At 46.2% G+C, this 60,948-nt stretch overlaps 1 protein-coding gene and 1 long non-coding RNA gene across 2 annotated transcripts; one reads left to right on the plus strand and one right to left on the minus strand.

Moving 5' to 3' along the window:
- Nucleotides 1–32,285: 32,285 nt before the first annotated feature.
- LOC142846937 (uncharacterized) lies at nt 32,286–35,695 on the minus strand. The gene is made up of 3 exons (XR_012910094.1): nt 33,794–35,695; nt 33,180–33,258; nt 32,286–32,507 (listed from the first exon to the last, which is right to left on the minus strand). It is a non-coding gene; the product is annotated as an uncharacterized LOC142846937 (long non-coding RNA).
- A 905-nt stretch (nt 35,696–36,600) lies between these two features.
- On the plus strand, nt 36,601–58,947 carry Bcl6 (BCL6 transcription repressor). The gene is made up of 10 exons (XM_075967695.1): nt 36,601–36,733; nt 46,841–46,879; nt 47,704–47,875; nt 50,206–50,427; nt 52,044–53,021; nt 53,560–53,744; nt 55,086–55,253; nt 56,696–56,826; nt 56,935–57,072; nt 58,761–58,947. The coding sequence occupies exons 3-10, from the start codon at nt 47,715–47,717 to the stop codon at nt 58,902–58,904; spliced, it is 2,127 nt and encodes a 708-aa protein (XP_075823810.1). The 5' UTR covers nt 36,601–36,733; nt 46,841–46,879; nt 47,704–47,714; the 3' UTR covers nt 58,905–58,947.
- The last annotated feature ends 2,001 nt before the right edge of the window (nt 58,948–60,948 follow it).

Raw genomic sequence — 60,948 nt, forward strand, 5'->3', positions numbered from 1 at the left:
TAAGAATACCCAAGATCGAAAACACAGATGACAGCTTATGCTGGAGAGGATGTATAGGGAACATTACTGCATTGCTGGTGGGAATGTAAGCTGGTACAGCCCCTTTGGATATCTATATGATGATTTCTCAGAAAATTAGGAAACAACCTACCTTAAAAACCAGTAGTGCCACTTTGGGTATATACCAAAAGGATGCTCAATTGTGCCACAAGGACAGGTGCTCAACTATGTTCATAGCAGCATTGTTTGTTATAGCCAGAACCTGGAAACAACCTAAGTGCCCCTCAACTGAAGAATGGATTAGGAAAATGTGGTACATTTACACAATGGAGTACTACACAGCAGACAAAAAATGATATCTTGAAATATGCAGCCAAATGGCTAGATATAGAAAACATCATATTGAGTGAGATAACCCAGACCCAAACAACAATTATCATATGTACTCACTCATAAGTGGTTCTTAGACATAAAACACACACACACACACACACACACACACACACACACACACACACACACACAGCAGCCTATAATTCACAATCCCAGAGAACCTATACTACAAAGAGGACCCTAAGAGAGACACATACATGGATCTCATGTACCTGGGAAGTAGAAAAAGACAAGATCTCCTGAGTAAATTGGGAACATGGGGACCATGGGAGAGTATAGGAGGGCAGGGGAGAGGAAGGGAGAGGAGCAGAAAAAATATATATAGCTCAATAAAAACAATTTAAAAAATAAGAAACCTATAAGTGGTCAGTAGAGAGTGAATGACAGCTGAGTGCTCAGCCCTGCAAAAGACATCTACAATATCGCATCCAAGGTGCAGGGGACATCTTGACTGAAGGTGTAGAAAGAGAGTAAGAACTGCAGAACAGGAAGGCATGCTGGGAAATACTGTCATCAAGATGTGACATGGAAGATACACCCATGGCAGCAGTGGCTACCTGCTCAAGATAGGTCCATTAACATTTCATCGTGAGTGGGGATGGGCACATGAGGCCCCACTCCTCTGTGGAGAGCTATAGGCAGCTAATCATTGCAGGGGGATGGAAAGACATATCCTTTAATGGTCCAGCCACCGAAAATGGCCCTTGTTCAAGTCAATAACCCCCATTCATGTTGCAAGCAACCCTAGTTAAATGAAATAGGCACACGCAAAGAAGACATGTTAGTAGAAGAGGGGCTTATTAAGAATGGGATCAGTAGGCCGGACGGTAGTCATGCACACCTTTAATCCTAGCACTTGGGAGGCAGAGGCAAGGGAATCTCTGGGAGTTCAAGGCAAGCCTGGTCTATAGAGTGAGTTCCAGGACAGGCTCCAAATCTACACAGAGAAGCCCTGTCTTTAAACACCCCCTCCCCTCAAAATATAGAATGGGATAAGTGGCAGAGGGAAGATGATAAGGGAGTGATTGGGAATGGTATGAAGAAAGTATACTGTATATAACATGAGGTTATGAAAAATTAAAATGCAAAACTCTCAGAAATATAATTGTTTAGTTATTTTACTCTAATAAAATTGAATGTGAATGTCGTCTGATCAAATAATTCAAAACGAAAAATGCAATTCCTTTCTCTGGTATTAAATCAATGACTTAAGATCAACTAACTTTTGTCTGTTAAAAATTTTTTGAATGGTCAAAAAACTGACACACAGAAGCATCAAGTCAACCTATGGAAACAGATAGCTCATTCTGAATACTCCTTTGTTTATTTAAAATTTTTATTTTTATTTATGGTGTGTGCCCACATCCTTATGTGTATAAAAAGCAGAGAGAGAGAGGGAGGGGAAGGAGAGAGGGATGGAGGGAGGGAGGGGAAGAGGGAGAGGGAGAGAATGGTACCTGAGAAAGTCAGAGGAAGATATTGAATCCCTAGAACTGGAATTATGGGTTCTTACAATTGTCTAAGCGTGCTGAGTACTGAACTCAGGTCCCCTAGTATAGTAAGCAAGCACACTAAACCATTGAGCAAGCGCTAGTCCAATTTTTGCTTCCTTTAGACATGGTCTCATGTGCTCTTGATCTTGCTATGGTACTAAGCATAGCAAACTGCAGGACACTCCTGAAGGATCAACCGGTAACTGGCCAAGTGGACAACTCCCAGACCTAAGGGTCCTATCACTCTCGCATGGGTTGGGTTCCATCACTCTGTCAAATCCAGATAACTATCACTGCCTGCCTGAGTAAACAAGGTGACAGGCACGGGTGCGATGTCACTGTGTCAGCCTTGATAAAGGCAACTGTTTTCTGGGTGCTAACGCTATCAGGTGGTTTGGGCTGAGGCAGGCTGTGCTCTTGTTGAGTGGGAATGAAGTGTCTGGAGGTGTCAGAACACAGTGTGGGAGCTCTGGGGACAGGTGTCAGATCCTCAGCTGGCGATCCAAATCTGTGCTTGATGGCTTCACACAGGCCGAGCTTACAGACTTCCCCAACACCAAGTCTGCTCTCCGGCAAAAGGATTCACAAACAGTTTCTGCCTAACCACCTCATGCTGTAAAGTGAGCAGAATTAGCTTGTCTAACTAGACAAGACTCTGTGTAGATTGTTCAGTGAGTGGCTAAAAGCTGTTATCCAGGGCCTTAACTGACTCCTAGAAAGAGTGGGGTCACGTCTGGTAAACAGTCTCGCCCAGATCTCCTCAGTAGAGAAGAAAGCTGGGGGATGGAGGAAGCTAACTTTATGACACCCAATTTTAGGAGCCAGGTGTGGCGGTTTGTTCAGTGATCTTTCCGAAAGACATACACACACCTCAGGACAGGGTTGTTTCTAACGTACGCAGTATCTCATTCAAGTCAGTTCATACTAATGAGCTAAGCTAGACTCAGCCACAACCTTACCTTCTTTCATCTGCACTCCCTGGAAGTTGTGATGGAATTTTAAGACATCATATTCTTGATGCATTTTTTCCTCTGCTGGTAAACTGAGGCTCAGAAGAATGAACCAGTTACCACACAGCTAAATCAACAATAGGAAGCGTTGTTGAACTCTGACCTTCTGACCTCAGTTTCATTCTTTCGAATACTCCTTGTATTCCAACCAGGTCCAAAGGGTCGGGCAGCTACAGGCTCCATCTACCCTTTGAGCTTGGACTTCAATTTCCCTCTTTGGAAATTATCCTTTAACAGTCAAATCCTCTTTCTGAGTCAGTTTCTAACAGCCAAGCCTCCCCAGCCTCAGGGCCACCAAGGCTGAAGGCAGACTGACGTGTTTCGTCCAGGACACCAATACTCCGTGTTCCAGCAATCAGTGCTATATCTCTACAGGAATCCTAAAGACTCATTGTTTCTTCTTACAGACTAGTCAGCAAAGCTGAGGGAAGTGTGTTCCCTGCCCCAGGTCACACAGCTAGAGTGTAGTAGGACCAAGATTTAGATCAGACTTACCCAGTCCAGAGCGGGTTATTGCCTTAGTACCCTCGGCAGAGCTTTGACCTTGGAAAAGGAACCTGGTGATTGGAGCTCATCCCAAGGGATGATGGTCTCCCCGCTCTTTTCTGGGGGTGGCGGCCCTGTGACCAGAGGCTCTGGAACATTTCTGCAGCCTCGCCACATACTAAGTGGTGAGAACTGGGGCAAGTCACTTTACGCCCCCTCAGATACGAGAGGCGATAATGCCTCCCTAGCAGTTGTGAAAACTAAGGATTGGGAGAGATAAGATTCCAGCTCCAACCAGTAGTCTGTGAAAGACACAGCCAAAAATGTCAGCTGATGACCTTGGTTTTTCTAACCCATATGCTAACGAGGATATTGTTTACATTGTTTTATTGTGAAGCCCTTGCTTGTTTTTTTTAACATTATTTTTATTTATGTGTATGTGAGTGTATGCCACATGTTTGCCAGTGTCCTTAGAAGCCAGAAGAGGGCATTGGCTCCTCTGGAACTGGAGTTCTAGGCAGTCATGAGTCACCTGGTAGAGATGCCAGGACCAAACTCAGGTGCTCTGGGAAAGCTGGGAGGACTATTAGAGGCTAGCGCATCTGCCTCTCCTGTCTCCTGTAAGCCTTTTGTAATACCTTGCTTAAATGGACAGACTATGTACAAGAAATGTAGAAATAACTTTTAGAAACTGTTGAATTTTTATACCTGACCTAATGCCAAAGTTTATTTATAGCTTATCATGTCATCATACTGCTCCTTCAACCTTGACAAAAACATACGGTTGACATGTTAACAAACACCTATTGAGCACATGTCAAGAACTGAGCCAAGTTTCCTATTTCCCATCATTCCATTTGATTCTAGAAGAGGCAGATCCTATTGTTGTTTCCATTTTTTAGATGAAAAAACAACTAAAGTCCAAAGTGTCTAAAACCCTCGGTTATATAATTGTTTAGGCAAAAAGAACGATTAGAGGCATGCAAGATGCATTTGATGTTGCCTTGCATCACCACTGCCAAAAGAAAACATTCAAATGTTGTGTGTGACTTGCAATCAGTATACATAAAAATTAGGCAAGATAGAGCTAATCAATTGTGAATTTATGCATGTGCATGTGTGTGTGTGCCTGGGGGGCATGTGCTTGTATGTATGTGTGTATCTGCATGTGTGTATATATGGATGTGTGTGTGTCTGTGTGTATATGTATGTGTGTATCTGTGTGTGTCTATGTGTGTCTGTGTGTGTGTCTTTGCATGGGGGCATGTACTTGTTTGTATGTATGCATCTATATTTGTTTACACATGTATATTTGTATATGTGTGCATATGTGTATTGTGTGCCTGTGTCTGTGTATATGTGTGTCTCTATGTATGTGCATGTATCCTTGTGCCTATGCTTGTGTGTTTGTGTGTCTTGTGCATGTCTGTCTATGTGTGCATTTGTGTGTATACATCTGTATGTGAGAGGGAGAGGGTGGTTAGTAGGCAGGATTGTGAACACATATATAAACTACAGAAATTGTGTATTTATGGATAATAGATATTCCCTCCACAGAGAGACATGTACATGATCTCTAAGTGACATAACATTTATTGTGCACAAGGACAAATGTGCAAGCTTTAAAAGACACAGAACACAGACACTGAGCCTTTCCCCAAACTAAACCTCACAGAATTCTAAATAAATGGCTGTATGAGACTATTTATATTTTATAACATAAGTAAATTTCCTCTGAAGTATGCTTAAAAATTGTTCTTTTAATTTGTTTGTTTGGGGTTGCTATTGTTTTGTTTTTCAAGACAAGTTTAAAAACAAGATTGTTTAGCAGCTTTGACTGTCCAGGAACTCACTATGTAGACCAAGCTGGCCTTGAATTCACAGAGATTTCCCTGTTTCTACTTCCTGAGTGCAGGGGAGAGGGGGAAGGAATAAAGAGGACTCTTCAGTTTGGGGAAGTATGAGGATAGGTTTAAAATAGAAAGAGGTAAGTTCTTTAAATGGTCAAGACGTTGGGCACAGGCTACTTTCATCTTCAGTGGAACGTTGAGCTTCTCAGAAAAAAATCCAATGTCCTGAAACCTAAATAGAGTGAACAGGGCTTCTGATTCCCCAAGGTTCAGATCAAGAGCCCAGCTCTTCCATGGAGGACAGCAAAACTGAGAGATGGAATGTCCATTATAAATTACCCCAGAGTCTGGTCAATAACAATTTCTTTTGATGTCCTTTAAAAAAGCTGGGAGGCAGCCAGAAGAAAGGTACCCAACAGGCTAAGCCAAGAGAGCAGGGAAACATCTACAGCTGATTTCATTTTCATAGCACTTAACCACTACGAATCACAAGGGGAGGGCTGTCCAATTGTCTCCGCTCTGCCACGCAGGCTACCTGGCCTGTTATTCTCGCATATCTGCGTTCCCTAAACCCTACTCCAGAAAAGACTCCTGAAATCAGAAACAATGACATTCACATCTTAGTTGAGCCGTGTAACGGCCATGGCCAAACACAAGATACCTGGCCTCCCCATGTGTTTTTGTCTTGGTCTCACCTCTGCCAGAGCACCTTAACTTACTAGATAACATCAAAATAACACAATGGCTGTAAGGGCACATTGGGAGGCAATCGAGGTTTCGGACCAGGAAAGACTGTATTATCTCAAATCTAAGAGGTATGAGATGGAGAACCAGCACAGTGCCTAAGAGGGCTCACTGTTCTACCAGAAGACTTGAGTTCGATTCCCAGCACCATGGTACAAAATTACAAGCAGTGAATGATGCAGGTGGATCCACAGAGACATCCCTGGACAGAGCCCCAAGGCCCTGCCTGGATCTTAAAATACGCCTCCACAGTATAGTCAAGGATTTTCCCTGTGCTGTCTTGGTCTAACCCATTTATGTCTTCATATTAACTGCCTGGTTGGACTCTTTCCACTTTGGGGGGATATCTTTCTCATTCTGTCCAGTTCATCTTAATCTCCCCAAGAAAGGAAAATTGATTCCTCCTGCTGCCATCGCAAGGTCAATCTGAACCTTGCTGGCTTATATATTTGGACCCCATATCCGAACTGTTCCCTTGCCATGGATGCACAGTTCTTTGAGGTCAACAGTTTTTCTTTGTTTCAGTTGCCAATCAAATGCTAAGAGATAAGGGAGCACCTCACACCTGAGATCCTCTTTAACCCTTTCTGCTGACCAACAACATTAATTCCTCGCTTAGCAGGAGGCAGAGGCTCACACAGGTTGAACAGGTGTCTAAGTTTATAGCTGTGAAGTGGGGAAGTCAAATTGGAATCCCGGGTTCTGCGGTGCCCATCATTCCATGTCCATGTTCCCATACACTATACAGGGGGTAGAGCAGGAAGCCCTCACTAAATGCTCTTTGATTAACCGAAAGAATGGGTAGATGGGTGAGGACCCTGCCAGTCTTCAAATCCGAGCCTGTTTCTCTTCCATACGGAGCCTCATGTTCCTTCTAGGTAGTGGCTGTGCAGCGAGCATTTCCTGAAGGAATTAGAAGGAGCCTGCTGTGTCTGGCTAGCCCTCAGCCTGTCCTGCAGCATTTGTAAGCAGGCTGCCATGCCCTGGACAGGTGGCACAGGAGAAAAGAATACATCAGCCATTTGCTCTGTTCTTCAGGGACTCATCTTTAATAAAAATGGGAATGACTTGTGTTTTTCAAGCCTGGGCACAAAGATGCAGCTGAAAGAAGAAGGGTTGTTTGAACACAGAGAATGCCCAACAGAACATGACAGGTGGCCATTAAGGAAAGCCTCATCCTGAGCAGGAATAAAGGACCCTCCGGGGAGGAAACTGAGCTGAAGAGCATGAAGAATAACCAGATGACTCACCCATCAAAATAGGAAGCTCTTTCTGGGAAAGGTGGTGGCACCAAGGATGCCTAAGCCACAAAGATCCGCTGAGGCCCTTACCACACTGGGGACTATGTTCTTGCTTCTTGGTGCTTGTGGTGGCTGCACCCCGTCAGCCTGCCAGGGCGTCACAGAGGTAGTGGAGCAGAATAGTAGGAGACCCTAAGTCCTAGACTCATTCTGTCTGCCTCTGAACCAGCGGCTCTCAACCTTCCTAATCCTGGGACCCTTGAATACATTCGCTCGTGTTGTGGAGACCCCCAACCATAAGATTATCTCATTCCTATTTCATAACTGTTATTTTGGTACTATTATGAATCATAAAGTGAATGTCTGATATGTTTTGCCCAAATGGGGTTGAGGGCCACAGATTGAGAACCACTGCTCTAAACACAGCTTCTCCTAGTCAGCAGCCTTGCAATGTTTGCAAGGGGGGGCGGGGGTAATAACAGTTCTACCATCACCTCATTCTGAAGAACAAGGTGTTGATACTTGTGAAGTACATAGACCAGTGACTGGCTGATAAGAAATAGTTGGTAAAGGCTGGCTAGTTGTGTGGTGCTTTGAACTCTGTAAATTTAGACTGAAGTATTCAGAGAATCTCGGAAGGAAGAGACGATGTTCGTATTCTACTCAGATCTGAGATAGGTGTACAGCATCATTTATTGTGCATATTCTAACACCTTCTGGCTGAGATGATGGTTGCCCGTCAGCGCAGAGACAGGCTCCCCTGAGCTGCTGTTTATCACGGTTCTCTATAGCCACACTGCGAGTGGACTGTACTCTCTGCTCCGGGTCTATGAATTCCACCTTCAACCCGGAGGGGAGCAGGTAAGGCCAGTCTTCTAAGATCACCAAGTCATCTTCGTTTTTACTTAAACATAGCAGTAGATTTATCAGAACCCATGACCTATTTGTGGAACACAAAAATATTATTCTAATCTCAAAAGTAGACACTTGAATAAAAGAATAAAATGCCGATTTAAGACACATTTTAAACATAAAAAATATACTTTGGAGAAATAATAATTTTATGCAAACAATTAACAGTCAAATGCGAGACTTAGCTTTCATGAAAAATTTCTGGTTTTAAATTTTATAGGTTTTTTTTAAACTATGAACATGTTTTAGCACAAACAATTTTTAAAATTATAAAATGGGAACAAGTGTTTCAGAATTCCATTTATTTACTTGTCATACATTTTAGCTTGCCACCAAATGCTAAAGGTTTTAATTTGTCATATTTTCTGTAAAATACTTTAAATACCAGGACCCAATTAATATGGGAAATGCTTCTTGAACTGACAGAGGAGATAAAACCAAGTCAATTTTATAGGAATTTAGACAAACGAAACAAGTCTATGGCCCAACAGCAATAGCCATATTAGGACTTGCTGTTGAGTGAGACTCCAGATGAGTCTGAGACAGTTTAGAGAAGGTGGTAGTCGTGGTCAAAACAGAACAGGCCAAACCTCAGCTCTGTCACGTTGGCTACTCGCCTGACGGGCTTCAGCATGTTCACCAAAAAAACAACCAAACCTATGAGTTGTCGGAAAGCTGAGAACCAATCGTGTATGAAAAGCACTTGCAACACAGTAGATGCCGTTGGTACGATGGCGATAGCCTGGCGCATTCAAGATTCCACTAGACTGTGTGTGTGCTGTATTTGTTTGCTTTTAGACTGGTATTGCTTCATACTGCTGTCACCTTCAAAGCCAGAGGAGGCTGGCTCCTTTGTTTGTTCTCTAACAGTTTCTTTAGTGTCTTCAGGAAAGCACCCCAGCAAGGCTATCACACCCTACACACACTGAATGTGCTATGTTGATAAAGACGAGAACGGCACCAAAGATAGGATTGGGAGATGTCTTCACTTCTGGTTTGATATCAAAGAGCTGTGTGAACTTAGACCAGGTGCTTGTCTTTTTGGCCTCAAAACAACTTTCCTCTGAAACTGTGACAGGAACCTACTTCTATGGGTTCAGAAGTCTTAGACATAGGTTCAAGACCAGAGAAGGAAGAAAATCTATACAAATGACTTCAGGTGCTGGAGATGGTAACTCTCCACAGCATGTCCAAATAGACACGGTGTTGGTCATCTGTCCACACAGCTCTTTAAAATTGGAATTTCAAATTTAAGTGAGTCAATCCAGCTCTTCTCCCCCGTGACAAACCATTGTTTTCACAACAGCCTTCGTCACCGATAGCTAAGTCTGACGCCTGTCCACACTGTTTCTAGTCCTGGCAGTAGGCGTACTGCTTCACAAATGACCTGTCCTCTTCCTTCTTGTTCTGACCGTATGCACATATGGCAGGGAGCTGGGGTACAATGCATAGTTACAGATTTTATTTTCATCTATTGAAGTCCCATATGTCCCTAAACAGGATTACTAAGTGATACTGAATTGTGACAGTATCTCTTCTCATAGTTAAGTCAGCAAAGAGCTCAAACGAATATTTTTGGTTGTCAGTCCAGCCTTTCTAGCCCACAAGTTCAAATTCAAGCTATTCCACTCCCCAGTTTGACTGAACATAGAAAGAGTTAACTTGAGAGACAGATTGTTCTCTAGAGATACCCCCAAACTGGATGCTTTCACAGAGGTGATAGGTTAGAGATTCAAACAGAGAATTTTTTTTTTTTTGGTCTTTCACTTTCCTTTGAACCCAACGGCTTTTATGATTCTCTAGTGGCCCTCACGCTGACAAAGCCAAAGCTAGAAGTAGGGGTGTGAGGCTGTATATTGGGATTTTTTTATATATATATATATAAAGGAGCTGTACATCAACCCTGTTAGGGAAGAGAGAGAGATGACACACGGCTAGTCGAAGCTTAGTGCTGACAACTCTGGGCTCCGGGACTCTGAGCCATGCAAGGCAATTAAATAGAAATGGCAGCATTGTGGCAATAAATAAATAAATAAATAATAATAAAGTCAGTAGAGGACACTGACATGCCTGAACCTGGACTTGGCAAGCAGAAGGGAGCGAAATCACCTTGCTGGTATTTGCTATGGTTCCTTCTGATTATCTGTTCATTTCTCCCCCAGATCTTCTGAGAATCCCAAAGCCTCCTTGGTTGGTGCCCAGTTCGGTGCCCAGGCTCCACCAGGTTCTCCTGTCGTTTAATCCACTCCTTCTCTTGGCGGGCTGCCAGGTCTAACTCGAGATTTAAAAGGTTGCACTTCCTTAAAATGCAGCATTTCCCAATAGAACGTGCCTCAATCGACTGGTTAATCACTCCCGCGCTGCCCACGGGTGAGCACTAGGTAATGAGCTCTGGCTTTGTCGTCTATGGGGCTGGCCTTTCCCTCATCCATCTGAGAATCAGCTACTTGCGAGGAAGTTCATGGGATTACCTGGAATGCAGCAGGGAGAACAGCTGGTCCAGTCAGCAGAGGCATCCAGAGGCATCTGAAGCATCTCTCCAGATCTGGTAAGGTTGTGGAGTCTTGGTTTTAAAGTTCAGGGTTTGGAGAATGACTCCGGAGTTAAAGCCTGGCGTAGTGACGGAAGGGTTTCCTTGCCTAAAGCTTGCCTCCCGGGTCTTCAGAAAGCTCCAATCGCCTCATTTTCTGGATTCCAGTGGCTTACCTTGGGTTTGTGTTGATCTGTTGGCCTGGTGGAGGAGTAGTCTAGTCTAATCGATTATCTTCAGGGCAGCTGCCTCTGTGTGGATCAAGCCAGGCTAGGAGCTCACTTTGGCTTCAGAGTGAACCCAAGTCTGGAAAGAAAGGCCTTTCCGTGTTAGGACTATACCTGAAAGGCCAGGCCCATGCTTGTCAAAGCAGAGCAAGGTGTCAGGGCCTGGCTTGCTCTGGTGCTCACAGGAACCACAAATGGGTGGTGGCATCCCTACTCATAGAATAAGCTCACCTTCCTGCTCCTGCCTGCTCCTGTCTGGGGTTGCCATGACCTACTCTGCTGGAAGGAAACCATTTGGCTCTAAACTAAATTAATTCTCATTAGGAACCAACCATCCAAAGACTGCCTCTCTCTCCTCTCACCATCCCTGTTCTTTCTCAGATCTGTATTCCTTTTTGCTTATTCCACGTGTTGAGTTGGGGGCCCTAAATGTTTAACATGGCCACCAGAGCAGCCCGAACACAAGGTCTTTGAATCTGTTTGTGAAAAGGGGGAAGTGAAAGTGCCCATTGGCTGAGTGGTGACATCAAAGAGAAGCCTCTGTTCTGTGCTGTGCGGGGTGGCTGGGAGATTTTACTCCAAGAAGAGGATGAAGAAATATAGCTTTCCAGGAAAGGAATGGTGTTTTCTTTGCATGCCCTTCATGGCCCAAACCATTCAGACCCTTGGATACAAAGGGATCAACTTCATTCTGAGGAGAGACATAAAGTCATTGAACATCCATACTAGAATTACAAGCAATTCAAATGATGATATTCAAATGTTGTTCTGCTAACTCTGTTGGTCTCCAAACAGTAGGTTATAAAAGGATGAGTTTAAATATTATCACAGTTTTCCAGAGAGGCAAGGATGTGAAATACCTTGTTTATAGATGAAAGTTACAAACATGGAATAGATTATATACTTTCTTTATTGAGAATGCTTTTAATCTACACCAAGAATAAGGCTCTAGATTCTACAGTTTGGGCCCAATACCAAGGGAGAGGGTTATATTTTAAGTGTGGGTTGAAGATTTATTAGCCTACAATTATTTTCCTGAGACCCAAACCAAAATCCTGCAAACCCAAGCCAGACCTTTTGACATTTCTTGGTGATTATTTGTCGTAGCTGAGTGGCTAGCTATGTTTTAACCTGACTAGTAAGAAGGCTTTCTGGGATCAGTGTCCAGTTATGACATTGCTGTTATGGCCCAGGGATTGACCATAGGCAAGTTCATCTCTCACGCTAGTGAGAGTGACAAGAGCTGGTCCACACGTACTCACACTTTTCCTGGCACAGATCACCCCCTGAGAAACTGTTGGAGTTCAGGCTGCTACTGTGGTCACAGCAGGGTACCTGTGAAAACAGTTCAGTATACTGTGCCCACCTGTGGGGGAAATTTCCACTTCTTATTGATTAAGGCTGTGAATAAAGGACCATTTCTCCCATCTTGTCCTCTCTTGATCACTATCTGCATCATAAAATTAACCACGAGTGCAACCTTACACAGACGGATGTGTGGCAGGAAACACTTAGCTAGGAGTGCGAAGCCTCAGGTTATTGCCAGGGCCCTATAATCTTGGGCAAATGGCTCAGCTTTGCAGCCAATAGTTTCCAGCTACCCCTTGAGAACTGGACGACACAGTCTGGCACTGGATGGAGCTCTCTGTTTCATCTACTTTTTCTTCCCCATGTATAACTTTGTGTTTGTAGTGGGCCAAGACATTAGCTTGAATTTCTTTGGTTAAGATTCGTCTTATTTTAAAGTACATGTGTTTGTGTGTCTCTGTGTAGAAGTGCACCCATGGGACTGCAAGTGACTGCAGAGTCGAAAAGAGGGTGTCTGATCTCCTGAAGCTGGGGTCACAGGTGGTCGTGAGCTTCCTCAGTGTGGTGCTGGGAACTTTACTAAGGTTAACTGCTGAGCCATCTTTCCACTCCCGTGCTGAACTTTTCCAAGGCAAGAAATCCTGGAAAAACTAAGAAGTTAATGAACAATATATACTAATAAATAATTTGTTTTTTAAATAATTATTCAATACACAAAATTAGAGAATAAATAAATGGAATTTAAAATGAGACTTCTTATTGTTTGGCCATTCAAAGAGTTCCACTGTGTTTTGCATATGCATATAATATACACATGTATAACATATGCATACACACACATATACATAGATTTATATGCCGCCTCTAATACATACACGCATTTATTATTTCTTTCTCATTGGTATCCCAAAGAATGTTTCAGGACTTGCTGCTGTGTGTCTGTGACCTTGTATCACGTATATAAGATCTAACTCTATAATAAATCCTTATTTCTGTATCATTTATTGTGGCTCCACTTTCCTACTTGAGTTCTGACTGGTGCAGGATTGACTTTGAAAGCATTAAGACAGTATATTACAAAATAGCTCCAGGACATTAAAAAAATGTCCTCCATTTCCCTACTATATTTAACATTTACCGCACATACACCGTACATGTCAGAGGTCATACTAGGTGATTTATAGGTATAAATATTACTTAATCCTACCTCCCTGGAGGGAAGTATATCGTTGTCCTCATTTACGGATGAGGAAACTGGGGTTTATGCAAGTTAGTTGGGCCAAAGTCACTAGCTAATGAGTGTCAAAATCATGATTCAAACACAGGCAGTTTGCTTCCAAAGTCCACACCGTGGATTCAAAGTTAAACCACTTCACTAAGACACTGGTGTGGAGGGTCCTAACCTGCTGGGACACTGGCAGCCCCTAAGGCGCTTGCGCATACTGTGGACATGCTGATGTGCTGGAGCTGAGTTGTCAGATGAGGCTCCTATAGCCATAGGAGGTCATGAAGTCAAAAAGGCCTGGGAACGCACCCGCAGGCCATTTGACCTTGGGTGTCTTAGTCACCGCTCTATTTCTGTGAAGAGTCACTGTGAGGAAGGGAACTTAAGAAAGAAAGCACTTCATTGGGGGCTTAGGTTATGATCATTATGGAGCCTGGCAGAAGACCGGTAGGCATGGCCCTGGAACAAGAGCTGAGAGCTTGTGTTTGGTCTGCTGATCTGTAGGCAGGAGAATGAGAGAGCAACTGGGCATGGCGTGTCAAGCCCAGTGACAGTCCCCAGCAAAGCCACACATCCCAATCCTTCCTAAACAGTCCACCAACTGGGGACCAAGCATTCAAATGCATGAGCCTATGGAGCCATTCTTACTCAGACCACCACACTGGCCATGACATTGTCTTGTCTCAGCATTAGAGCCTTACTGATGAGGGTTGTGTTGTCAACCGAGAAAGTAATGTATGGAAATACTGGGTATGTTTCCCATAGAATAGTAAATTTGCATCAGAGAAGGTTCCAATGGAGGCCTGGTCTTCAGTTTTGGTTGGAACACAGTTGCTATGAAATTTTGAAAAAGATCTTGAAGGACTAGGCCCTCATCTTTTTGAATGATCACCTGGTTGGACGAGGGCAGTGGTTCTCAGGTTGTGGGCCAAGACCCTTTCGCGTGTCAAAGGACCCTTTTACCGGGATCAAATGTCAGATATCCTGCATATCAGGTGTTTATATTACGATTCATAACAGTAGCAAAATTACAGTTATGAAGTAGCAATGAGAATAATGTTTGGTTTGGGGGGGGGCTGTCACCACAACTTGAGGAACTGTATGACAGGGTCACAGCGTTAGGAAGATTCAGAGCCACTGCCCTAAGTGAAGAGATTTCTGGTGTTGAAGGTTTTGGAGAAGGGTGTGGTTCTTCCTCTATAGTTCCTCACTCTAGCTACCTCCTAGCTTCTCTACCTTACTTCAAGTGTATAACCAGGTCTTCCCATGTACTATTGAATTCATTGCTATGTCTTCTAGAAAAAGTCCACAAGAGCAGTGGAGACTAATATCAGACACTTAGTGAATATCAAGCAAATAAGTAAATAGAGCAATTGACCAAAGACTTTTATCAAGGAGGGACTGGATTTGGGTTAGCTGCCACAATCACTGGCAGGACCAGACTAAGAGAGATTCTGGACAGGGCTGCTCAAGAGAAGGACCAAGAACAGAGCCCCAGAGAGGGGATGATGGTACCATGTAAGATTGGACCCTCTGGCCTTTCCCCATCAACATTTACCTTCCTGACATTATTTCTTCCGGAATATCATTGCCTTTCTCTTGTAAGTGATGGCCCCCTGTGGTTGTTGGTGTAATGGACAGCTCATAGTGGGAGTCAGAGTCAGGGAGCTGGATCTAGAACTATGACTGTGATCTACCTCTAACCTCTCCGGCCTTCAGCTTGCCCATCTACCAAAGCGGTCATGGCTTGCAATTCCCAGGGGACTGTTTGGAGTTCAAAGCAGGTGAACAGTGGAAGGTGCTCTGCTCCCTAAGAGTTGGGCCACTGTAGAGATTGGTAGGATGAGTGAGTGTGTGGATACAAAGTTCCTTGGGTTCATCTCAGTGGTGAGGAAACGGGGAAGGGAGATCCAGACTCTGGCTAGTTGGGGGATCCTTCATCTAGCTTTTGTCTAGGGGAGTAATATAATAGGGGTTGGGGGGTGGGGTAGAAGGTGTGAGTGTCCTAACAAGGTGCTCTTTCTTCCCGGAACAACCAGGGATCGCTTCTCCTTTCATCTTTACATACATGCTAGCTCGTGTTAGATGGTGCTACGTCCTTTAGAGACCAGCAGACTCAAGCTCAGGAAGGTTGTTTAACTGACCCACAGTTACACGGCTATTAATGTCAATCTCAGGGGAAGAAAATCTTCATCTCTATAGCCTGTGCCCTTTCCATTAAGTTGCCTGTTCAGACACCTTATTGCCAACAATTAAGCCCTGATGGTGTGTGTCAAGCAGCCTGGATGTAGAAAAGTACATACATTTAAAGCGGAGACAAAAGAGGTACCAGACTGAGTTGTTCGATACATCCTAAAGGTGGGAAAGAGGGCTGAGGTGTGCCCAACCCTGCAACCAGGACCTATCCAGGCCCAGGGCTGTGAATATTTTATTCTGCTGTACATGATGATTTTTTCTTTTTCAGTAACAGTAAATGAAAAACCAGGGCCGGGAGTGATGCCCTCTGGTCTTTCTATACCCCGGGTTTCCCTTTCAAATTGGTAAAATGAAAGTAAGATCTTTGGGATGATAGTCACTCAGAAACTGCCTGTCACTGAACGGGACTTAGCACTGATTACTAAATATATTCATGGGGCTATGTGTACATATAGAATATGCATGACGAAGGCACAGTTTGGGTTAATATGTAATTTCATGCAAAAGGATGGATGATGGATGTACAAATGGATGAACAGAGCCCAGAGAGCAGAGACGTTTCATACACATGCCTAACCTGTAAATGTGTATACAATGCTGAGAGATCCGACTTTAAAATTAATGCACAATTACCTCCTGTGTGCCGGTAATAGGAAATGGGGGGGGGGCATAGTGCCTTGCAGTGACCTCAAAAGACCATAGGAAACACACATAGGCAATTTGAGGTTATAATTTCTGTAGTTAAGGAACACTGGTATTTGGAGGCAAAGAAGTACAATTTTCCTCCCATGTGACTCACCCACTAGAGAGGGCTGAGATAAGGAAGCCTGGGTCTTTGGGTACACCCAACCACTTCAGATTTCAAAGCTGAGCCACACAGAGGAAAGTTACACTGTGGTACACAAGCAGACTCAAACCATTCAAACAAACATTCCTTCCTGGGCCACCCGTCTGCTCAGAAGTTACCATGGAAAGTTCAAGACAGAGGCCTTAGAAAGGAAACAGAAAGCAAGGAAGAAAAGAAAGAGAGAGAGAGAGAGAGAGAGAGAGAGAGAGAGAGAGAGAGAGAAATCTTGGTGAGGTGGGCTGGAGTCAGGACTGTGGACTCGGGAATCTGGGTTCAGCTTCACCTCCCTGGCAGTCTGCCTCTAACCCACTTTTTGGTCCTCTAATTGGGTTCCGAACTTATAAAATATAGGTACATGCTTCACGTGTCTCTGGTCAGAAAAAAAGTGAGCCACTGCAGTTGAAAGGCATAGAGGGAGGCCCCGGTCAAGGGTTCTCAGTGTTCCATCGCCCTCCAAGGTCCTATGTGCCCTCACACTCGGGCAAGGCATACTCGGCCATCTTCCGCCCCCTCATCCACCATCCTCAGGTGATCTAAAAGGCTCCATTCAATGAGTCTTCTAGTCCCGCCCCCTTTAAACAGAAGGCCAAGAGAATGGTAGCATGTGAAAGTCCACTCTCTGCATTGATGCTTACAAGATACCACTGGGCCTTGCTGTGTTAAGTCCTCAACATATTGCCCACATGGTAGCATGGTCTTTCCCCTTCTACAAAGGACCAAACCAAAGCATGAGCCCTAGAGAGAAATAATGATGTTGAACATGTAGGGGAGACTCTTCTGGAAGACGCGACAGCATTTAGGAACGAGGCCTTTCTCTGGAAAGAAATCTAGCCTTGATAAATCATATGTAAAATGTATATGTAAATTGAATATGATAAATAATGTTCAAAGTTTTGCCCTGTGTCTTCTGTCTTCTTGCATCCAAAGCTTTAGTTGTCTTTTTTTTTTTTTTTGTCTTTTGGAAATGTTGCCTTTCTGGGCTGAGATCAAATCCTCCCAAGAGCTGTGATAGAATCTGGAAGACAAAAGAACAAAACACAGAGTCCTCTGCACCAGGATCCCTGACTGAACATGTACAAACAAATCCGATGCTGCTTGGGAAGCCAGCCCTTCCTTGCTGCCGGAGGCTGTCGAGCTGGCTGTGACTTTTCTCTCATCTCTTGATTATCTTTCTTTTAGCATTTGACTTACTTGCCACAGGATCCATTCTGCAGCCAGTCCTGTTCTCTGAACACTGATTGTATAGTCTCCCTGGAGGGTCTAAATCTGTGCCCTGGGAAGTGGTACTTACTGAACTGTACCTGATGTGACCACCAGTGCCGTACAGGGTTTTGTCATTATTTCAGAAATAGACTGGGCCTGGGGTATCACAGGCCGCCCTGTTCCTAGCCATTTCCACAGACACGAAGCCCGGTTTCAATCAGTTCTAATAATGGAATTAAATTTTTTTTTGAAAACACTGAAGCCAGGTTTCATATTTAAATATTGACTTTTACCACACAGGAAAGGGCGGCCAAATGTAAGAGCAACCGGAAGATTCTGGCAAAGATATTAATTGGGATTTTCCATTGTCAGAAAAGCTACCTAATGAACTCACAGGTGATGCTGTGGATTCTTAGGGTCCCAGGGCTCTTAGTGACAAAAACCTGAGCAGAGCCTGGAAGTGGATGTGAGCGTGGCTCAGGGAAAACCACTAGGCTTCCGGGAAGGAGTCAGACTCCAACTATTTCCCCTTTGAAAGGCAAGGAAAGCCACCACGCAAAGAGACCATGGAGATGAAATTAGAACACTGTCTCTCCACACTCCCTCCCCTGACCTGCATTTTGAAGTTCTGAGCGTCATTCATAAGGTGGATAACAACGAAGTACAGGTTGCAGATTTTTGGAGTTCAGGTCCCAGCTCAGCTGTCTGGAGCTTGACCTTTCTACACATCTGTTTCCGGTCTATAAGATAGGGACAATACCACCACAACTACCACCACCACCACCACCAATTTTATAAGATTGTTACGGTGACTGAACAAATCATAAATACAAAATATTTTCTTAGAACAGGCCATACTAGGTTCTATGGTAAAAAAGAGACTAGTCATTTCAAAGCTGTTGGCTGGTTTTATGCCTGTTATTTCAAGGGCATGCACATTTTTTTTCTTTGTTTCAATGCTATGCTAAAATCTCTCACCTCTAAGAAGTTCCGCTCGATCTTTTAGTCTCAAGCAGCATGGACTTATGTTCAACTAAACTACATTGTTTGTCTCCGACAGCTCTGGTCACTGCTTCTGTTTGTTGTTACCCCCATCCTGGGCCAACCTTGGAGCACCAAGGGACAGAGGCAATGTCTTTGGCCTCTGTATACATGGTCGGTGCATATTAAATCATTGTTGATAGAAAGTGTGCCACTGTAAGCACAGGGACATGCCTGCCCATGCAAGATAGCAGCTACTAGCAGCCTTCATTAAATAACTATATATTTTAAAATATTTTATTTTTTGAGATTATAATCTAATTACATCATTTTTTCCTTCCCTTTTTCTACCTCCATAACTTCCCATATACCCCTCCGTGCTCTCTTTCAAATTCATGACCCTCCATTTTTATTAATTGTTGCATATACATACATGTATATACATATATATTCCTAACTACAGCTTCCTTAGTCTATATAATGTTATTTGTAGCTATGTTTTCAGGGCTGACCATTTAGGATTGGTTAACCACCTGAGATGTTCTTTGCTGGGGAAGACTTTTTCTCCTTCAGTCCTTAGTGGCCTGTAGGTCTTTGCAAGGCCTTCTGGACTTTCCTCTATCCACTCTGGTATGTCTACTGCCGTTCTTGTTTAGATCATGCTTAGCCAGACATGTTGGTGAGACTTTATAAGTGTAACTTCTCTCATTCTAAGGCATACAATCTCATGCAAATGCCTGGCTCTTACAATCTTTCCGTCCCCTCTTCTGGAATGATCCCTGAGTCATAGGTGTGAGAGTTGTTTTGTAGATGTATCCATTGAGACAGGGCTCCAACGTTTTGGATTTTTGTTGGTTGTGGTTTTCCGTAATGTTCTCCATCTCTTGCAAAGGAAAAGGGTTCCCTGATAAGAGTGAGAACTACACTTCTCTGGTGTAAGAACTAAGACTTGGAATGTTAGGGATTGTACTGGCTCAGTAAAGCTCTGGTTGTAGGTTCTCTTCCAATCACCATGACTGCATCAGCCCTGAGTAGTTAGCTAGGTTTTTATTACCAGGCATGATTTCCCTCCTGCTGAGTGGGCCTTAAGTCCAGTTAGAGAGCTGTTGGTTACTGCCAAGGTATCTGTGCCAATAGTGTACCTGTAGGGTTCTTGCATCATGCTAGTAGTCACTGAGCTATAGCACAACTGTATTTTAAAGACTGAACTTTACAAACATTTGTACTCTAACTGAAGCATAGTACACTCACAGCAAATGTGTTTACATAGAAAATGGTAAGAGAAGGCAAGATATTACAGAAAGTTCAATAGAAGTTTCTATTCATTGGTTGTCTCTCATTCAAAGCAAGCATTGAATGGGTAAATTGTTTAACATACATGTCAGGTCTAGATTAGCTCAGGCTAGCCTAGAATTCGCTACAGTCTAGGCAAGCATTAAGCTCATGGCATCCTTCCCCAGCATTCTGAGGATGGTACTGCAAGAGTGAGCCACCTTCTCCAGCCACCACTTTGGCCTTAGTTCTTTTTGGTGTTTCTGTTTTAAACTTGTCTGGTACAAAAAATCAATTCTTTCTCCTTCTATCAAAAATTGATGAATTCCAAATTTGTGTCTTCAAACTGGCATCCTTTTTGAATTCAGGTCTTGAATATTCAATTGCCTCCCTTAAAACACCTACCTCAGAGACATCTAAACATATCATGTTCAAAACTGAGTTTTGAATAATTGCCCCTAATAGATTTTTTTTACCCTGTTTCTAACTGAATAAATAGAAACAGTCTTCCAGATGCCCAGTCAAAAACTCTGAGATTTATTATCGCTAGCTCTCCTTCCTTCTCCACCTACCCCAGCTCAGCCTGGTCTGTTGTTAAATCCTGTCAGTTCTCACTTCAAAGTATGACTCAATTCTTTTCAGGCTTCCCCATCTACAAAGCTAATTCCTTAGACCATGTTAGTTCACCCCCCCACCACAGATCCTACAATAGCCTTGTTAAAAATTCTCTTCTGGCAGGGCCGTGGTGGCACACACCTTGAGTTCTAGCACTCAGGAGCCAGAGGCAGGTGGATCTCTGTGAGTTTGAGACCAGTCTGGTCTACAAAGCAAGTTCCAGGACTGGCTCCAAAGCTACAGAGAAACCCTGTCTCGAAAAACTGGAAAAAAAAAGTCTTTTCAGGCTCCTTTCTTCCATAAACAGTTGGAAGGATGAGCTGGTGAGTTTTGTTTGTTCATCAGCTTGTCGCAAGCTGCGGTCATTTGGGAAGATGAAGCCTCAACTTAAGAAAAAAGAAGTCTATAAGATGGGCCTACAGGCAATCATTAATGATTGGTGTATGCTAGCTTAGCCACTGTGGATAAGTTGTTCTGGGTTGAGATGAGAAAGCAGGTTAAGAAGGAGATGGGAAGGAAGCCAGTAAGCAACACCCCTCCATGGTCTCTGTTTCAGTTCCTGCCTCCAGATTCCTGCCCTGAGTTCCTGTCTTGTCTCCCTGATGATGTAAACTGTAAGTCCAATAAAGCATTTCCTTCCCATGTTGCTTTCGGGTATGGTACATTATCACAGTACTACTAAGCAAATTCAGACAGAATTTTCTGAAAACAGAAGTCAGATCTTGTTACCATCTTGCTACAAACCCTCATATGATCTCATTAAACATTTGGAATAACCTGTCCTAAGCGTGATCTGTGAAGCCCCACATGATTCACCTCCTGATTCTCCCCCAACTCACTTTACTCCAGTGCCTTTTAGCCATTTGAACATACCATGAATTTGTGCTTTGAAATGTTTCGCTACTGTTTCCTTGGCCTTAACAGGCTCTCTCTCACTTTGGGCCTGGCTAGTGCAGCCACCTCCTCTAAATCTCATATTAAAGTTTACTTCCCAGCTATCCCTGTCTGCCTGGGTGAATTGTGGCCTTCCGTAGTCTCATTGCTCTGTTTATCTCCTGTATCCCAGTTGTCACAATTTGGCAGCATCGATTTGTGAATGTGTCTCCTCTTGTAGAACATGAGTTCCTTCAGGGATGTGTCTGTGCTTTTTGTATTAGTTAACTCTAGTCTAGAAGTCAGTGTATACTCGGTGTACAGTTCATAATTAACTTTTGTGGTTTTGACTCTCATGGTTGTCGATTTAGTAAGTCCTGAAGATATGTCTCTGTGGTGAATCCCATGCTGAAAAAGTACGACCAAGTCAGTGTTCAACTGGGGAAATGTGGAATGTGATTAGTTTGTCCGTGTTTCTGTTCTAGACTCCATAAATCAGACAGTACCAAGCTCAGCTTCCAGTGTTGAGAAGGACAGACCTTGTTATGATAGTTCCTCTGCTTTGTTTGCCCTAGATATAGTTAGTTTGGGGTGGGAATAACGGGCCCACAAGTACAGTTGGGTAGAAGGTGTTGGGGATGAGATAAGTGGAAAGAGGAGAAAGTGGAACCATAGTGGGAGATGGTTGACTTTGCTCGATATGGGCATTTTCCAGGATCCTAATTTCTGTCCCAGTGCACCCATCTTTATTTTTTAGTCTATATACATATACGTCAATATTCTTGCTGCTTTACCTCTCAGAATCCCCCAAAAGCCCTATTAATTGTGGACTTGGTGCGACCAGACTGGCAAGTACTGCAGGCAAGCTCCAAACTGTGGGAGTTCTCATGCTATGCTACAGCCCACCACCTTCAGCCCTTTGGGGGTGCTGTGAATCCATACTTGTGGAATCCCTCAACTTTCTGTCCCATTTAGGTACTTACTGTAGACTATACACAGGGGATGGGCCTGTGATGGTGGCACACACCTTTAATCTCAGAACTTGAGAGGTAGGGGAAGGAACGTCAGGTCTGCAAGGCCAGTCTAGGCTACATGGTAAGTTTGGAGTCAATCTTTAAGGAAAAGAAATGGAGGGAGAGAGGAAGAGAGGGAAAGGGGAGGCCTTCTAAATTATTATTTTATTTATTTAGCTTGATTTTGTGTGAGTGTGGTTCATAAACATGAGTGTTCATATACATGAACGTATGTGTATATGTTCACATGAGCATACACACATTATGCATGCATGTCCATCGTACACATGTGGAAGCTAGGGATTGATCTTCGAGTATCTTCCATGATCTTCCATGACTGTCCTCTGTCACATCTTTTGAGGCAGGGTCTTTCCCTGAATCCAGAGTTCATTAATTCGTCTAGGCTTGCTGGTCATTGAGCTCTGGGGATTTGGCTGTCTTCACACATCCACCAGCACTGAGGTTACAGATGTACTCCACAGTGACTGGCTTTTGTGTGGGTGTGGAATAACAGTGTGTCTGTGTGTGTGTGGGGGATATGTATGCATCCGCATGGGAGTATGTGTGTACACACGTGGTGTGGAGATCAGAAGTCAACCTCAAGGTGTCTTGTTTGAATGATCTCCATCTTATATTTTGAGACAGAGTCTCTCCGTGAACCCAGGGCTCAACAACTGGCCAGACTGGCTGGTCAGCAATCTGAGGAAGAGCCTGACTCTGTCTACTTTCTTCTCTGTCTTCAGACGTATACCAGGTTATAGATTCACACCACCATGCCAGGATTTTCGCATGACTGCTGGGGATCCGAACTCAGGTCTTCACACTTATGCATCAGGCATTTTACTTATCTTTACCCATCTCTCCAGCCCCACAAGGTGGGTTTTAGAGTGGTTAGTCTTTTGAATTTATAGCGTAGCAGATGTCAAACATCCATTGTTTTATTTGTTTTATCATTGCCTTCTTCAGCTAGTGGTTGACTCTCCCCCTTAAATACCACTGCTGATATTTCCTTTAATCCGAATGAAGATCCTCTTTTATTTACTGTCATGTCCTGGGGATGGCTCTGTATTTGCTGCAAAGATAAAAGGGATAGATTTAGAGATTCTCTCATGGGATAGAGCTAGACCAGGATTTTTTTCCATCGTTGAAGATTGGGGGTAGATAATTATTCTCCCTCATTATTTCGATAACTCACTCATCCCTTCAATGGCTTGAAAACATTGTAAGCAGTGACCTTGTCGATCTTAGAACGCAGGCTTAGTCAGTTGGAAATTCACTGTTCATTTTTCTAAGAGTGAGGTTAGCCGAAAACAACGGCTATTTTCCTATTTGGGTATAGAAGAGGTGTAGGGAGGAGCTAAAATAAAGGGGAAGAAGGTACCAGAAACAAGGATCTAACACTGGATTTCAGTTCCCACTACAAGAAAATGGTTCATTTCCAATTCTGCATTTCAAGAACAAAAAGACTTTCTGATGATCTTTTTAAATTTTTCTTTGGATCAGTGTTTATCTTTAGCAGAAATGTATGTCTTCCAGTATTTAAAGGCTTAAAGCATTTGAGGAAGTGAAATTATCATATTTAAGAATGGTTACAAAGTCAAGACAGGGCACTTGAAATACAGTTTTTCTAGAAATAATATGGGTCTCGGAGTGTGATATCAAATAAGGGAATGCCTTCCTGTGGCTGGAACAGTTGTTATCTGGTTAAGGATTCCCAAGCCGCTCTGAACTGTAACTTCTGGATCACCTTTCCCTCCATTGTCCTTAATCCTCATAAGATGCCTCTTAGGTTCACCCTTGATAGAAATGACCATTTTAGAGAACAGGAAACTGAGATCCAGAGAGTTAGTCAACTGTGGAGCTTCTCGCTGTCACCTGGGTCCTCGGGCTCCACACTGAATTCTCTTTCAGTTCTTCCTTCTTCCACTCCTTCAACATTTGCTAAGTGAGCATCGTCTGTCAGGCATATGCTAAGAAAACAAAAATGAAGTACCTCTGATCCTGATTTTATACCCAAGACAGAGAACAAGGCATGGAGGCTATGGGTGCAGAGTGGAAGAAACTGCGTGGTTCTTACGGGAGTCTGGTGTAGAAAGTTGTGTGTATGGGATTGGAAAGAAGACAGAGAGCCCAAAGGGCTTCATTTTTTGATTTAACATCACTTCCTTGATTCCTAATAAGCCTTTCTGAATTATGGCCTTTATTAAAGCATCACTATTAGTCTTTTTCTGTCTATTTTGTGTTGAATATTTTGCTGAAATTTTACTGCCAGTGCTTATAAACGGCAAGGTTGATCTCAGCAATTGGATGCTTAAACACTGAAAGCTGCTAGACATTTGATTAATTGTAAAATCTCATCTGGGCGTTACGTATGTACCGCAGTATCTGTGTAGTCTGGATTGGGAATGCCTCCCAACGGTGCCATATGTTAAAGGCTGGACTCCATCCCACTAGAGGTAAAACACTCTAAGAGGTAGCTCTCCTAGGAGGGCTTCAGTTCATCAAGGGTATGACCTCTGTCTTTCGGCATTCTAACCTTGCAGTGAATACATCTCTTTCTCATGATACGCTGCCTTGCCACAAAGCCCAAACAACAAGTTCAATGAACCAGATTGGGACTTCTAAAACCTGGCCAGGATAAACGGTTTCTCTTTAAATGTTATTGTATCGCAGTTGTTATAGGGACAGAAAGTTGACTGCTATAGTATCTAATTTATTTTGCCTGGATGTGGAAAATAGTCACAGCTCCTGGTTGAGAGGTCCAACCTGAGGCAGGCTGGGTCTTGATGACTGGGATGCTGTGGAAACACATCTTGTTGCGGGGCTGGTGCGTAATATCTAAGGTTTGTGATCCCCAATTCTGGAATGCCCATAGAGCAGAGGTGTACTTAACCTTGGACGAATAGACCTCATGGTGCCCAGTTTCTACCGTGAACAATGTTGGAGTCTAGAGTCCAGGATGTGGATGTAACTTGAGGTTGTGTGCAGCAGAAGAGCAACATAATGCTGGGTGATCTCTGTTTATGGTAGAGCCCAGTAGGTACTGAACATGTAGCCCAGGACAATAGGCTTTTCAAGGCGGTTGAAAGAGCAAGTGACAGCTAAGCTGGGGTTCTACCCTCCCTGGGATAAAATTGTGCTGCTGTGGTCTGAGAGTTGGGCAAAAAGGCTGATGATGGGGGACAAAGCTGATGCTGTGAGCATCTTTAGTGCTTTCTCTATGTGGAGAGTTAGATGTCCCTCAAGGTACATCGACACAATTGGGCTATACTCAGTTTTTATAAATACTAGATCAAGCCCTTCAAAGAACCGATGCTGTCAAGAGGGAGCCAGTGCCTCACCCTCATATGGGAGTCATGCCAGAGAAGAACCTCTGAGAAGTCATCAGGACATGTGGGGCCAATCTTCGTCCAGGCGCCATCTTTTGCATAACGGAAGCCATGGCTCACCACCTTTCTGGATCTTTACACCTTCAGGAGATGGTGGACACCTGCGGTGAGGATCCCACACCTTGCTCACTCAGCACAGTGTCTACCTCACAAAAGGTTAATGGAACATCTGAGCTTGAACATGGAAGTACATGCATGAAACAGCAAGCCATCGTGTCTGTAGTGGAAGACAGTCTTATTGGAACCATGATCCTTGCTCTCACCTTCTAGTAGATCCTGACATCTACCGCCATACCCTTCTTTGAAGACCAGCGACACTGATAATGGTGTAATCCCCAAAGTTCTTAACAACTCTGTGATTCTCTGGTGATAACACACTGAAATAGTTTATCTGCTTCCCCCGTCCCCCCACAGGCATTTGCTAGCCAAACATGCTATCAACCATCCATTGACCCAAGAAGGTCTTGGGGATTTAGCTGCCAGGATATCACAGCCCCCAGGAATCCCTTTGACATTCGCAAATATTGTGGAACCCTAACCAACAAGATACCACACTATCGGGGGCGGGGGGTGGGGGAGACAGAGCAGAGACCTGCAGATTCCCTTTATCTCTTCGCAGTCAATGCCCATAGGAGAGGTGGCAGCTCGTTCTTGGGGAGGCCGGTATCTCCAGAGTAGAGGGCCCTCTCTCTCCAGAAGTGCACAGGCAACTCTCACTTTCACTGTGAGCCTCACAGAGGTGATTGCCACTTGACGTCAAATATTCAAAACTGGAAAACAAGCAACTCCCTGTCTGCTTCACTTGGGGTTTTCCATGTCTTGAGTGTGAGCTGGCAAGATAGGTGCTAGACATTAGACATCTTTAAAGTCAAAGATTAGAAGAAAAACAATCCATAATCCTACTACCGTAAAATAGTCACCTTACACATTTTGTTAATGGTATACTCTTGTTTATAGCTCATCTATTTCCTATAAATACTTTGAAATATAGTTGCAAGTGTATTATGTGGACCTATAATAGGTATATGTGTGTGTATCCAACTTCATTCTTTTACTTGTTTTGTTTGTTTGTTTTGAGATAAGTCTCACCAAGTCATTCTCGCTAGCCTGGAGTTTACTCTGTAGATTAGGTTGGCTGGACCTAACAGAGATCCACATGCCTCTGCCCCCCAAGTTCTGGGATTAAAAGCACAGGCCAACTCACCCAGCCCCGTGGATATTTTTCAATATATTTTCAGACTTGGTATTTTGTAATTTACTTAACCATTCTCTGCCTAATACCATTTCTACCAACCTAGTCGTGATCAGACATGTAGACTGTTTAAAGTTTTGCTATTTGACGCAATGCCAACAGGTATATAGTCAAAGATTTTGCTTTCCTGCATCTTTAATTCTACCCAGAGCATGGATTCCTAGAAGTGGAACACTGGGTCAAAGGGCATGACTGTGTTTACGATTGTTGACACATGGGACTAGATAGGTTTCTGGAAAAGGTGTATTAGTCACGGTAGAACTCAGTCTTACAGCATTTCTCCAGGAATTGTTTTTAAATGTTATATATACAATGGATGTAAGTGTTGGTACAAAGACCCTATAAATAGTTGACGTAGAGGCTCGGAGATGTGGGGAAAGCTAAAGGAGAGTAGGAAAGAGACACTTGACTTGAATGAGCTTCAGAACTAGAAGCCACTGGTCACTGACAAGCAGCTAGGAATTAATGCGACATCTAAAGTCATTACACATATCGATGTAGCAATTCACTAAAGCAGTCACTGAGGCTAAATAACGGATTCAGTGTAGATCCGATGGGACATAGACACATAAACTGGCTAAGTGGCCTTTGTAAACTATTTCCCTTTCTGGATTTTCCCCAAACATAAAACTCGTGAGTAAAAAGATGAGACTAGAGAGCATGGGTGTATGAAAACCAGCCTTATATAGCTCAGTTCAATCAAATGAAGGTGAAACCAGAGGCTTTCCACCATTTAGACTGAGGTTGTATGAGATTAATGAAGGCAAGCTCGTGCCTGGGGGTTCAGTCCATGGCTCATCTTCACGTCTCACATCCAGAGTTACAACTCTGATGACCCACAGTCCCACTGGAGTTATTGAATAAAACCCGACATTCTGTAAGAGGCCCCTGGACGTTGAGAGCTCCTATACCTTCAGCAACAAAGCCCTAGGTTCTGTGTGTCCCATATGGATTGACGGCAGGTTTACTGAGAGTTTTGTTTCCATGGAGGCTTTCCACAGAGAAATGCTAAGCGTGTGGACTGATGAAAAGGCTTGGGTCATCTGTTCCTATAGCTACGCTTGGCCTTGGCCATCTCATGGCTATCTAGACCTTGGCACATAAAGACAATGAGCTTTCGATTTAGGAGCTAGGAGAATAAACAGAAGAGCTGGATAATATTGTTGACAGCTCTGGTCACAGAACCCTGGGAACTGAGGCAGGAGGATCGTGAGGTTACATAGTGAAATCCTGTTTCAAAGAACCAAATGAATGAATGGATAAATAGATACTGCAAACAATAAATAAACACAGTGTCTTGACTCTTAGTGATGATAAGGACTTATCTGAATTTAATAGATGCCTAGGTCACCATTTGGAGGTTTCTAATCATGAAAATAAAATCACACATAAATATCATTTTTTGAATTATAGGCGTTATTTCTAAGAATAATTTTTCATTAACAGAAAAGTAGGAAAGTGGTCCAGAGAGTGACCCTGTACCTAATTTCCCTTCCTATTGGTAATTAGTAACAGCATGTTTCTAAATGACATTCTGTGTTGCTATCGTGATTCAGTCTTGCTTGGGTTTCTTTTCTCTTAGGACTTTTCCTGTTCAATGATCCCATCCAGGATGCTCCTCTGTTTGGTAGCCATGTCACTTAGGCTGCTCTTGGCTGTGGTACTCCCTCTGACCTGCCTTGTTTCAGACGATGCTGGTCAAGCTTTTTGTAGGATGTCCCTACTAGCATGCTTGATGTTTTTCTTATGATTAGATATGGGCTACGGAAATAGGACCACAAAGATAAAACCCTACGTTTATCACATCGTAGAACGGGCACATACTATCAACATGATTTGTTATTGTTGGCAGTGTTTTTGCATCGGGCTCAGATAGGGTTGCCAGACTTCTTCATTTTAACTTTCCTTTACTCGTTTTTACATATTGTATCTTTGGGAAAAGGTTCTATGAAATCCAAAGAGAAAACTGACTTTAGCAAAGTTATTCTCTGATCTACACACACATATACACAACACACACACCATGATAAATGTGTGTATACATACACACAAAACACACATACACAATGACAAATGTGTACACACACACATATGAACAAATAAGTAAACAGATGAATAAATGTCTATAAAGAGTTAGGATTCATGCTTCCCCTATATAAATTATTTGGATTTTTGCATTGGTTATTTGTCTTTTTTCTTCTGCTTATTAATGTTTAAAAATAATTTCTATTATATGGACGTCTGGATGGTTATTCTATATTTTAGATAATCTGAAATATTATTCTACTTCATTGCCCAAATCTGTCCATCCTTGGTAGAGCTCTGCACTAGGGTCCCATGTAACCTGGAAGTACCCTGACTGTAGCTTTGTTTTCAGAATTATATACCTCATGTCTTCCACCCGGTTTCATTTTTATTTAGTCCTTTCCCATTCTGGTTCTAAATGCGACCCTTTCCCCAAAGAGTCTTCTTTCTCGATTTCGTCTCAATAAGAGATATTAGACTGCTGGTCAGTGGTGGCACACACTTTTAATCCCAGCACTCAGGAGGCAGAGGCAGGTGAATCTCTGAGTTTGAGGCCAGCCTGGTCTATAGAGGAGAGTCAGGACAGCCAGGGCTATCTAGAGAAACTCCATTTCGAATATGAGAAACTCAGGTTTGGGCACTATGTGTGCCTGTTGTTGGTCATTGCTTCAAGGCCAAACACATTTCTGAGCTTACATTTTAAGCACCAGTGTGCACAGTGTACTATGCAATTGCCTTTTTGTAAGATGCTGCAGACTTGGTGAGAGCAGCAAACCACAGCACTGTGTGACTCTATGGTCCTGAACCTAAGACCTGTATGGGAATTACGGCCTTCTTGCAGTCATGTGAGCGCACCACTAACAGAACGCCACTCACTCTGGCATGCAAAACAGCGTCTGTACCAGGCTGCCCACCCTATTCCTGCTTTCACTAATGAACAATGCAGTTACCACAGTGAGTTCCAGGCCTGGGCATGAGCTTTGGATCCAACTCGGTGACAGTGCACGGTGATGCCTTCTCTCTGAGGGTGAACTTCTAGTGACATCAGATCTGTTACATTGGCTTGGGTAGAGGGAAGGCCTCTCCCACTTTTAGCACACTTAAGAGTCGTAGGCTGAAGGAATGTAATTGGCTTCACCCCTCCTTACACACAGGTCCCGTATTCAGATATTGTAAGTGGTGGACGATTGGTAGGAAGAACACTGCTAAAGAATTCAGGGAACTGTATTATTTTCTGACCATGCCAGGAAAAGGTCATAGATTGTTTAGACGATCAGGCCTCAAGAGACATCAGACCTTTCTTTTTCAAAGACCAGAGTGCAACAATGTGTAGGAAATAATAATAGAAAGTATGTGTCATTCCTTTCAAGTTTGGTCTAATGGATTCTGGAAGCTGCTTGCTTGCCTGCTTGCTTGTCCATGCCTCCCTTTCTACGTCAGGAAGTCTTTCCCGGATTCACCAGAAGTCCCGTGGCTTCAAGACTACCCAGCTTACAGCTGTCCTTCTTTTTTTCTCATTGACTGGGACAGTTTTCCCGAACAAAAATAATAAAGAAAGAAAATAACAAAAAACTGAAAGGCAGAAAAGCTTCCAGTGCCTGCTACCTCTGATCATGAGCTGGGGTGAGTGAGGGGGCACGGTGTCTCGGAACCTGCCTCTTCCGATCCTGAGCATCTGAAACCTTCCCTTGGCTTTTGGACTCACTCAGCACAATCAGAAACTTTGGCCTACAACTGGTTAAAAATTGATAAGGCTAGTATTTGAGGACTGCCTTCCTTTACTTGGAAAGCTTACATTTTAACCTCCAGCACCACGCCCAGACCCAGACACACACCAGACCTGTTCTGCCCCCATTCTAAAGCGGCACACATGTATGTCTGGATACAGAGCCGTAAAAGCCACAGCCCCCTGGCACTCCGTAAGTCACTGGGCTATTCTTCTCCCTTCCCATGGGTGAGGAAACTGAGTCCTCACAGTGGCTCTGCCCCTTGCCTTCTAAACAGTTCCAGGCAGCTTTGTAATTAGACACCAAGAGCTTTGGGCAGCCAGCCCAGCCTTTTCTCCTCCCTCACTCTGTGTACCTCAGAGCCAGGTTTGTGTTCTTTTGTGTGTGCACAGGCTACACAGACACTGGCATGTAGGGCACACGCACCCAGCCTCGGCAGCCTGACCTCGGGGGACAGTTTAATGACTTGAATTTCAGGCAGCTGAAAAAGTTTCTGCGGGCGGAGGCTGAAATAAACAAGAAAAGCCACTGTGGAGATGTGAATGGAAAAGTACCAGCCCGCCCTCCCTCCACACATTCTTCCGCTCTTCAGTCTTCCCTGCCACCAAGCCAGGTTCAGATAGGTTTGTGCACGGTCAGGTGTAGAGAGGGCGGTGTGGGGAAGAAGAAAAAAAAAAAAGAAAGAGGCAGGCACAACACGTAAATCAAGTTTTTCCACTCCGAGCCTCAGGTAGTCAGGAGAGCAGCCTGGCAGGCAGGCCAGCCGCTCTGCGTTTACAAACACCCAGGCTCCTTCCTCCCCACGTCGCTCTCACTTTATAGTCCAGTTTCCGCTTTTCCTCATGCTAAGGTTTCATAGGAAGTGAAAACCTTGCTATTCAAAACAGTGATCGAATGCAAAACACCAAAATGATTGCGTGTTCCCATCCCCAATACTTCTCCATTTTAAAATCCAGATATGCCTGGCCTGTCTAAGTCAGCGTGGAAAACACGGACAATCAGCATCGTCGTGGAAAAGTTCTAAGTCAGGCTGGAGAGGTTTGCTACAGGGGAGCAGATGATAACGGTGACAAAGATGATGATGACAAAGAATGAAGAATGAATGAATGAATGAGCGAATGAGCGAATGAACCCGCTCTGAGCAGGAGGAGAAAATGAAAAGTAGCTGCATCCTCTTCAGAAGGTGACAGCTGGGACTCAGCCTGTGTCTGTCCCCCTCCTATCCCAAGACCTCCACATTGTTGCTCAGTTTCCTCCTTTGCCCTCCACCTTCCCACACTCTCCTAACCCTGCACTCTTAAAAACGCACAAGTCTTCTCTGGTGTCTAAGGGTTAATATTCAGCAGGGCTCATGCAGGTTGGTCTTTTTGTTTGTTGCTGTTTAGTTTGTCTCTCCAAGATGAGTCCTCATGTAGCCCAGGCTGGCTTCCAACTGGCTACGCAGCCTTGAACAGCTAATTCTTTCCCCTCCACCTTCCCGAGTACTGGGGTTACAGATTTAGCTTGGCTTGTTTACAGCAGTTTTAAATGAGGGGAGGGTCTGACATCAATAAAGAGGCAAACTTTAGCAGGTGGTGGTGGTGCACATTTTTAATCCAGCACTTGGGAGGCAGAGGTAGCAGGATCTCAGGGAGTTCAAGGCCCACCTGCTCTCTAAGAGCTAGTTCCAGGATAGGTTCCGAAGCTTGACAAACCCTGTCTCAGGAAAAAAAAGAAGAAGAAGAAGAAAAAGAGGCACACTTTAACAAACATCTCCCCAGACTCTTCAAACGTCACGTTCCAGAGCCCAGGCCACGCACATAACCAAACCCAAATGGCCAAACAAGCTCCCATAAGCATGGTCGGGGGTTGGTTCTCAGAACCAGCTACAATTTACGTGAAACCTAATGTAGTCTTACTTTCCTCTATTCTGCAAGAGACAGGATGCACAGCCCCAAGGGCAGACTGTCAGGTCAGCCTGAGCTTCAGAAATGATGTAGGGCCGGCCCTCTATTCGTACAGCCTCGTGGATCCTAGGTTAGCAACACCCCTTCATAGGGCCAGTCCGCCTTCGGGAAGAAGGACCCGGAGAAGTGATTATCTGTCAGGCCCCTTCTTGTTCTAAAATCTACATTCTTGATAGGACACTTTAGAGACCTATGAAGGTCCCAGAATCTCCTAGCAGTTTGGAACACACTTCTAACCCTCCACAGAGAGGTTACGGGACAATGGACAGGTCAATCTTTATGCCATAGGCTCCTCTTCAAAGATAGCTGAATTGCGGGAAAGGTTTTGTGATAGGAACTGGGTGTGAAATATGTTCCATTCTTTACACACATGTAATATTACTAGCAGGATATTTTATTATGTATTAAAGCTTTTGTTTACCCAGCAGCTGTGCTCAGGGACCCATTCCTATGCTGAGTCCGTGGGTCGGCATGGAAGCTGGCCTGGCCGGGCCTCTGTTCTGGGGAATAGCAACCAGGAATATTAAATCATGGCATTAGTTGATACATGGTATTCTTAAGTTTGCAGAAATATTCCTTAGGACCCTAGGGAATAGAATTGCTTGTGTGGGCTCCATAACAATAATTTAAAGGACACTGAATATATGCCAATTTTAATTATTTATTTTTTTAGCCCAATGATAGCACTGTAGAATTCAGGGAGTCCACATAACTGGAAGTGATGGGGAAAGACTAATAATGAGGGGAGGAAGGATATTCAGAAAGAGATTAAGCTGGCATAAGACTTGACAAAGTTACTTTCCCAAAAATCGAAGAAATCCAAAGGTTAGAGCACAGTTTTCCTCAACATTCAGGAGAGAGAAAAGAGGCTGGTCAATCTCTTCCAACATCAACACTTTGGTGAGGGAGGGAGGGAGGGAGGGAGGGAGGGAAGGAGGGAGAGAAAGAAAGAGAGAGAGAGAGAGAGAGAGAGAGAGAGAGAGAGAGAGAGAGAGAGAGAGAGAGAGAGAGAAAGCAAAAACAACAAAAACTCACCACAGGCATACAAACTCTGGCGCATGGTCCCAGGGAGGATGTAAGGCCTCTGGTGATGGGGATAATTATCTATAAGTAGGCCTGGTGGGCTCTTGTTCCGGAAACTCTTGAGAGAATCAAAGCAGGGCTTGAGGTATGAGAAGGGTAAATTCCTTCCCAGCCCCCACTCTGGTTGGCTCTACCGCCTGAGGGAGTACATTTCCCTTTGCTCTGCAGCGCCCCCATGGGGCTAAGAGTGGCGTGTCAAAGAGAACACAAGATGGACAGGACAAGATGTGCGTGCCTGCGCGCCTGTGTTTAAGGGTTGGGGTAGGAGTCGGGATGAGGCACACGGTCACTTTGACAAAGAAAATAATCAAAGAATAAATAAAGTAATTCTATTTATAGGAATAGCAATACAGCAAAACCATACAATTCCTGTTGCAAAGCTACAATTGCAGCTAGAAAACTGACGCACTTATTGCTCGGGAACGGTAGACAGCTAGCTACACAAAGAACATCGGGGTGTCATTGTGGTCCAATGGGATTTATTTAATCCTCTAAAATGAGAGCGAATGGGAACTCTAAATACAAAAACCAAAGCAGCTAGCCTGCTTCCCGGCAGCGTGGACCCATTTGACAAAGTCATGTGTCTTGGAAGTAAAATGTTCATTTCCACAACAGTGGTAGGATTAGGCCTATGTATAGCCTTCAAATCTCCTTCCCAAGACAGGCTTTTCCTTCGGGACTGCAGTAATTCATCTGCCAGTAAGTATTCAAATATTCAGATTTCTAGGGGACAGACAACAGATTTTGTAAGTGCCAGCCCTGAGGAAAACAATCAGGTCCTTTGGACTCTCGCAGTTCTAAAGCCCGTGACATCACCTTTTGAAGTGGTGGTGTTACTCCAGCAACATAGCTGAAACTTCTTACAGGACCGTCTTTTGGGGGGACAGAGATTCCTCCAAAACCCCAAACCGTCAGCAGCGCTCAGAGCTCTGCTCACATCTGTATTTTTAAGGCCACGTTTGGGGTTGTGGCCCACAAATATTCACGAGAAATTAATATATGAGGACATTTTGCAGAACCTTTCAGAGAGCCCATCCGTGATTTAACAAGCCGCTTGAAGGACTTTCACAGCTAAAGCCCAGAACAGCCTGACCTTTGAAAGCCTCTTTTGCTCCAAACACTTGGGGTTCATTCTTAAGGAATCCGAATATTATTTTCCCCTCACACCCTTCTTTCAAGAGACAGACAGAAAAGAAACAAGAGTCTCCCTCATTCAGGGATGAGTAGAAGGGCAAAAAAACCCAAAAAACAACCAACAATTAAACAGGCAAACTGGCAGCTATGAATAAACACACCAGGGCCCACAGTAAAGGGATTCGGCCCTGCATTCACCTTTAAAATAAAAGAAGAAAGAAGGGAAAGAAAGATCAACCCCCTCCTCCTCTCAGCTCTGCTCCAGGGCCGAGAGGACCGGACTGCATGCAGTGTGCGTCTAGTGGCGGCACAGCCTGTTCTCAACACACGCAGTGTCTGTGATCCTGGCAGGCAGGCCTTTAGAATTCCCTCAGGCTGATCCCTTCAACACGCACCGAAGAGATTTTTTTTTTCTTTCCTCTAACGACCTTGAAACGAACCCAGGGGGGGTTGGGGGAAAAGGAAAAAAAAAGTTCCAGACCTTAAGAAAAAGCAGAACACAAACACGTATTTGGCTGCAGAGAATTTTGTAGCCGACAAGCAAACACGTACCCACACAGACGTTTCTAACAGCCAGAAATTTCCTAAGAGTCAACAGTAACAGAAAGAGTAAACCCACCACTTGCTGTCCTGGAAAGAAACAAACCAAACCAAAGCAAATCCTTTTACATCTCTTTCAAGTGCAGGAAAGCCTCCTGTCAGTAAAAGTCCGAGAGGAAAAGGAAGCTGCACCAAGGGCGGTGTGTGCGGGGGGGGGGGGGGGGGGGGGGGTATGTTGAGGTTGTCATATGTGGCCAAAAAAATTTAAGCTTCTGTCAGTGGTACTGGGGTTGAAATAATGCATATTTTAAATGCCTGAGCGATTCAAAAGGAAAAGAAAAGAACACAGAGACAATAAAATCAACGGATGACGGGTCCTACGCTTTACATAACGCCACAAACTTGCAAAAGGCAAAAATCAGAAGCAAAAAAAGCCCTCTAAATCATCAAAATACAACAAAACGCAATTTCAAGCCACCACCCCAAAAGAAAAAGAAAACCCTCACCCCTCCCCCCCCAACATACTTTGTCCCAAATAAAAAGAAAACAAATGAACCCACCGAAAATTGCTTGGCAAATATTTTTCTCGTGGTGCCTAATATTCTAGCTGGAAGGAGCTGTGGTATTTATTGTTTTCTCTCACTCGCCTCTCTAAACGTGCCTCTAACATACTTGTTCCAACGGCTCAGATCGCTCGCTCCCTTTTGTGTATTTAGCTCGTGGAGCCGAGTTTATGGGTAGGAGAGGAAGAATTAGCCCCAGACCCCGGGAAAGCGTAGCGCACTCCCCCTCTTATGTCACCGAATAGCAAATTAGTTCTCAGAATTCCAGAGGCCGAGCTTTGCTACAGCGAAGACGCCGACGTCACGGAGGAGGAGCCCACGTGACGGCGGCGGAGCGGGCTGTTCCATCGGCGGCCGGGGGCAGGGAGGGTCGCCTGCCAGCCGCGCTCGCCCGCCGCGGGACCCTTGGTGTTCCGGGCGGCGGTGCTGCGGGGAGCTCGATCAGCCCCGGACGGTGGCCAGCGGCGTGGCTCCGAGGCCCTGTGCCGGCCAGGAGGGCGCCGCGGTGTGCGGCGCCGTCATCGAGTCCTCCCCTGCTGCGGAGCAGTGGTAAAGCCCTCAGCTCAAATTCCGAGAATTGAGCTCTGTTGATTCTTAGAACTGGGGTTCTTAGAAGTGGTGATGCAAGAAGTTTCTAGGAAAGGCCGGACACCAGGTGATTATTGCTGTTGCTGCCGCCGCCGCTGCCGCTGCCGCCGCCGCCGCTGTTGCCGCTGGTGCCGCTGCCGCCGCCGCTGCTCATGATCATGATTTTACCTTTTAATTCTTTTTTTTTCCGCTTTTGCCAAATGCTTTGGCCCCAAGTTTCCTATGTGTATCTATTGATATAAATGTATCTATTTATTGATTCTAGCTGTCAGGTGTTAAAATAAATGCCGAAGATCAGCCCCACGTCTCTCCCACTGTAGGATCTAGCTTTACGCATACGTATTCTTTTTCTTCTTCTTCTTCTTCTTTTTTTTTTTTTTTTTGCTGTCTTGGAGCGCCTGGGCCGCCTCGGGGAGGCTGTGCCGCCCTGCCCGGTGTTGTTTCGGTGTTTGGAGACGCTGGGGCGCGGGGCGGCGGGCGCTGGGCTGCGCGGCCTGGGAGGGCGGACCGCGGCGGCCCCGCCGGCTTCGCGCGGCTTGGCTTGCTTTCTCTGCTCGCTTGCAAACTGCCTTCCCCGCCGCTGCCTCCCTCCCCGCTCAGTTCTCCCGGTGCCCGCGTTGGCGGCCGTCCACCGGCCCCGGCCCCGCACCAGTCCCTTGCCTTGCAGCCGAGCCTGGAGTCGGCATGGGGGGAATGCAAGCCAACTCCTCGGCTGGTTGTTTTATTTTCCCTTTTCTTTTTGGTCATAAAGCCAGATGAAGTAGCGTGTCTGCAGTTTCCTTTGAGAGCCGTGATCTTCCCAAGGAGAGACAAGAGTGTTTTGGGGATCCTTCGCTTGCACGGGGGGGCGGGGATGTTGAATACTTTGAAAATTATTCTTTCTTGGTTGTGAGTCGAGGCAGTCGGGAACCCGGGTGCGCTCGGTCTCCCCAGCCCGAGGAAGGAGGCTTGAAGGCGGGACAGGGATTTTGGGGGGTGAGCGGGAGAGAGGGGTGCGCGGCTTTTTTTTTTCTTTTTTGCACCTGCGGCGCGTTCAGCGTGCAGGACCCGGGGGATCTTGGCCTGCCCGTCCAGAGCTCCGGGGAGGTGGCGGGATTTCTGGCGGCCGCGGTGTTTGTATTTTGGGTGCTGCGTGACTGTGTTGGCTCTCAGCGGTAGTTCCCCTCCCTTTCCTAAATTTAATTTCATTTTTCCCTCTTGGTGCAAGATGTGTAAAAAGGCAGCGATGGGCCTGAATATAGCGGATTCCAGGCTTCAGATTCCCAAGGTCCTTCTTTTGGGCGAAGGAATGAAAACAGAGCCGCAGTCCGCGTTCCTGATGTGAAAGACCAGGGAGGGAAGAAGGGCACTTTGTGACTCTGGCTGGGGGACCCGGGACGGGAGGAGCGGGTGCGAAAGGGAGATCTTTGTGAGTGATTTTGCAAAAACAGATTGCGAGGTTGGTTGGATTTGCAACCTGTGGCTCTCCTCGAGGGAGTAGGAATGGGAAAAAGCGGCGGCGGCGGCCCGGGGCGGGAGTGGGTTGGGAGTTGGAACCTAGGAAATTGGCTGCCTGGGGGGCAGCGGGAGCTAGAGGCAACCCTGCCGGAAACAGTGAACGTTAAATGTCTTGAGAACTGTGGGTTGCATTGCCTTTATAATACCGTGTTATTGGAGCCCTGGAGAAAATGGAACTAGTGTTGCAAAAATGAGTTTTAAAACTACCCCATGAAAAGAAACAACACCACCAACCAACATTTTGTTTTTAAGAGTAAAATAAATAACCTCTGTGTTGTGCTCTCTCCCTTAGAGATTTAGTTTTGGTGCTAGGGATAGTGAGAAATTACCTCAAACCTGGAGCTGGCCGTCTAGAGCTGTTACAGGGTTCTTGAGACAAGCGTTGCACCCCACCCCCTTAAAAAGTGATTTTTTTACCTTTGCCCCCCCCCCAACATTGTATAGTTCCCAGGAGGAAGATATGCTATGCCAGTGGATGCTTTACTATCCACAAAAAGAAACAGCAAAAAAGAAAAGAGGGAGGAGGCAAGAGAGAGAGGGATCTTCGGAAAGGACTGTTGTTTAGAAATAGAGTTTGTGGCTCTGAGCTACGCCGCTGGCTTCCTCTGCAGTTCGCTGGTTTCCCTTTTTCTTTGCGAGGTGTTGTGTGTGGTTTTAATAAATAACTTTAAAATAAGGGAGGGGGCAGCATGACCCATCCGGAGACGGCTATCTATTTTGCTCTCTATTTGCTACCAAGAGCCTTTGGCACTTGAGCAGGACCTCGTAAATCTGCAGCCCAAGTTGAAGTTCATCTGGCCCTAGTCCACACGCTATTCCTGGAGGTAGCAAACATGAGCTCAAAGGAGTGAGGTGAAATCATACTCTTCTTTATGTACCGATTTTAATAAAAAGGAAAGAGATTTGTCCCTGGGGGAAGAGGAAATGGCGAGAAAACACCAGGGGATAGACATTTTCTCTTGCTAAAACGACTGCAGTTGAGCCCCTGGGGCCAAAATAGAAACCTGTAGATAGACAACCCCCCACCCCCCATCCCCGTTTATAAATAGAAGTTTCCAGTATCCTATTTGGAAGAATTTCTTTTCTAATACTTTCAGGCGTTGAATGATTTTAAGGGTCTGTTTGGTACCCACAATAAGGCTGGATGCTGTTCAAAACAACTAAGCCAGTGGAGGGGAGAGACCGCCCGGAAAAACGGGTATTCACTCATTACCTTGTTCCTCTCCTCAGTTTTGAAAGGTTTACAGCAATATTTTCTTGAAAAGACTAATTTATTAAGGGCTTGGTGGTCAGGAATGGCATCCTAGATTTCTAAGTTGTCATTTACTGAGCCCCGAGGAGGAGTTCCAGTTATGGGTTGAGTAAATGCCATGACTAGATGTCAAAATCCTTCCTTCCCTCTGTCCCCTGCTGGGGATATCCCACTCTGTTGTGAAAAAAAAAAAAAATTAAGTTTCAGGGGAGGTGGTGCGGCAGCGCCACCCCTTGGTGGGCGAAACTATTGGTAAAAGCCGAGCATTTGAAAAATAATTGTGAAATGACCGTAATTAATTAGGCATGTGGCCCCAACTCCCTCTGAGAGATTTTTCAGAAACTTTGAGAGATGAAACTTTTAAATGAAATACCTTGCAGTTAATCTCTTAAATAGGATAGAAACACGTTGTTTTCAAAGCGAGCACGATGTCCTTCCCGTAAATGAAGGGACACCCTTGCCGGGGTGGAGGTGGGCTGCAGTTGGCTCTTAGCTGCGTCTTCACTGGCCTGATGTAGCTATTTTTCCACTTCGGACTTGACTGCTCAGGGGACCCGAAGTCTGCTGATAGTTTGAGAATAGGAGGAATGTTTTGGTGCGAAAACCCGTAGGAACGAAAGTGCTCTAGTTTCCCCCGGGTCTGTGGTGGCGTGTGCCCGGGTGGTGGGGAGAGGCTTGTGGACCGCAGGTAGCAGCGGTAGGCTGGGCTGCAGCCATGTGGGAGTCAAGGCAGTGTGGCGCGTGCCGGTTTTTTTACACTGCGCAACAAGTGGGACCTCAGCGACGCGCCAGGGCTCTGCACAGTGGCCCCGCTGGCCGGCTTCTTTTCGCTCCTTCCAACCCTTTCTGCTTCCCATTTCCAGACCAGTAGCCCTCCTCGAAGGACATAGTCGGTTCGGTTCCCTTCTCCTGCTTTTGCTCAGTGGGTCAAGGTTTTAAGTCCGGCTCCCTCTTCCTCCGTGGGGATGGCTCACGAACTTATTCCCGGCCTTTGCTCTTCTCTCTCTCTCTCTCTCTCTCTCTCTCTCTCTCTCTCTCTCTCCCTCTCCCTCTCCCTCTCCCTCCCCCTCCCCCTCCCCCCTCCCCCTTCCCTCTCTCTCCTCTTCTCCTCTTCTTTCTCTCTCCTTTTGCATGGATTTCTCTTAATACTTTAATGTATCACTTTTTTTAAGTGAGTGTAGCCAGCTTTGAGGCGGGGAGGAGGGGAACAAATAACCAAATAATACCCGAAAGCAGTTCCCGAAACGGTGCGGTGTTAGATAGAGGCGTGAGCACCGGAAAAACAGAGTTGCATCTGCTCAACTAAATGTTTTCCTACTTCAGTTTTGGAAGCATCTCCTCCCCCTCCCCCATCCCGCCACCCCCAAGAAACAGACAGAAAGCCTCTGGACAGGGCTACCGTGGAAGTCTAGGCTAACAGGGTGATTCTTGAACGGACTGAGTCCGCCACCTAGTGGTAGGTTATGGTCAAGGTTCCTGCTCGGAGCGAGCGGTGGTCTGATCTGATCAGCCAGGACTGATGGGAAGGGCATCATTCTCCAACGAAGATGGCATTTGACTTTCAAAGTTTTGACAAGACAAATGAGAACCATATGCTCACGCCGTTCACATCCACACTCGCTCAGTCTTAAATATCTATCTCAACTAAGAAACGGTCCTGTCTTTGAGGACATCTGTGACTTCACGGACAAAGTTGGTAGCAGAAAAAGATGACACCCGAAACCCTCAGGATCTTTAGGATTTAAACTTCGTCATTTTTTTGTGGAATTAGGCCGAACAGTAAGTTTCTGAATTCCAAAGAACCTATCTCAGTTCACGGGGCAGGGGGACAGCAGTTTAGACCGTAGGTCACTGGAGTTGCCAGTGCACACTGGAGAGCGTTCCCTACCATTCTTTAGCATGAGGTTTTTGACAATAGACATGAAAAGATTACAGAGGTACTGAGGGGGTGGGGCGTCTCAAAGCTGTAGCACGTGCTTGTACTGGGTGGCCAGGGACTACTTAGCCCAGTTGGGGATGTGCGCCAGTTAGCTGTCTGTCTTTACATCCCGTTTATCCTTTTCTCAGTGGCCTGGAGAGAAAGCAGGTTGGTGTGTGTGTGTGGGAGAGAGAGAGAGAGAGAGAGAGAGAGAGAGAGAGAGAGAGAGAGAGAGAGAGAGAGAGAGAGAGAGAGAGAGAGAGAGAGAGAGAGAGAGAGAGAGAGAGAGAGAGAGAGAGAGAGAGAGAGAGAGAGAGAGAGAGAGGAGTTAGTTGTGCCTAAATTATTCTTTGAAAATTTGTGCCCTATCTCTTGAGTAAAGTTCTTTCTCAAAGCTCTTAACTGAGATGGCTCGCTTGCATCGGCGCGCGGGCGACCTCTAGCGGCGGCCTGCGTCCTCACCGCAGAGACACAGCTGTCTTCCCCCGCCCAGGCCGGGTGGAATCCAGTTCATCCTCTATCACTGCGGGAGTTGTCCCAGGCCGCCGCGCGGAGAAATGCGCCTCTGTTCGTGTTGGAAACGAATCTGGGGACGTGTCTGAAGCGCGGTCAAGTTTGACTCATCGCTTTCCAAGGACAGTTAGTGCCTTCCATCTTCATTAACGTGAATAAAGACCTTGGCTGACTTCTGTCTAGATCGAATTTTAAAAGGCATTGTTTGCTTGGGGAGATCATGCGTCTCTCTCCTGCTCAACAGCACCCCCACCCCCGTACCCCAAGGCCGATCCCAGTCCAGCCAGGATGGGGAAAGAGATCTCTGCTGAAGGACATGGTTTGCTGGCATTGTCTGCAGGCCTTCTGGATGCTGTCTTGGCCAGGTTCATGGGGAGCATCCCCTCGACTCTTCAGATCTTGATGATAAAACACATCCCTTTGTTTTATTTTATTTCCTCGAAGTTTGCAACCTTGCAAGAGCTCTGGGGCAGGACGTGTGACAGAAATGAAAGTCAGGACATAAAGTCCTCTGGTTAGTTTGGTTCACGCAGCTGGGAGGCCTTCACGCGACCAGTATCTCTTATTATCTTTAGTGTCATCGCCACCCAGAGGCCAGAGCAGCAATATTGTCCTCCTCTGCCTCCAGAACAGAAGCAACGCTTTGACTCTACCCGTTATCTCCAGAACGCGGTGGCTAGACCTGAGTACCCTGTTAGGAAAGAGCGGTCCTGTTGGCGCCCAGAGGCAATGTTTCAACGCGTCAGCCCCGCACCCCCACCGGGCCTTATTCGAACTCCTTGCCCCTAGACAGTGCTTTACACTTTGAGAATCCACTTGGGATTCTTCGGCGAGCTATTGGAGTTATTAGATTACCAATAATCCAGCAACCATCCTGGATAGAGAGGAGTGGAAAGGCGTTCTCCAAATCCAGACACTGGCCAAACTAGGTCAATGGGAAGGAGGGGCGGGCCGAGCAGCCAGTTGTAGTTTCAAACCTTGATGGAGGGCTCTCTCTAGCGTCAGGACGAGGTAAATACATCATTGTGATTGCACTTGTAATAAGTGCGGTAACTCCTCAGATATTCAACCCTGTCCCGTTTAAAAATTCCCTTAGCCCAGGGCGAAGGAGGAGGAAAACAGAAAACAGGATCTTAAGAGCAGAGAGACCCCATCTCTGGGGTGCGAGCCTGACCCCGCCTCTGCGGCGCAGAAGCGCAACCCGCTACTTTTAGGACTGGACTAGGTTGTGCAGAAACCGCCCCCAAAACGCAAGGCGGCTGAGCACTTAGTGGGTGGTCACAGCGGGGGACATTCCTGAGTTCGAGAGGCAGCCTTGCGGGGTCTTAGAGCTCCGACAGCAGTCGGCGCGGTTACCCTGTCTCTACGTTTTCGGGAAAATAAGATTCTGAAATCCCGGAGCCTGTCTGGCTTCAGCCTGGTAGCTCTGGCACTAAAGAAGGCTGGGCGGAAACCTCCCCTTTCTTGCCAACGTAGGCGGAAGAGACTTTCAGTTTAGTTTTCTCTTAGGTTTAGTTTTCTTCCCAGTCGGCCAGGTCTAGAAGGGTGGGGACCCTTACTCCTGGGGGACTTTATCTCTTTGACCTTGACTTCTTACCTACCCATTCCCTTCTAAAGCAGGGGGAAAAAATAGCAATCAGGAGGACAAAAAGAAACCCCAAGAAATAACATCAAACCCCCAAGACAAACAACAACAAAACAAAAGCAAACAAACTCCAGCCACCCAGTTGTCAGAATGGGGCAAACTGGAAATCATGGAGCGAGCCTCGGACTGTCTCCAGACTTTTGGGCTCCACACTCTGCGGTTTTTTAGCTTGTTGGAGGCAGGGATGGGGACCAGGTGGACTCGGGCCTGGAAGCCAGAACCCATGTGGACGGCGGATTTAGGGGAAAGGGTGCTCTGTCCCCGGCCAATGCTGCATAGCCAGCAAACCCGGATTGGGCTTCCTGGAAAGTTACTTCTCGTTGGAGCCCGCGCTGGGCAGGAGTGTTCTATGAAATCCTCAGAGCTGAGGTCGACTACGTTCCGGGAATGAGAGGGTTGTGCCATTCCCCTCGTGGCCCCCTGCTTTGACAGAGTAACAGGAAAAAAAAAGTCGCACATAATGTTAGCTACCGACGTTCACGAAAACATTTATTTGAATGTAACCAAATTAAGGGCCGTTACAGTCCTTCCACCCGGCCCTGGCCGCACCTTCCCGGGCTTCGTGGCGGATGGGCAGCAGTGCCAACCGATCGCCAGGGGGTGGGCGGTCCCAGGAAGACAGGTACAGACAGCCAGGTGCGGTGAGCGAGTCTGCGCAGGCTTGCCAGGTGGCGGGGCTGGGGTTTGTGCCGGTGCGTGTGAGCAAGCAGTGCGACTGCCTAGTGCCACCTCCGCCCAAAAGGGAAGGGAAAGGATGAAGTCTTTAGCATTGGCTCCTTTGCTAGCTCTTGCCTCGCCTCTCAGGTCTCTCTGCTTGTATGCCCCCCCCTCTCTCTGTCTGTCTCTGTCTCTCTCTCTGTCTCTCTCTCTGTCTCTCTCTCTCTCTGTCTCTCTCTCTCTGTCTCTCTGTCTCTCTCTCTCTCTCTGTCTCTCTCTGTCTCTCTCTCTCTCTTCTCCCGCCCAGTTGTTCCCAGTCCTGCTGCCTTCTTTGCCTGTTTTTTTTTCTCTCTCTCCTCTCCCCCCCTTTTCCCTCCCAATTGAAGCTCCTCTAAAGAAGCTGTCTCACTGAGTGCACACAAGGAAAGTGCCCCGGGAGGGAAAGGACGCAGGGGTGGGTTAGTCATCATTTAATTCTTAGTTGGGGATTACTGCAGCAGGACCTGGAGTTAGAGCAGAGATCCAGTTCTGGTTCCCTTCTTCTTGCTGGCCTGATTCTCCCTAGGCTCGTTTTCATAGAACCTTGTTGGAGGATGGTTTTGAGATCTTGGGAAAGGGCTCGTTCCGGGAGCCTCAGTTTCCTTCATAGTGAATCCTGACCGTTATAAAGATAAGGCACAAGGATGGGTGGGAAAGGACTGAGTGATTTGTGATCCAAACAAGCTGGTTCGCAGAGCTTCCGTGTCTGCAGCGCCTGGAGGGAGGTGCCATTCAGCTAGAACATTAGTCGGCACCCTGGGAGTTGTGGTGGGGCCTGCTGAGGACAGTTGGCTCAGAGAGAAGTGAATCCTAGAGCCTAGTGACTCTGCAGAGCACAGGCTGCCGGGGTCTGGGCAAGCGCTTTGTAGAAGGAGTCAGGCTTAAAGGAAAAGCCCAAGGCCAGCCTGACAGTGGCCGCAGCAGAACTGCCTTTTTGGTTTGCTTTCAGTCTGTCCTCATCTGGAGTGAGTCATTGCCACTTGTCATGGTGAAATGGCAAATCTGGGCTTCCTGTGGTTCCAAAAGTCTGTGACTGGAAATCCACAAGTGGTTGAAGCTCAGCACAAGTATTCCAGAAGGGTTTGTGGATCTCTTCCACGGGGAAGCAGGAGAAAGTTAGTAAATAAACGTCACGTGCCTGCAGCATTTATTTTCAAAAGAGACAAGTTTATTGAAGTTCCGTGAGGCCCAAGTGAAACCTGTTTCCTCACTCTGGATTGGGGTGGGTTCAGGAAGAACTAGGTTCTTTCGTCTTTTTTCTGCCCTCTGTCTTCCCTCGTTTCCTACCCCAGACTTACACACACACACACACACACACACACACACACACACACACACACATCTTAAGCTCGAAGCTGATGAGATTGACTGACTGGCCCTTGGCACCACAGAGAAATACGTGAGTGGTTACAGACTCAAGGAAACCTCTCATTTTAGAGTGCTCATTTGGTAAGACTCAGCCCCGTGGAATGGGACAAAGTTGGTGTGGGGGAAGGAGCTTAAAACTGAGATTCACCCACCTCAGGGTGCCGCTGTCCTGCGTTTTTCACAGCACGTAGGCTGACTTGGAAAGAGGACAGGAATCTAAGCCAGAAGACCTAGGGCCAGGCCATCAGTGATCTACGTGGCCCGACATGACCTCACTGGCCTTAGGCTACTTTACTGGGAAAGCACTTCTGGAGGGCCGTGCTGTTTAAATGGGAGAACAGAGTTCCGATATATTATTGCTCTGCTTTGCAGCCCACATCCGATCATAAAGGAGAGTCTTGCACCTACGTTCTTAATGATTTTTGTTTTAGAGAAACCAGTCTGGAGAGAGCACATATTTCATTAAATCTCTTTAAGGCTCCCTGGCCAGTTCTCAGCTAAACCACACAGTTAAATCTTTCACCAGCCAGGAGAAGGCCAAATTTGGAAGCTAGGGTCAGTCCTCTTTCTAGTTTTAGACCTGGAAATAGAGGGAGGGGAAACTTTGGAAAAGAGGGCAAAGATGCTCAAGGAATGCACAAACATGATGTCTCGGGTTTTATTCTGTAGACTCGGTATTCCGTCTTAAGTGTTCCAGAGAATCAGGAGATACTGCCTGGCTGTTTGTCCTGAACAAGTCATTTGAACCCTGAGTCTCAATTTCATCACCAGTGAAATAAGGATAAAGATATTGGCCGTATCAGCCTTGTGGAATCATTCTAAGACTTGAAAGATAATATTTTTAGCAAGGGTTTGAATAGCATCCAGTGTTTTTCGGTCCCCGAAGAATCATTATCATTAATATTGAAAGAGTTACTTATTTTTTTTTGTTTCCCATAAACCCAAATGGTCTTTTGATGTATATATATATATATATATATATATATATATATATATATATATATATTTACCCTGGGAAAGGAAATATATGTATACAGGTATTTGTAATTAATGCTGGCAGTGGTATTCCCAGCAGTAAGGCTAAGGCATTGTTACCAAATGGCTTTGAGTGCCTGTTGTTTCTATAAGCGCGGAGATGGAATATGTTTGCTAGCTTGTGGGAAAACCGCACCAGCTGGCAGGCTGCAGCTATCAAAGCAAAGCTAACTACGTGTGTCCTAAAATAAGACCGAGTGGACAATCTTACACTCATTTAGTCAATCTCTGTTTGCTCTCTTCTCTGCAGTTTTAAAGCAAAATTTTGGACTGTGAAGCAAGGCATTGGGTGAGTAAATCGAATCATAGGCTGTAAGATTTGTAGATGAATTATTTCTTTTGAATTTCACCCACCCATGCATGTGTGCTTCTTTTTAAGCTTGCTACCTTTCGCTTGACGAGCAAAGGATAATGACTTCTCTCTGTACAGATCTCAGCGCTTACCCCTCTGTCCCGATACTAACTGACTAAATAGCGCTGCGTGGTATTATTTGTCCATCCCTTATTCGTTCACAGTTCAGGCTAGTCTGGTCGCCTACACGGCCAGGGTTTGCTAGTGCTAAAGCATTCAAATTATTGAACAAAACAACTCACAATCCCAGAGCATGGGATGGATAATGAAATGACATACAGATAAAAATAGCTGCACCCTTTTTTTTTAAAGAACCTATTATGGTCTAGGCACGTATTTCTAATTTTAAATACCACATAGGTATTGCCCTTCCTATTTTGGAAAACCAAAGCCCAGAAACAGTAACAACACACTCCACGTCATAGAACTGGTGAAAGGCAAAGCGAACTGGGTAACTCTCCAAGAGTGGTTTTCTTCATTGCAACATACTCACTGCCTCTCAATGCTTGGCAGTGTCTTTAGTATGTGGGAAAAACACTTAACAGTCCTTCCCTTCCCCTTTCCCCTAAAGAGCTTTCTACCTTAGCTTTTATTCTCCCTGTCCGACAGCTATGAATAGAAATGTCCAGAGATGGACTAGGAATTGTCCACTAGATACCTGAGTTGCGTTCTACACCTTAGCTTGCTAAACTATTGTCTACGTCTTTTGGTAAGCAGGGAGTAGGTTCTAGAGGACTAATAGGAATTTAATTTCTGTTCAGGCGAAGACAACATGGCCTCGCCGGCTGACAGCTGCATTCAGTTCACCCGCCATGCGAGTGATGTTCTTCTTAACCTTAATCGTCTCCGGAGTCGGGACATCTTGACGGACGTTGTCATTGTGGTGAGCCGTGAACAGTTCAGAGCCCATAAGACAGTGCTCATGGCCTGCAGGTGAGTGGGGTTGGAGTGAGGGGTGACTGTATAAAACGGGGAGGTAGGCCAGGTGTTGGTAATGCACGCCTTTAATCCCAGCACTCTGGAGGCAGAGGCAGGCGGATCTCTGTGAGTTCGAGACCAGCCTGGGCTACAAGAACTAGTTCTAGAGCAGGCTCCAAAGCTACAGAGAAACCCTGTCTTGAAAAAATAAACTGAAATAAATAAAACGGGGAGGTAGGATTGGCAGCCGTCAGCGAGACGAATATGTAGGCCGTTCCTTGCGTCTGTGATGATATTCCCTTAGTCTCCAGATATCAACACCTGGCCTGGTGTTCTGGACTTTCAGGAAACAATTGAAGGAACACACCTTTAGAGAACAGAGGCATAGGGGGTGAAGACACGATGTGTCTGAAGCCAGAAGGGAGACACATGCTGGTTAACTAAAAGACATTCAGTTGACCAGTGTGCGGATGAAAAGCAAAGGGCAGGTTCTAAATACTTTAAGCATGATAGCTTTTGCCCTTTTATGCCATAACTGTACCTTATTAACAAAATATTTTTAGAAGGAGATTTAAACACATTACTTAGCTAAGGCTGGCCTTGAAATTCTGATTCTCTTACCCCAAGTGCTGGGATTGTAGATATGAACCACCGTGCCCAGATTGTTGGACTTAATTTATACTATAACTATAGTTCCATGGTTTAAGTAGAGAGTGAGTAAGTCTGATAATTCTTCGTATTTTCCTGAATTTCAAGTTTCCTGGGTGATATCATCTTTTTTTTGGGGGGGGTGATATCATCTTAAGTCAATTCTAAGCTCTCCCCACAAGCTGTCTCTTGTGGATGGCACCATATCTCCATTTTGCAATGAAAGCACGGCATGGGTCTATGTAGTGATGTACAGCTCTGTGTTGCAATTAGAGAAAGTAGCTAATGTCTAATAATAGCACTTAAAAAATAATGTGAAGGGCTGGCTGATGAGATGGCTCAGGAGGTGAAGGCACCTGCCTCCAAGCCTGATGACCTGACTTCAACCCTAGGACCAACATGGTGGAAGGAGAGGAGTAGCTCTGACATGCTGTCCTCTGGCCTCCACTCCCATTCCGTAGCACGCGCGCGCGCACACACACACACACACACGAAATAAAAATTTAAAATACAGAGAACAGAAATTTGTACGGACATAAAATAAGAGCTAGTGTTTACTGTGTGCCAAGCATCAGTGCTACCGCTAACAGTTTTCATTTTTGCCACAATCCTATTAAGCACACACAATTCTCCCCTTACCTTGGCAGATAAGGAAACCAAGGTACAGAGAAGTTAAGGGTATTAGACAAGGTTGAAGAATTGCTTATTGGGGAAGGAAGGTCTGGTTTGTTTATGGCAACCCACCCATAAAGAGAAAAGTTGAGATGACAAGCTAGTCTAGAATTCTAGTTTTAGCTGAATAGACAACATGACTTGAAGCCATGACTTGGGATTTGCCTCAAATCCAGGAATAATTGACCTTCTGATGATCCCTGGCCTTTGAGAAAGGTGGTGGAGCATATGGATATATTATTATTTGTCACCCAGCCCTAATTTGCTCCTCATGCCATCGACTTTTTAAAATAAGGGTATTGTGGCAAAGAGAGGAAAGTACTTAGACAAAACTTAAAGTCAGAGTAGTGGCTGCAGATGAGAGCTAAGTCAGGCAACAGGAAAGCAGTGCCGTGATTCGGAGACTGTTTCCCACACTCTGCAAATTCAGTTTCCCCATTTGTAAAGCTGGAACTTGGTGGTACATATCTCAAGGATTAGAAAGGACAGAGGTTAATGTAAACATGCAAAACGCTTCCAGAATTCCTGAAGTGGGAAGTCCTTCTGTCTATGTGTTGCTTTTATTGATTGATGAGTACAGCTGTTTTGGCCAACGTCTTAGCAAAGGAAAGCCAGGCGGGAAATCCAAACAGAGATATATATAGAGAGAGAGTAGGTGTGGAATCAAGGAGATGCCGTGTAACTGTTGAAGGAGAAAGATGCCAGAATGTTACCGGTAGGCCACAGGCTCGTGGAGATACACAGATATGATAGATGTGTTAATTAAAGATGTAAGAGCTATCTAAAAATACACCCGAGCCATTGGTCAAACAGTGTTGTAATTAATATAGCTTCTGTGTGTCTGTTCGGGTCTGGGTGGCCAGGAAACCAAAGCACAGTCCCATCCACAAATTCCTGGTATCTGCTAGGCTGTCCACAGGTAGAAGGTATTAGCAAGTGCCACAGAGCTTAGGGCTCTGGGCTCTGGGACGACAAGACACAGATGCTTTGTGACCCCTACAGTTGTACCTCTGTTTGTCTTACAGCGGCCTCTTCTACAGCATCTTCACTGACCAGTTGAAGTGCAACCTTAGCGTAATCAATCTGGATCCTGAGATCAACCCTGAGGGGTTCTGCATCCTCTTGGACTTCATGTATACATCTAGGCTCAACCTGCGGGAAGGAAACATCATGGCTGTAATGGCTACAGCCATGTACCTGCAGATGGAGCACGTTGTGGACACGTGCAGGAAGTTCATCAAGGCCAGGTGAGCTGCTCTCTAGGTAGAAGCTGGGGGTGCAGAAAGGATACTTCCAGATCAGAAACCGTGCCTGCCACGACAGCATCTAGGACACGTGACACCCACCTCACTACAAAAATTGCGCAATTCTCCCCTTTATTCGTGTACTCTAGGCAGATGTCATTCCTTGCAGCAGCCCAGATGTGTATGTCTTGGGTACCCCCGCCCCCCCACCCTGCCCCATTTTCTTTTAGCCTCTTTCCTTCCACTCACCCTGCAGGGCCAGAACTGGATGCCTTTTCCGCGGAGGTTTAGCCAACTCTCTCTGCTCCTCTGTGTTTGGCAGGCAGCATTTTTGCTTTTCCTTCCAATCTTCTCTTAACGATTGTGTGCATCTGTGGGCCCTCCTTTGGATGTCTACAGTAACTATTTACATATGTGCCTTAGTACCCCACCAGAGCAGAGGCCACCAGAGTGTATGTGGCTGCCTTACTCTTCATCCATATAGCCACGCTCCCGTTGGGAGGACGCGTAAAGAATTGAATTGAGTTCACTTGGTCGAACCCTTACCCCAAGTGTAGGAGACATGAACATCCATGGAGGTCGAGGATGCTGAGAGCTGAGGAAGTGGAGAGCCTTGCTAAATACAGCAGCTACTTGAGGCTCAACTGTCTCAGAATCGCTCGCCTCGGCAGCTTCAGGGAAACGGCCTTCTTTCTTAACAGAAGGCATTTCCAGTCTGCATCTGACCACTTCCAGGGACAAAGAACTCATGTTCTCAGCGCCGTACCATCCACCCGGGGTAGCTGGAAAGTTCCTCCTGACAGACTCTTAAAATCTGGCTCTTGGAGCCCTCACTTTCTGATTCTGGCTCTGTTAGCTGAAGAGCGGGTTGAGCTGTCCTACTTTTTCACCCACATAAGTCCCTTTAAGTATTTGCAGCCAATGTTTTTGTCTCCAGTGGGTGATAATGGCGGTGAGTTCATCATTGCCTTCATTTGGGAGTACTTTATACAGGCCAGGCCTTGTGCTCCCAATAGTTAAGCAACTTGCTCCAGGTCAGAGCTGCGTTTGCAAACCAGGCCAGGCTGCTCCGGAACCAGGGCTTTTGCACTGGTCACTGCCTGCTCTCCTCCTCCGTGGTCTTCTCAGTGCATCTGTTGAACATATGGGCCAGGTCTATTAGATGATATTCTCCGAGTGTATCGCACTAACATTGCGTACATTCTTCCCTCCTTGCTTCCATGTGTATAACATGCCTGCCTTTCCCTGCAGGATTTTACTCGAACGATTTGGCTCATTGCTTGAAACGAGATACGGGCCTTAAACGCTTTATGTAGCCCATCAAATTCTACGTCACCAAAAGAATTATCGTTCCCAAGACATGCATACATATGGGCCTCGCATTTGCAAGGTCAGGTCCAGTCAGACACAGACTATATGAGTGACTCCTCTTCCTCAGTTTCCCCAACTGTAGCCTGGCTACTAGACCTCTGAGTATTAATGCCTTATACTTGTGTTTCCCACTCCAGAGTCAAATCTTCCATGTCTAGCTGACTCAGACCCAGAAGTGGTTATATAGCTGTGGAGAGTCACCTGATGAACAGTTCTAACTTGGGGTCTTTTATTTTTAACCCCCACAGCGAAGCAGAAATGGCCCCAGCACTTAAGCCTCCCCGAGAAGAGTTCCTGAACAGCCGGATGCTGATGCCTCATGACATCATGGCCTACAGAGGCCGTGAGGTCGTGGAGAACAACCTGTCACTAAGAAATCCCCCTGGGTGTGAGAGCAGAGCCTTTCCCCCTAGCCTCTACAGTGGCCTGTCAACACCACCAGCCTCGTATCCTATGTACAGCCACCTCCCACTCAGCAGCTTCCTTTTCTCTGATGAAGAGCTACGAGATGCCCATGCCCGCATGCCTGTGGCTAACCACTTCCCCAAGGACCGGACCCTCTCCTGCGACAGTGCCAGGCCAGTCCCCGGTGAATATAGCAGACCAGCCATGGAGGTGTCCCCCAGCTTGTGCCACAGCAACATCTACTCACCCAAGGAGGCAGTGCCAGAGGAGGCACGGAGTGACATGCGCTACAATGTGACTGAGGGCCCCAAGCCTGCTGCCCCCTCTGCCCGGAATGCCCCATACTTCCCCTGTGACAAGGCCAGCAAAGAAGAAGAGAGACCCTCTTCGGAGGATGAAATCGCCCTGCACTTCGAGCCCCCTAATGCACCCTTGAACCGGAAGGGTCTGGTTAGTCCCCAGAGTCCCCAGAAATCTGACTGCCAGCCCAACTCACCCACAGAGTCCTGCAGTAGCAAGAACGCCTGCATCCTTCAGGCCTCTGGCTCCCCGCCAGCCAAGAGCCCCACTGACCCGAAAGCTTGCAACTGGAAGAAGTATAAGTTCATTGTGCTCAACAGCCTCAACCAGAATGCCAAATCAGAGGGCACGGAGCAGGCAGAGCTGGGCCGCCTCTCCCCTCGAGTCTACCCGGCCCCACCTGTCTGCCAGCCACCTTTGGAGCCTGAGAACCTTGGCCTCCAGTCCCCAACCAAGCTCAGTGTGAGTGGAGAGGACTCAACTATCCCCCAAGCCAGCCGACTCAATAACATCGTGAACAGGTGATTTCAGAGGCCGTGGGTCTAAGGTCAGGGGTTACCTGTGCACAGTTCTGAGCTTCCCAGCCTCAGATGGATGCAGAGTGCGGGGCTGTGAAGTCTGCTGTCTGAAATGCTGGGGGGGACTAGTACGAGCATGAGTTAACCTGAGCCATGAAGCATAGTTCAAGGAAGTTGTATTTTTGTTTCATTTTCTTCTGTTTTCCATAGCAAGAGAGAGCATTGCCTTGTGTGGGAGAAAAGCATTCCACAAATCCCAGAGGCACTTCCTGTGGTCGTGATTGATCAGGGAACCCTCCTTTTAGACCAAGAGAGGCTGTGGGCTGCAGGCCTTAGGAGAAGCAACTGAGCCTAGAAGTGGAAGTTGGGCACTCATTGACACCGGTCAGCAAAAGAGAGCTTGAGGAGGGCTCGACCCTTAGAACTGCAGAAGGCAACTGTGATCTCTGGGCTTGCCTGAGCATACAGAGAGAGATTAGCATGGAGACCATGTGGACTACTACTGCTGGCTGCTGACACCCCTTTTTTTTTCTGTCCACAGGTCCCTGACAGGCTCCCCCCGAAGCAGCAGTGAGAGCCACTCACCACTTTACATGCACCCCCCAAAGTGTACGTCCTGTGGCGCTCAGTCCCCACAGCATACAGAGATGTGCCTCCACACTGCTGGGCCCACGTTCCCCGAGGAGATGGGAGAGACCCACTCAGAGTACTCAGATTCCAGCTGTGGTAAGTCCCTTTCTCCTCCTTCCCTCTCAGTGCCTGGGAGAAGGGAGGCCCCTCTGCTCTGTGGGATTTGTGTTTCCATTTTATTGGTGCTGCTGTGTCTAGGAAATGACCTGGATTATAAATCTGTTGGTATTCACCATCACCGACAATGGTTAGTCTCTCCCCCTCGTCTACCAGGAATGGGGCTGATCAGGGGTAGGTGTTGAACTTGGGTAACTGAGTGGCTGAGTAATCTTCAGCTTCACCCCAGCAACAGTGGCTTGCAGGGCTGCTGGGACTCCCAGAGCTTCCTCAGCCTGTTTGTGCCAAAACAACTGTACCGACCTGGATGCGTGGTAGTGTTTCTTGGAAGGCTGTAGATTCTCTTTGGAGAAACTTCTGGCCTTAGTCATTCCTGTGTCTTTTACAGGCCTTAGTTGGTTCCTAGCATGGAGGAGGTACTTAGAAAAGGTTTGCTGGATTAAGTTAGTTGAACTAAATTATTAAATTCACATTTCCATATAGTCAGTGTTGGCTCCCTCGGTTTTTAACCCGGTAAAAAGTCTCACTCTAGAAGACAGCTCGAGCAACTATCTTTTGTGACCAAGGAAATATATAATCAGTGTTAAATTGCAGGGCTATACCACTCTCTAACTGTTGTGACAAAGTAGAGAAGCTGCTGACTGCGAGCAGCATGTCATGAGGCCACAAATCAGAGGGAGAACAGGGACCGTGCCGGCCTGACCTCAGATGACTCTTCTGCAATCCAGTTCCTGCCTCTGGGCCTCTGTTTCCATTTCTGCCATCACCTTTAGGGTCCTGTCTTTGATGCAAAGATGACCATGGAGTCTTTGTCATTAATCCCTCCTGAAGGGACTTAAAGACTATTTGGGTTAGATCTGGGTCTCGTGTCCCCATAATTTTATCATTCTTTTTCATAGTATAATGTGCTCCTGTGAGTAGGCAGGACAAGGATATTAACCTGACTTGGGAGACTCAGAAAGGCTTAGAGAGTCTTGCCCCAGGGCTGCTGTGTATGAATAGACGTTGAACTTTGAACTGATAAGAAAGCCTTCTCAGTGCTCCAGGAGAAAAAAAAGCTTAAGGTGTCCTCAAATTGGTGAGGCCATGTGAGAGACCTAGACCTTGAGATTTAATCTTTCTCCCATCTCTGTCTTCCACGACTAAATGCTGAGAAAGATAAAAACCCCCACTGGTCCTATGGGTTCCCGTAAGTGTTAGTTAGGGAGCCCGGGGTCCAGGATAGCACTAGCCTACTTCCAGAGAACGAAGGCGTCTGAGATCTACCGTGCTGTTACCTGTCGACCATGCTGACGTGGTTTCCCCCCCCATGCTCTGCAGAGAACGGGGCCTTCTTCTGCAATGAATGTGACTGCCGCTTCTCTGAGGAGGCCTCACTCAAGAGGCACACGCTACAGACGCACAGCGACAAACCGTACAAGTGTGACCGCTGCCAGGCTTCCTTCCGCTACAAAGGCAACCTCGCCAGCCACAAGACCGTCCACACAGGTATGGCCTTGTCCCACAGTGAGTGCTCCAGTTAGGGCTACAGACAAGAGGATAAACCTGGGGACGTTGTTGGCATGAAGCCGAAGGCAGGCCCCATCCTGGCTTCGCCTAGGGCGGTGGTTCTCAACGTATGGGTGGCAACCCCCTTGGGAGTTGAATAGCCCTTTCACGGGGTCGCGTATTAGGTAGCCTGCTTGTCAGATGTTTACATTATGGTTCATAATGACAGCAAAATTACAGTTATGAAGCAGCAATGACAATAAGTTTATAATTGGGGGGGGGGGTCACCATAAGGTGGCAGCGTTAAAAAGATTGAGAACCACTAAAGTAGGGGCTTAACCCTGTCTTGTCCCTGCCACTCCCCTTACCCTTTGTGTGTCCTGCTTCCCCGCCTCTGCTGGGGTTGAGTGAGGAGACCAATGCTGGTAGTGGCAAAGAGGATTGGGTTCGGGTAGAGCCAGCTAACAACAAAAGCCGCTTGCTGCCCCTCAAGGACTTATCAACCAACTTACAGTCTTTTTCCCAGGGCAAGTTTCACAGCCTCATTGTCGTGGGCATTAACTAGCTCTCAGACCTTCCAGTGGCCCCATTATCCCCGAAACTTTCCATAATGGAAGGCTCAACCCTAGATTGGTTTCCTCTGCCCAGCTTCTGCTCAGCCCCACACCCTGCCTGGCCTGCAAATGGAATACAGCTGTAGTTGCCTGCCACAAGCGGAAAAGTATGTTCTGCGAGAGAAACTAGAGCAGCCTGATTGTATCTCCCTGGCGAGCGAGTGGATGATTGCATCAGTCTGTCCAAGGGAAGAACCCGAAGCGTCTTCCCAGGTCGTCTAAATCAGCCCTTCCCACTCAGGGAGGGAAACTGAGGCCCAGAGAAGGACAGTCTCTTGCTCAAGCCCTTCTAGGCTGATGCCCTAATGGCAACACTCGTTCTGCAGGTCGGGCTTCTCGAAGCCTCCCCCGTGTGTCCCAGGCGTAGCACTGTTCACATCCAACCACGCCACTGCTTTTTTTCTTGGCCTTGTCCCCTGCTGAGTATGTTGGTGTGTGTGTGTGTGAAGGATGGCGGGTCCCTAGATCAGTGGTTCTCAACCTATAAGTTGTGATCCCTTTGGGGGTTGAATGACCCTGTCACAGGGGTCACCTAAGGCTTTCAGAAAACACAGACATTTACATTACGATTCCTAATAGGAGCAAAATTGCAATTATGAATTAGCAACGAAAATAATCTCATGATCGGGAGTCCCCACACCATGAGAAACGATACTAAGGGTCACAGCATTCATTAGGAAGGTTGAGAACCACTGCCCTAGATTCTCCCTCTGACCTTGCTATAGAGAAGGGAAGGCCTAAGTCGTCTTGGCCAGTTGCCTTGAAAAAAAGGGGCTGTGTAGACCTTCATTAAATATGATCCTCCCTTTTCCATGTGTCTGGCGACAGGGGAGAAGCCCTACCGCTGTAACATCTGTGGAGCGCAGTTCAATCGGCCAGCCAACCTGAAGACCCACACTCGAATTCACTCTGGGGAAAAGCCCTACAAGTGTGAGACCTGTGGGGCCAGGTTTGTGCAGGTGAGCAAGGCGGCATGGAGAAGGGGTGCCGTGGGGTGGGGTGAGGGCCTGGGCAGAGGTTGGCCGAGCACCCTGGCAGCATCTCTCACGCTGTGCCCCCCCCTCCAGGTGGCCCACCTCCGTGCCCATGTGCTCATCCACACCGGAGAGAAGCCGTACCCCTGTGAAATCTGTGGCACCCGCTTCAGGCACCTTCAGACGCTAAAGAGCCACCTGCGCATCCACACAGGAGAGAAACCTTACCATGTAGGTAAACCCAAGCCATGGTCGCTGGCTGGCCCGAGAGGGAGGGATGTGGAGCAGAAGGGCAGCAGAGGTCCCAGGTCTCAGTGTGTTCATCTTGGAAATGGAGGCATTGGTCTAGGTGACCTGGGTCTTAGGAAAGGCGACGTAATTGGGCTATTCATTCCACAAATATTTTCCGAGTGTCTTCATCATAGCTCTAGACTAGATATGTATTGAAGAGCATCGAAGATGTCAAAGCAGAGCCTAGTCAAAGAGCAACCAGAGAAATATGGCAAAGGGAAACACCAAAACCAGAACCAAAAATAAGCCTAGGAAACATCGTTTCAAGACAGAGCAGGCTGGGACGGGAGGGTGGTTCGGCAGTGAAGAGCACCTGCGCTGTTCAGTTCCCAGCACTTGAATTGGGTGGTTCATAGCAGCCTATGATTCCACTTGAGGGGATTCATCTCCCTCTTCTGGCCTCCCCGGGTCTCTGCACGTATATGGTGCAGATATAGATAATCAAGCACACATGTACATAAAAATAAATGGAATTCAAAAGAAAGAGCAGGTGCCCTCATGCTTCGTGCCAAGTCAAGGACAGGCTGTTGGCATGAGCGTGTCCCAGAGCAGAGTCTCAGCAAACTACAGCCCACTGGCTAAGTTTTAAATGCTGTGTAGATTAAAACTGGGATACTGTGAGTTTTGTGAAATTTAACTTCCGTAGGACCTGAATAATATATAATTGGAACGGAGCTACACTGATTTGCTTCCATAGCTTCTGAGCTTGCTTTGGTGCTTTGATGCATTGGTGGCAGCAGGCTTTGAATGAGCATCTCTGAATTTGCTATTTGTCTCTTGGCAAACTGGTTATTTTCACCCCGAGTGCCTTAGTTTCCTCATCTGTACATTGGTCCAGAAAATAGTGCCTACTTCATGAACCGGCTGTATTTAGGTGACTAATTCATTCCATGCTTCCAGTCACTCAAGCTCGTGGCCACGGCATGATCTGCTCCGATTTTAGTCACAGAGACAAGAACTGAGAGTGGCATTTGGCATTGATTGCCCCGATCCCTTACCGAAGGGAAAGCGAAGGGCTTGGTAGATGACATGGACAGGATGCCGGGCGATGGTGGCACAGTTGGCGTGGACATCTCCCAGACTCAAGAATCTCCACGAATTTAGGCCATCTAATCCAACTGTGCTGCTGTATTCAGACTGACGTCACAGTTTTCTGAGGGTGCATTCTGCTAGATCATAGGGAGACTCTAAGGTTTGGATGAGAAGTATGCACTCCAAAGTATTAGCCACCTGATGAGGACGGGAATGCACAAAGATGGTAGCGGGGCACAGCTGTAAATTCAAGATCTAAAAAGAGATGGATGTTTATCTTAGACTCAGAAATGTGTTACTCATTAGGGGAGTTTGCATTGGAATTGTGTCTTGGATAAGATTTGGAATCATGCAGTTAAGTCAGGGAAGGGCATCTCAAGCCTGGGAAACATGAGTGACCTGGAAGGGAAGGCAGGGACATTTGAGCAATGTATACTTAACCTCCAGTAGAAGCCAGGATTCAAATGGGTTCCCTTTTAGAGGGAGGAGCTGCCGCCACCCCACCCTCACAGAGACGGCCAGCTCTGGGTTTTTGAGAAAAGACTCATTTCTTGAAGTCGCTGACAACTAACGTTTAGCTTCTGGTGTCTCTCCAGTGTGAGAAGTGCAACCTACACTTCCGTCACAAAAGCCAACTGCGACTTCACCTGCGCCAGAAGCACGGCGCCATCACCAACACCAAGGTGCAATACCGCGTGTCGGCTGCTGACCTGCCTCCGGAGCTCCCCAAAGCCTGCTGAAGCATGGAGTGTTGACTCTTTTCTCCCTAGCCCTTTCTCAGAACCTCCCCAAAGGATGCTGTAACACTTTACAAAGGTCACCCCATGATGTAGTGCCTCTCTCATCCACTAGTGCAGATCATAGTTGGGGTGGGGGGGGTGGGGGTGGGGTTCGCGGGACCGGGAGCCAAGGCGGCTCCCCTTCCCACACTGCCATACGACATTAAGAAAATACTATTGCTTCTTCTCCTATGTGTAAGGCGAACAAACCATGTCAGCAAAAAGCAAACTCATCTTCTATATCAAAGTAGGGGAGAAGGCAAAAGTTCTGACGTGACAGGTTGCAACGCGAGGAATGTAAACGTTCTGTGGGAACAGAAATCTCTTTTGTATGTAAATGTGTATTGTTTTCAAAGACAAGACTTCAGTATGTTGTCAAAGAAGAGGGCTTTAATTTTTTAACCAAAGGTGAAGGAATATATGGCAGAGTTGTAAATATATAAATATATATATATATAATATAAATATATAAACCTAAAAAGATATATTGAAAATATAGAACTGCGTTAAAGGCTCGATTTTGTATCTGCAGGCAGACACGGATCTGAGAATCTATTGAGAAAGAGCACTTCAGAGAATATTTTAAGTATTGCGTCTGTATAAGTAAGAAAATATTTTGTCTAAAATGCCTCAGTGTCTTTGTATTTTTTTGCAAGTGAAGGTTTACAATTTACAAAGTGTGTATTAAAAACAAAAAAGAACAAAAAAAAGCTGCAGAAGGAGAAATGTATACATTTGTTCTAGTTTTCAGTTTGTATATACCTGTAACGTGTCCTCACGGTGCCTTTTTTCACGGAAGTTTTCAACGATGGGCGAGCGTGCGCCGTCCCTTTTTGAAGTGTAGGCAGACACAGGGACTTGAAGTTGTCACTAACTAAACTCTCTTTGGGAATGTCTGACTCCTCCCACATTCTGCGTCATGCTTGTCGTTACAATTACTCCGGAGACAGGGTTTGGCTGTGTCTAAACTGCATTATTGCGTTGTAAAATATAGCTGTACAAATATAAGAATAAAACGTTGAAAAGTCAAGTGAGATGTCTCTGAAGCTCTGTCTTTTTGCACGGAGATCCAAGCTGGTCCGGCTTCCAAGCGTTCGGGTTCCAGTGGGAACCGTTCTTGGAAGGGAGGGGCCGCTGGTCCGTGAGATGTTGAAGTGGGCCATTGCTTTGAGGGTAGACTGGGGTTTGTCCTGTTTCTGCCTATTTTTGTCCTGAGCACAGGACCAGCGGCAGACCCCAGCCGCTGGGGTCAAGTGGAGGATTTGAATCCCCTAGCTCTGGGCTGCGCTCTGCGGCTTGCCCTGGCGCGCTTTAGACACAAACGGTTCATGATTCCCCCTCCCCCCACTGCTCTGAGCCTCAGTGGTTATTCTTTTCTAAAATGAGAGGGCCCATCTTGGCCCTGGCTTCGTAAACAAGTTTCCTTCACTTGGCTACACAGGGCAGGTCAAAGGCTTAAGTCATACACTTCTCAGCCTCAGTGCATTTGAGGTCTCCTGGGTGACCAACAGACATTTATAGACTTCAGTGCTTTCTGATTGGCCAGAGGCCAAGCAAGCCTCTGCCCCTGGGCTGGAGCACAGCCACCTCTCCTGTGTGTGTTGGGTCACCATTTTCACCATGGCTCTGTCTCCCAGCTTATCCGAGAGGCGACTGGGTTAACTAGACCTGTTATGAATCCGTGATTCAGATGTCAGTTCACACTGGCCTGCTTTGGCATCCATTTTTATTTTACCTCAGAAAACCCCGAGGACCAAGTTTGATTGGCAGGATCTGAGAACTGGGAAGACAAGTGTGGTTCTGGTAATGGGCCCAGAAGAGAAAGCCGGCATCCCCTTCCTGTTCCTGGGTGGCAGTGGAGAGGGGACATGTGCCCACTGATCAGCTCTTGGCAGTGACTTTGCAGCAGGCTCTGAGCACGTGTTGGAAGCTGGAGGAGCTGACCACCCAAAGCCCCAGAGAGAGCTTCAGAAAGTCACGCCACCCTCTGCCAACCGCACGGCCT

Source organism: Microtus pennsylvanicus, chromosome 1, assembly GCF_037038515.1.
Source record: "Microtus pennsylvanicus isolate mMicPen1 chromosome 1, mMicPen1.hap1, whole genome shotgun sequence".
Classification (NCBI taxonomy): domain Eukaryota; kingdom Metazoa; phylum Chordata; class Mammalia; order Rodentia; family Cricetidae; genus Microtus; species Microtus pennsylvanicus.

Bases quoted from the DNA above. Each gene is read 5' to 3' on its own strand.
- Bcl6 (XM_075967695.1), top strand. From the start codon at position 47,715: ATGGCCTCGCCGGCTGACAGCTGCATTCAGTTCACCCGCCATGCGAGT. The intron at 50,428-52,043 runs GTGAGCTGCTCT...TAACCCCCACAG, and splicing joins AGGAAGTTCATCAAGGCCAG to CGAAGCAGAAATGGCCCCAG. The intron at 56,827-56,934 runs GTGAGCAAGGCG...CCCCCCCTCCAG, and splicing joins GTGGGGCCAGGTTTGTGCAG to GTGGCCCACCTCCGTGCCCA.